The sequence below is a fragment of the Rhinatrema bivittatum genome, unplaced genomic scaffold (genome assembly GCF_901001135.1).
Source record: "Rhinatrema bivittatum unplaced genomic scaffold, aRhiBiv1.1, whole genome shotgun sequence".
In the NCBI taxonomy this organism is placed as follows: Eukaryota; Metazoa; Chordata; class Amphibia; order Gymnophiona; family Rhinatrematidae; genus Rhinatrema; species Rhinatrema bivittatum.
Genome location: NW_021821089.1, coordinates 29,623 through 101,711, shown reverse-complemented (window position 1 = coordinate 101,711; position 72,089 = coordinate 29,623). Strand labels below are relative to the sequence as shown.

Genomic DNA, 72,089 nt, shown 5'->3' with positions numbered 1-72,089 from the left:
ACCATTTGTAATTGTGGTTTCTACCAACTGTGTATACCGCTCATCATCTCCACTTCCCATTGGATGTAGCAAAGCTAACATTACAGTATACATACCCCTGCTCTGACATCAGCCTGCCAGTATTCTCTGCAAAAGCCAACTGTGGACAAAGTAACAAAACTTGATTATTAACAGACAACCACTCAGCTAACAGGAAACCACTGAGCCCAGATAAGGAGTGTAATAACACCAGTCTAGGGACTAGACTGACACTTAACAGTAACTCCTGGAACACACAGCCATGCAGGAGGACAACAGCACAACCATCCGGCAGCAAAGGGCAAGAAGGTGGATCCACCTATCTTCATTAAAGAAAAGGAAAGTAATTTCTCCTCTCTTACCATTCAGATAGGTGGATCTACACCAGTGGCATGTACCAAAGCTACTCCTGAACAGGGTGGGAGGATGCCAGAGGTCCAAGCAATACTGCAAGTGCGAAAGCTGCATCCTCCCGGGCCTGTACATCCAGGCGGTAATGCCTGGAAAAAAGTATGTAAGGAGGACCATGTTGCAGCTTGGCAAATCTCGACGGGAGACATCAATCTAATCTCTGCCCATAACATTGCCTGAGCCCTAGTGGAATAAGCCCTAACCTGACTAGGCAACAGCTGCTCAGCATCCACATAAGCAGCCGTGATTACCTCCCTAATCCAGTGGGCTATTGTAGCCTGCGACGCCAGTTCACCCTGTTTACTCCCACACCATGGAGTATAAATAGGATTATAGACAGTGCTGGGGAGGAGCCGGCTGTCATGGTACATGTGGGCACCAACAACTTAGGAAAACGTGGGAGAGAGGTTCTGTAAGCCAAATTTAGGATTTTAGGAAGGAAGCTGAAATCCAGAACCTCCAGGGTAGCATTCTCTGAAATGCTTCCTGTTCCACATGCAGGTCCCCAGAGGCAGGCAGATCTCCAGAGTTTCAATGCGTGGATGAGACGATGGTGCAGGGAATAGGGATTCAGTTTTGTAAGGAACTGGGGAAACTTTTGGGGAAGGGGGGAGACTTTTCTGAAAGGATGGGCTCCACCTTAACCAGAGTGGAACCAAGCTGCTGGCACTAACTTTCAAAAAGAAGATAGAGCAGCTTTTAAACTAGAACAAGGGGGAAAGCCGACAGTCACTCAAGCAATGCATGGTTCGGAGAAATGTATCCTTGAAGGATACTAATGAAACAGGAGAGTTAGGGCATCCCAACAGAGAGGTTCCAATAAAAGCAAACGGAGTCCATGTGCCTATATGTAAAATACCACCAAAGCTAATGATTTCTGAATTATCCCAAACAACTGAAAAGCAGGTTGTTAAAACAAACAAAAACCACACTTTGAAATGTCTGTATGCCAATGCCAGAAGTCTAAGAAGTAAGATGGGAGATTAGAGTGTATAGGAGCAAATGATGAGATTGACATAATTGGCATCACACAGACTTGGTGGAAGGAGAATAACCAATGGGACATGCTATATCAGGGTACAAATTATATTGCAATGATAGGGAGGATCAATTTGGTGGGGGTGTGGCACTTTATGTCCGGGAGGGTATAGAGTCCAACAGGATAAAGATTATACAAGAGACTAAATGCTCAGTAGAATCTATATGGGTAGAAATCCCATGTGTGTTGGATAAGAGTATAGTGATAGGAGTATACTACCGTCCACCTGGACAAAATAGACAGATGATGAAATGCTAAGAGAAATCAGGGAAGCTAACTAATTTGGCAGTGCAATAATGGGAGATTTCAATTACCCCAATATCAAATGGGTAAATGTAACATCAGGAGTTCTGAAGGAACTAAAAAATGAAATTTCAGACCTATTAGTAAAAATTTGTAACTTATCATTAAAATCATCCATTGTACCTGAAGACTGGAGGATAGCAAATGTAACCCCAATATTTAAAAAGGGCTCGGGGGGCGATCCGGGAAACTACAGACCGGTTAGCCTGACTTCAGTGCCAGGAAAAATAGTGGAAAGTGTTCTAAACATCAAAATCACAGAACATATAGAAAGACATGGTTTAATGGAACAAAGTCAGCATGGCTTTACCCAGGGCAAGTCTTGCCTCACAAATCTGCTTCACTTTTTTGAAGGAGTTAATAAACATGTGGATAAAGGTGAACCGGTAGATATAGTATACTTGGATTTTCAGAAGCGTTTGACAAAGTTCCTCATGAGAGGCTTCTAGGAAAAGTAAAAAGTCATGGGATAGGTGGCGATGTCCTTTCGTGGATTGCAAACTGGCTAAAAGACAGGAAACAGAGAGTAGGATTAAATGGGCAATTTTCTCAGTGGAAGGGAGTGGACAGTGGAGTGCCTCAGGGATCTGTATTGGGACCCTTACTGTTCAATATATTTATAAATGATCTGGAAAGAAATACGACGAGTGAGATAATCAAATTTGCAGATGACACAAAATTGTTCAGAGTAGTTAAATCACAAGCAGATTGTGATAAATTGCAGGAAGACCTTGTGAGACTGGAAAATTGGGCATCCAAATGGCAGATGAAATTTAATGTGGATAAGTGCAAGGTGATGCATATAGGGAAAAATAACCCATGCTATAATTACACGATGTTGGGTTCCATATTAGGTGCTACAACCCAAGAAAGAGATCTAGGTGTCATAGTGGATAACACATTGAAATCGTCGGTTTCAGTGTGCTGCGGCAGTCAAAAAAGCAAACAGAATGTTGGGAATTATTAGAAAAGGAATGATGAATAAAACGGAAAATGTCATAATGCCTCTGTATCGCTCCATGGTGAGACCGCACCTTGAATACTGTGTACAATTCTGGTCACCGCATCTCAAAAAAAGATATAATTGCGATGGAGAAGGTACAGAGAAGGGCTACCAAAATGATAAGGGGAATGGAACAACTCCCCTATGAGGAAAGACTAAAGAGGTTAGGACTTTTCAGCTTGGAGAAGAGACGACTGAGGGGGGGATATGATAGAGGTGTTTAAAATCATGAGAGGTCTAGAACGGGTAGATGTGAATCGGTTATTTACTCTTTCGGATAGTAGAAAGACTAGGGGACACTCCATGAAGTTAGCATGGGGCACATTTAAAACTAATCGGAGAAAGTTCTTTTTTACTCAACGCACAATTAAACTCTGGAATTTGTTGCCAGAGAATGTGGTTCGTGCAGTTAGTATAGCTGTGTTTAAAAAAGGATTGGATAAGTTCTTGGAGGAGAAGTCCATTACCTGCTATTAAGTTCACTTAGAGAATAGCCACTGCCATTAGCAATGGTTACATGGAATAGACTTAGTTTTTGGGTACTTGCCAGGTTCTTATGGCCTGGATTGGCCACTGTTGGAAACAGGATGCTGGGCTTGATGGACCCTTGGTCTGACCCAGTATGGCATTTTCTTATGTTCTTATGTTCTTAGGACTTGCTAGAGACAAAGTTCCTGGATGTAATAAATGACTGATTCATGGAGCAATTGGTTCAGGAACCAACAAGAGAGGGAGCTATTTTAGATTTAATTCTTAGTGGAACGCAGGATTTGGTGAGAGAGGTAATGGTGGTGGGGCCTTTTGGCAACAGTGATCATAACATGATCAAATTGAAACTAATAACTGGAAGGGGGACAATAAGTAAATCTGCAGCTCTAACACTAAACTTTCAAAAGGGAAACTTTGATAAAATGAGGAAAATAGAAAAAAACTGAAAGGTGCAGCTGCATAGGTTAAAAGTGTTCAACAGACATGGACATTGTTTAAAAATACAATCCAGGACTGTATTTTTAAACAATGTCCATATGGATTCCACACATTAAGAAAGGTGGAAGGAAGGCAAAACAATTAACGTCTTGGTTAAAAGGTGAGGTGAAAGAGGCTATTTTAGCCAAAAAAAATCCTTCAAAAATTGGAAGAAGGATCCATCTGAAGAAAATAGGATAAACATAAGCATTGTCAAGTTAAGTGTAAAACATTGTTATGACAGGCAAAGAGAATTTGAAATGACGCTAGCCATAGAGGCAAAAACTCATAATAAAAACTTTTTAAAATATATCCGAAGCAAGAAACCTGTGAGGGAGTCGGTTGGACCATTAGATGACAGAGGAGTTAAAGGGAAGTTAAGGCCATTGCAGAAAGACTAAATTAATTCTTTGCTTCCATGTTTACTAATGAGGACGTTAGGGAGATACCAGTTCCGGAGATGGTTTTCAGGGGTCATGAGTCAGACGAACTGAACGAAATCACTGTGAACCTGGAAGATGTAGTAGGCCACATTGACAAACTAAAGAGTAGCAAATCACCTGGACTGGATGGTATGCATCCTAGGGTACTGAAGGAAATAAAAAATGAAATTTCTGATCTATTAGTTAAAATTTGTAACCTATCATTAAAATTATCCATTGTACCTGAAGACTGGAGGGTGGCCAATGTAACCCCAATATTTAAAAAAGGCTCCAAGGGCGATCCGGGTAACCATAGACCAGTGAGCATGACTTCAGTGCCAAGAAAAATAGTGGAAACTATTCTCAAGATCAAAATCGTAGAGCATATAGAAAGACATGGTTTAATGGAACACAGTCAACATGGATTTACCCAAGGGAAATCTTGCCTAACAAATCTGCTTCATTTTTTTGAAGGGGTTAATAAACATGTGGATAAAGGTGAACAGTAGATGTAGTGTATTTGGATTTTCAGAAGGCGTTGGACAAAGTCCCTCATGAAAGGCTTCTAAGAAAACTAAAAAGTCATGGGATAGGAGGCGATGTCCTTTCGTGGATTACAAACTGGTTAAAAGACAGGAAACAGAGTAGGTTTAAATGGTCAATTTTCTCAGTGGAAAAGGGTAAACAGTGGATTGCCTCAGGGATCTGTACTTGGACTGTTGCTTTTCTATATATATATCTATAAGATCTGGAAAGGAATAAGACGAGTGAGGTTATCAAATTTGCGGATGATACAAAATTATTCAGAGTAGTTAAATCACAAGCGGATTGAGATACATTACAGGAGGACCTTGCAAGTCTGGAAGATTGGGCATCCAAATGGAAGATGAAATTTAAATGTGGACAAGTGCAAGGTGTTGCATATATGGAAAAATAACCCTTGCTGTAGTTACACGATGTTAGGATCCATATTAAGAGCTACCACCCAGGAAAAAGATCTAGGCATCATAGTGGATAATACTTTAATCGTCGGCTCAGTGTGCTGCAGCAGTCAAAAAAGCAAACAGAATGTTAGGAATTATTAGGAAGGGAATGGGTAATAAAACGGAAAATGTCATAATGCCTCTATAATTGCTCGATGGTGAGACTGCACCTTGACTTGTGTGTACAATTCTGGTCACCGCATCTCAAAAAAAGATATAGTTGCGATGGAGAAGGTACAGAGAAGGGCAACCAAAATGATAAAGGGGATGGAACAGCTCCCGTATGAGGAAAGGCTGAAGAGGTTAGGGCTGTTCAGCTTGGAGAAGAGACAGCTGAGGGGGTCTTTAAGATCATGAGAGGTCTTGAACGAGTAGATGTGAATCGGTTATTTACACTTTCGAATAATAGAAGGACTAGGGGGCATTCCATGAAGTTAGCAAGTAGCACATTTAAGACTAATCAGAGAAAGCAAATGTTGCTTACCTGTAACAGGTGTTCTCACAGGACAGCAGGATGTTGGTCCTCACATATGGGTGACATCACAGGATGGAGCCCAATCACGGAAAACTTCTGTCAAAGTTTCCAGAACTTTGACTGGCCCTACTGGGCATGCCCAGCATGGCACTAACCCTGCAGCCAGCAGGGGTCCCCCTTCAATCTTATTTGAAAGCTATAGGCAGTGCCGAAAAATAAAACAACAAAACATTACGAACCCAACACCGCGGGCGGGTTTCGTGAGGACTAACATCCTGCTGTCCTGTGAGAACACCTGTTACAGGTAAGCAACATTTGCTTTCTCACAGGACAAGCAGGATGGTAGTCCTCACATATGGGTGAGTACCGAGCTGAGGATGTCGAACATGCACCAAATGTACCCAAAGGCGTGCAACAGGCACAACAACTGGGGTGGAATTTGGTAGAGGGCATCCTGAACCCCACCGGGCAGGCGGAAGGGTTCAGGATGCCAGGTTACGAAGGACAGACTGGCCGAAGATGGACTCTTGTCTTCCGGCTTTGTCCAAGCAATAGTAAGCTGCAAACGTACGGAGAGAACTCCAGGTGGCAGCCCTGCAAATGTCAGGAAGCGGCACCGATCGTAGGTGTGCTACTGAAGTCGCCATGGCCCTCACAGAGTGTGCTTTAACACGGTCCTGAAATGGAATGCCCGCTTGCTGATAGCAAAAGGATATGCAGTCCTCTAACCAGGAGGAGAGAGTCTGCTTACCCATAAGCTGCCCTAATTTGTTAGGATGGAAAGAGACGAACAATTGAGTGCTTTTCCTGTGAGCAGCTGTACGGTCTAGGTAGAACGCTAGAGCCCGTTTGCAGTCAAGGTTATGCAGAGCCTGTTCTCCTGGATTGGAATGGGGCCTGGGAAAAAAGGGTAGGTAGTATGATGGATTGATTGAGGTGAAAATCAGAGACTCCCTTAGGTAAAAATTTAGGGTGAGTGCGGAGTACCGCCCGGTCCTGCAGATGTTTAATGTAAGGCGGATAAGTAACTAGGGCCTGTAATTCACTAACTCTGCGAGCTGAAGTGATTGCCAAAAGGAAAATCACTTTCCATGTGAGATATTGAAGGTCACAGGGTTGAAGAAGCTCAAATGGTGGTTTCATGAGCCGACCCAAAACTAGGTTAAGGTCCCAAGAAGGGGCCGGAGGATGCAGTAGAGGCCTGAGGTGAAGCAAGCCTTTTAGAAAACGTGTTACAAGGGGTTGTACTGAGATAGGAACATCCCCGATACCTTTATGGAAGGCGGCTACCGCACTGACCTGCATCCTAATGGAAGAAGTTTTTAGACCTGACTCTGATAAATGACAGAGGTAGTCCAAAAACTTCGTGATTGGACAGGTAAAGGGGTCAAGGGACTGAGAAGAGCACCATGACGTGAACCTGAGCCATCAGCGACCCGGGGTCCATCGGTGGAAAAGCGGCAATGAGCGCGTCCATCCTGGAGAGCAGCGGTGCCAACGCTGCCGGAATCGGGGCGGAGGACGGTTCCGCAATTGGTACCGGGGTCTGTGCCGGAGGAACCTGGAGTCGTTGCATTGCCTTGTCGTTGGCCTCCTGAACCATCCAGTCCAGTTCTTCTCGGAAACCTGGAGCAAGCAGCCCTGGCTCCGGAACAGAAGAAGGAGGCAGAGGCATAGCCGGAGGGACCACCATTAAAGGCGGAGTCGCGGCGCCCGATCCCCTGTCGGGTGAGGGTTGTTTCGGTGACCCGGTCGCCGAAAAGGTCGGTGCCTTTTCTGTACGGGTTTTCTTTAATGACGGCTCGGACGATGGCAAGGTCAATGATTTCGCTCCCTCGATGATCTGAGACTTACGGTGTCGATGGCGATGTTTGTCTCTACGATCCCCTCGGTCCTGAGGGGGAGTAGAGGGTGTCGAAGGCTGAGATGTCGTCGATGCCGAACGGTCACCGGCCATTGGTCGTTGCTGGCGCAAAGTTGACTGTGCCGGTTCTGACAATGTCGATGCAATGGATGGAGTCGGGGTTTGAGCATGGAAGAGAAGTTCCATCTTCTCCATTCTGGCCTTGCGACCTTTTGGTGTCATAAGGGCACATTTGGTGCAGGTCAAGACATCGTGCTCGCGTCCTAGACACATAACACAGACTTTATTGGGGTCTGTGATGGACATGGTGCGATTACAGTCCGGGCACTGACGGAACCCTGACGCCATGGCCATGGAAAAAATCGAGCCGCGGTATGGTCGACGGCCAGAAGGCCGTGAGGGCCAAACTCGAAGGTAATCAATGGAAAACAGGTAAAAAACTTATCGGAGTACCGCGGACAGAAAAAAGTTAAAGGAGGTCCCCCTGTGGGGCAAAAACGTTTAGTAATTCCGTGAGGAAAATTCCTGTCAGGAATCTTTGCACAGCTCCTTTACCGCGAGGCTACTGCTGCGCGGAAAAAAGCCTGAAGAGGGACCCCTGCTGGCTGCAGGGTTAGTGCGATGCTGGACATGCCCAGTAGGGACCAGTCAAAGTTCCTGAAACTCTGACAGACGTTTTCCGTGATTGGGCTCCATCCTGTGATGTCACCCATATGTGAGGACTACCATCCTGCTTGTCCTGTGAGAAAATTCTTTTTCACTCAACGCACAATTAAGTTCTGGAATTTGTTGCCAGAGGATGTGGTTAGTGCAGTTAATGTAGCTGGGTTCAAAAAAGATTTGGTTAAGTTCTTGGAGGAGAAGTCCATTAACTGCTATTAATCAAGTTTACTTAGGGAATAGCCACTGCTATAAATTGCATCAGTAGTATGGGATCTTCTTAGTGGTTGGGTAATTGACAGGTTCTTGTGGCCTGGTTTGGCCTCTGTTCGAAACAGGATGCTGGGCTTGATGGTCCCTTGGTCTGACCCAGCATGGCAATTTCTTATGTTCTTATAAACAGCCGGTCCATCTTCCTGAGAGGTTCAGAAACCTCTAAATACTTCATGATAATCCTCTTGACATCCAAGGACCGTAACAGGCGAAAGTCATCCACATCTCTCTCTTTGTCCAGAGTCAGCAGGGAAATTGATTGATTCAAGTGAAAATCCGAAACCACCTTTGGCAAAAAGGACAGGACAGTAGCAACTGTATCGCCTCCAGAGTCACTCACAGAAACTGTTCCCGGCAAGACAAGGCCTGCAGTTCAGAGATTCTTCGCGCAGAACAAATTGCCACAAGAAACACCATTTTCAAAAGGCAAGCAACCTCAAGGAAAGGGTTTGCAGCGGTCGAAAGGTGGGACCCACCAGAAAACCCAAAACCAGATTAAAACTCCACAAGGACACCAGCAACCGCAGGGGAGGACAAAGATGCTTCACCCCTTTTAAGAAATGAGCCACATCTGGATGAGCCGACAAGGGTCCACCATTCACTTGACCTCAGAAACAGGCAAAAGCCACCATCTGTACCTTCAATGAATTAAGGGCCAACCCTTTACTCAATTCATCCTGCAAAAATTCCAAAATGAGTGGGATCTTAACCAAACAAAGATGACCTCCTCAATCCTCATACCAATCCTCGAACACTCGTCAAACCGCTCATGGACTAAGGAAGAGGAAAACTTTCTCACTCTATGCAAGGTGGCAATCACCTCAGTGGAATATCCAACGCTTCAACAACCGAGCCCTCTCAAGGACCATACTGTAAGACAAAATTGAGACAGATCTTTGTAAGAACAGACCCCTGCCGTAACAGATCCCTGTGAACCGCTAATTGGATAGCAGAGTCCATCAGGAGCCTTTGCAAATCTGTAAACCACAGCCTCCTGGGCCAATCTGGTGCTGCCAGAAGCATCATTCCCCATGTGACTCTCGATCCTCTGAATCATATCGCCCAACATGGGCCACGGGAGAAAGATATACAGCAGCTTGCTCTCTGGCCACTCCTGCATGAGGGCATCAATGCCCAAGGACCTTTGATCTCTCCTGCGACTGAAGAAGCAAGGAACCTTCACATTGTGAGATGTCACCAGCAGGTCTAGAAACAGAAGGCCCCAACAGTCCACTATGAGCTGGAACGCCCATTTGACAATTCCCATTCTCCTGGGTCCAGACTCTGTCTGCTGAGAAATTCGGCTCTTATATTATCTTTACTTTAAATGTGGGAGGCTGATATCTCCTGAAGATGCACTTCCGCCCATTCCATGAGTTGGGCTGTTTCCTGCAACACTTCCTGGTGATTGACGTAAGCCACTGTCATCGCATTGACTGACATTATCCAGGCCGCTCAACCCTGTAATCAGTCAATGAATCATAAGCATTCCAACTGAATGGCCCAGGCTTCCAGCCAATTGATGCTCCAGAGAGACTCTTCAGTAGTCCAGCGCCCTTGCGAGGTCAACTACTGACAGTGAGCATCCCAACCCTGGAGGCTCGCATCATTCGTGAGTAATAGCCAATTTGATGATTGTGGGGAAACCCCTTTCCTTAGATGGTCTGCTTGCAATCACCACTGCAGTTGTATGCTGATCTCCACCGATAGGTGAAGCTGTATCGAATAGTCTTGAGATTGTGGACTCCAACAAGCCAGCAGTGTGCTGAAGAGGGCCCCAAGGAACCACCTCTAGGGTGGCCGCCATTAACCCGAGCACCTGCAAATAAGACCACATTGACAGGTGTATTGTTTCTGTCAATAGTTGCACCTGCGCCATCAGCTTCTGAATGCGGCCCACTGGCAGAACACTCTGCCTTGCTTCGTGTTGAACCGAACACTGAGATACTCCAGTGACTGGGATGGCCATAGATTGCTCTTGGCCAAGTTCACCACCCAACCTAGTTCCTATAGCAAGGAGATCACCTTGTGTGAGACTCTTGGCCCGAATCAGCCAATCATCTAAGCATGGGTGAACCAGAATGTCATCCTCTCTCAACGCTGCTGCAACCATCACCACAACCTTGGAAAAGGTTCTGGGTGTGGTGGCCAACCCAAAAGGCAGCGCTCACAACTGTCTCCCCAAAACAGCGAAGTGCAGAAAACACTGATGCTCCAGACGGATGGGAATATGAAAATATGCCTCTTACAAATCCAAAGATGTCAGAAACTCCCGACAGTACTGCCATTATCCTCGAGAGTAAGGTTTCCAATCAAAAATGAGTCACCCGTAAATGACGATTGGCTCTCTTGAAATCTAGGATGGGGCGAAAGGAGCTCTCCTTCTTGGGCACAATGAAATAAATGGAATATCGGCCCATACTTTCTTGTGACATGGCCACTGGAACTACAGCCCACAGGCTGAGAAGCCTTGACAACATACATTCCATTGCTTGTCTCTTCTGCGGAGAGTTGCAAGGAGACACCATGAAAACGTCCTGAGGGACACTGAGAAACTCCAGAGCATAGCCATCTCTTATCACCTCCAGAACCCACTGATCTGGCGTGACCTCGACCCACCTTAGATAAAAAAAAAGCTACAGGTGACTCCCTATCTCCTGTTCCTGGAGATGGGTCGACACACCTTCATTGAGAGGACTGAGAGACACTACCACCCAAGCCTGCGCCCCTTTCTGAGCTGCCTGGGACAAAAGATCTAAGACCTACCCAAAGGCAGAGTCCTCTGAGAAGGCGCTCCTCTATAGAGTCGAAAGCATCTGAAATCCCTAGAATGACCTCTCATGCCAAACAAGCATGATGTCTGCTTCTTATCCTCTGCTAACCAAGGAACCTGGGATTCACTCCACTTATTGGCCATTTTTCTCCAGCTCACTCCCAAACAAGAGTGATCTTTTAAAGGGTAATTCCATAAGATTAGGCTTCAAAATCGTATCGACTAATTAATTCCTGACCCATAGCTTATGCCTGGCCACTATTACCAAAGCCACCCCTCTGGCTTAAATGTGGACCAGATTGCAGTCTGCATCTGCCCAAAAGGCAGCTGCCAGTTCCATACCAGATTCATTGATTTCCTGAGAGAGAAGTAAACAAGAGCAAGCCACCAGAGAGCAACAAGAAGCTATCTGCAAATTCATTGCCATCACTTCAAAGGCCTGCTTTAGGATGGCCTCACTTCTTTTATCATGTGCATCCTTCAATGCCACTCTCCCTTCTATGGGGATAGTCATCCACTTAGTGATGGCACACACAAGCATATCCACTTTTTGAAAGTGCAATTGCTCTCTCGCAGCTACAGCCCTTCCAAGACTCATCCCCTTTTAAAATTAGCTTCCGGGGCGCCCCATTAAGATCAATCAATTCTTGAATAGCCTCCATAATAGGGAAGAAACATGAGGCTTTATGCAAAGAAATTAAAATGGGAACTTTCTTTGGCTCAGACAAGGAATCAGGCCCCGGTACCCCCAGCATTTTCAATATCTAGGAAATCAGAGCTGGTAACATCTCTATGAAGAAAACGCAATATAGTTCTATACAGCTTGAGCCCTGGAGGAATTTACCCATCCTCCAGGAAGTAAAGATTGGCTTCATCATCCATGCCATCCAGGGCCCTATCTACAGTACCTGGTATTCCCAGGCGATGTCCCATTCAAGTACTAACCAGGCCCAACCCTGCTTAGCTTCGAAGATTAGATGAGACTGAGAAATGACTGCAACCCTTGAAATAAATTGCACCCAAGAAAAAGCAGAGGGGTCCATGCCAAAATCAGGGGGTGTCAGTCCAGCACCTACTGAACTACCTTCCCCTGCTGACGAACCAGTTAGGGGATCCCCAAATTCAGGTAAAACCTCTAGCAGCTCTTTTTACATTCCCACATCATGCTGGGTAGGGCAGAGCTTAGCAAAATCAAAGAGAGACAATTTTCCCTGAGCTTCCAAACACTGCTGACAAGTTAGAGAGGTTCACCAGACTGAGATGCCCGAATATGGCAAGCAGCATAAACGGGAAGGTGCGTAGGCTTCTTTGCTATCAGCGCCACAGAGTTGTCAGTATGCTTCTCAGGCTTCTGAGAACGATGCGCCCAGCTGTGCTCACAATAGGCGCTTGAAAAACAAATAAGCATTCAAAAATTAGGCGCCTAATACACTATTCAGGTAGATGCACAACCTGAGTGCCCACCCGCATGCTCACCGTCCATATGCAACTTAAGTGCCCAGCTAGGCGCCCCATGCGCCCAACTGAGCACTCGGGTAGGCACACAACTAGATGCATAGCCGGGTGTGTAAGCGCAAACTGACATACCTGAAGAGGGCAGCCTTCTGCTCAGAGAAAAAGTGCATGATGCCACCGCGGCCTACCATGCAGTGAACAATCCAAGCCTGAGAGCGAGGCCTAGCCCAGAAGGCTGCTCGAGTCTCCAAGCTCCCTCAGAGGTGGGAATGGACATCAGATCGGCATGCCAAACACAGAGACCAGAGGGGAGAGGAATCCCTATAATAAACTCCCCTTACCTCTTTTTTTTTGTTTTTAAATTACTCTTTACCTTAGCTCAGCCCGTCCAGGCCAAATACAGAGTCGGTCTCCAACTGCAAGGGGAGATGCATAACCATCACTGCCATGCTCTACTTCCTGCACCTGCTTGCTTTTCAACTGTTTTTTATTTTACAGCTAAGTCCACACAGGCAGAAACCAGATACTGGACCAAGGAACTCATCTAAGGGAGGGATCCGAAGATATCACCTCAGGAAACTCGACTGAGGGAGGGTCCATAAGGCATCACCACAGGAGAGTGGGGCAATAAACCTCTTTTCTCCTACTACAAAAATATTTTTAATGCAATCCCCAGTAGGGAGATGCACGTCCACCCTCTATTGGAGATGGAGAATACTGGGGGGCTGATGTCAGTGCAGGGATATATATACTGTGACATCAGCTTTGCTCCGTCTCCATCTGCTGGTAGAGGTGCATAACCCACTGCTGTGGATCCACCGATCTAAATGCTAAGAAAGCACTAATTAAAAGAATTGAGATAAACTTGACAGGGACGGAGTCCCAGGGGCATCCCCACAAAGGGGATTTGTAACTTGGAAGGGGTCGAAAGACATATTCCTCTTCTGAGGAAGGAAAAGACTCCGACACTAAGGGGAGCAGACACCGGGAGAGTAGAGTTCAACCAGGAACACAGTCCTAGGTCAGTCCTATAGCTACGGCACACAATCTGTTGTGCTCACCATGAGGGAAACACACAAACACCCATACAGTAGAGGGCAACTAGAGAATAAAGCCCTCCACTGTAAAAGTATGCTGACTAGTGCTCATACAGTGGTATCCCATCCTATGGATGGTAGTACACCTATGAGCCCGCTCACCGTGTTTGTGGGTAGAATCCCACGGCACAGCAAGGACCAAGCACCATTTCCTAGAATCGGTGGCTGTAAGCTACCAAAATAACAAATCACAGTGTGTGATGATGCCTTCCTTGCCAGTGCTCCTCAGTGCTTTGTGGTGCAGAACTAACAAGGAGGCTGAGAACCTGATGCGATGATGGCAGAACCCTAACATGGTTGAGATCTGCACAGACAGGGAGAATGCTGCCTACCATCGCCTGAGGGCTTGACGTAGATGCCTTGCCTTATCCATTCGTAAAGGCTGCACTCCACTGTCATAGTAACTTCCAGTGGAGTGCATAGGATCAGTGTGACGACGGCGACCCCAATATCACTGGGGCTCTGAATATGGCATGGTGACGGGTGGACACTGCCCTTGAAACTGCATCGGGAATGGCTCTCACCGGTTTCCATCATGGAACGACAGCAGTGAAGTCCATGGCAACCGACAATGCCCACGGTTCTCTGCGGTCTTGTCCTGTGGCATGTGACCGCATCCACTGATGCCTAAAGTGGTGACTGCACCCATAGTGCTTTTGCGCTCACTAACGATAGATCACGTCAAGGGTACCAAGCGACGCTGCACCCAGGGCTTCGATGGCGCTTGACAGAATCTTGCTCAGTTAGATAGCATATAGCGCCATCCCCGGTGCCACAGGCACCCATCTACCTCAACAACCCGGCAGCACTAATAGACACTCTGATGCCCGAAGGCATCAATGGACCGGCGGTACCAAGGATGCCAGGGGCACCTGCAGGCAGAGGCTCCTCAGCCCCGAAACACCCCCATTGATGCAGAGGAACCAATGACTGCCAGCAACGACTGTTGCCCTCGGCTCACCTATCCATCCGAAGTAATCAATGCTACAAGCTCAATGGTGTCCCTCAATAGCGGCTGTGGCTGACTATAGCCTCGCTAGCGATCATTAACATAGATGTTGCACGAATCCAGGCGAGGCCTCTGATGCCCCCCAAACCCAGTGGCTCAGGGTCCCCAAGTTAATCAGCATCCATGGTGCCTGATAGCTGTAGGCCAATGATGGGATGGCACAATGCCCTTTAGTGCCCATCAGGACACCCACCAAGGAGCCTCGAGGACACCAGACCACTGTGCCTGGATGCCTCAGCATACCAAGGTGCCTTGAGTAAATGGCGGTCCCCAGCGCTCGATCCGTTCAAGGCCAAAATCCCTGTCGCTCGAGGACTTCAGTGACTCTCAAGGGCTCTAATAAACCCCAGCGGTCGATAGCCTTGGGGACAACCAGGGCACTCAATGGCGATCCCAGTGCTTAGTTTGTTGTGCTCGACATTGTCAAGAGTGGTAACGAAAGGCATCGGTGGCCAACATGCCTGATGACTTCCATGGCGGTTCCGCACCTTGATGACATCGAGATCGTCAATTGTATTGTCGCAGCTCTGCACCAAGATGACATCAAGGCCATGCACCATGATTACCCCAAGGGCTGCCGCAGCATCGAGGCCTCGTGCCTTGATGGCATCAAGGGCTGCCACAGCATTGAGACCTCGTACCTCGACAGCATTGAGGATGGCCACTCACGCACCTTGATGGGATCAAGGGCATCGATGGCACAGAGAGTATAGACATCGAGGGTAGCTCCAATGGCATCAATTTGGATCATGGCGCTTGATGGCAGACCTGGTCCCCAACACTACTGGTCGATGCCACTACTACGCCACATTGAAGCCCAAGGTGCTCAATGACGCCAGTGTATCACTTTCAATGCTGATACTTCACTTTCAAAGCATATCCAGCATAGCTCTCTGCTTCAACAGCGGGGGAGCAAGACTGATACTTCACTTACAATACATATCCAGCATGGCTCTCTGCTTCAACGGCAGGGGGGGGTATGAAGAAAGGTGGATCTATATTCAGGCAACAATCAACAAGGACTGAATTACATAGTCTGGATAAACAGATAAGCATAGGTATAGCTTGCTTATTGCAGTGGTTAATACCCCTAACTAATTAAGCTATTTCACTTAGATGCAGTTCCAACACTGTTCTCTACATTAATGGTGGGGGTGGAAGGGAAATAAAATAAAAAAGGTTACTAAGAGCCAAGAGAAACATAAGTATGTGAGAGAAAAAAAAAAGTGCGAAAGCTTGCAGGGCAGACTGGATGGGCCGTTTGGTCTTCTTCTGCCGTCATTTCTATGTATCAAGACTCCACATTCACAGATGCCTACAGCACAGAAGGCCCTTACAGCATCGAGGGCAGTCATGCATACCAATGGCATCGAGGGCATCCCGGCACCTCAATGGTGTCAAGGGTGACCATGGCGCTCAATGGCAGTCCTGGTCTCTGACGGGCTCCTAACATCGATGCGTCAGATCAATGGTGCACTGGTCACAGATGTGCATGGGCAACCATTACTGAGAATGGCACAAAAGGTGCACCAGCAAGCTGCTTGCCCAGGATCCTGCTCACCCTCTCTCACAAGAAGACTGCATTGCCATCACCGGCAAGCAGGAGGGGAGGCTACATCATCCAGGGCTCCTGCCCATGGGGACTAGTTTATTTGAAGGTGAGGATGAGCTCCCTCCCTCTACAGGAAGTGTGGTCCTCAATCTCTGCACTGTCTGAAACTCCATTGATGGCTCAGGGCCCCCAAGTTCATCAGCATCCATGTTGCCTGATAGCCGTAGGCCAATGATGGGCTGGCACAATGCCCCTCAGTGCCCCATCAGGACACTGCCAAGGAGCCTCGAGGACACCAGACCACTGTACCTGGATGCCTTGGCGTACCGGGGTGCCTTGAGTAAATGGCGACCCCCAGCGCTTGATCCGTTCATCAAGGCCAAAATCCCTGTCGCTCGAGGACTTCAGTGGCTCTCAAGGGCTCTAATAAGCCCCGGCGGTCGATGGCCTTGGGGACGACCAGGGCACTCAGTGGCAATCCCAGTGCTTCGCTTGTGGTGCTCGACATTGTCGAGAGCGGCAATGAAAGGCATCGGTGGCCAACACACCTGATGACTTCCATGGCGGCCCTGCACCTTGATGACATTGAGATCGTCAATTGTATTGTCACAGCTCTGCACCAAGATGACATCAAGGCCACGCATCACGGGTAGAACTCAGGCGAGTCTCCAAGCTCAGCTACACAGATCACAGACAGACTGCATTTAGTCAGTCTTGCCAGCACCAGACAAAGGTACAAAAACATTCAGAGCAAGGAGAGGACACAGATACTAAACTGCAGGTGCAGTATTTATTTAATAAGGGATAGCAACAGACTTTGCCAGACTGCACAGTGGCTAAAAAAAAAATCACTTTCAAAAACTGAGACGACAACAAAGCTGAATACTGTGAGATACACGGCTCCGTGGGAAAAAAAAAAAAAAAAAAAAAAGACTGAGGTACTCTGCCTAGAGGGCAGGGTGAAGACTACAGTTGCACATGCTCAGTAGGGCATGTTTGAAAGTTCTAGATTCTTTGAGATCAAAGTTCCATGCCAGGCTCCCATGTCACCCATGTGTGAGGACTACCATCCTGCTTGTCCTCGGAAAGAACAGCTCTACCCCTCCCAGGCCATGAGCAGGGGAGAGGAGTGAGCCTGGAACAGATATAGGAGAGCAAAGAAGAGTCACTCTGCTCCCTAATCCAGCCCCCAACCTGTCATTCACGAATAGATTTGGGGGTGGGGGAAGGGAAGGGCAGAGGACAGACACCACAACAGAGAAAAGCTACCATTCTCCCTACTCAGGCCCTCACTACCCCTGCAAAAAGATAGCCAAGTGCAGGGGTTCACCGGACACTGGTAGCCAGTCAGAATTTTAGGCTATTTACAATGAATATGTAAGAGAGATTTGCATGCACCTTTATTGTATACAAATTTACCTCATGCATATTCATTGTGGATATTCTGAGAACATGACTGGCTAGATGTGGCCCAAGGAATGGGTTGAGAACCACTGCCATAGTTAAAGGGAATTGGAGCAGAGAGCAGGGGGCTTTCTGCTGTTCTATGTCAGCTCCAGGCCATCCGAGGAGTTACTTATAATAATAAAAAAGGGGAGGGGAGGACTGGAGCAGTAGTGAGGATGGGGGTGAATGCTGGAGGGGCATGAGGAAGGCATGGATAGCTAGTGGCATGAAACGAGGCAAACACTGAGGAGGAAGTTGAATGCTGGGGGGAGAGATTATAACTAAAGCTTTATTGAATTTAGCAAAGGAGAAAAAGAACATTGATTCGAGTACCCCACCTCCTCCTCACCTGTTAAATTTATCTCTCTCAGGGCAATTAGATTTAAAGTTTCCAGGTACATCTATCTAGCATGGGGGTAGACAACTCTGGTCTTCAAGTGCTTCAAGCTAGCTGGGTTTGCAGAATATCCACAATGAAAATGGATGAGACACAGTGCATGCACATACATTTCATAAATATTCAGTGTGGAGATCTTGAAAATGCAACCAGCTTGCAGCACTCAAGGACCAGAGTTGCCTAACTTTGAACTAGCCCAACATATTGTCTGCTACAGTGTCAAGTAGCAGATGCGTTTCTCATATGAAAAGGAAATGGACAAAAAGTACAAAACATTGCAACATAAATCAGGATATTGGATCCATGACGCTACTCCTCCTCACCAGGGACCCAAGCACATCTGAATTCCATCAGTATCAGAAGTACAACTGCTTGACCTGCACAGCCAAGACTCAAAGCATGTTATGAATGTGAAGTTTAATTTCAATGGAGAATACACCTGCAACATCAAAGTAAGGCTAGAAAAATGTTAAACAGAAACATGATGGGAAAACTTTTACATATCCTTCAGTCACTTACCAAGTTAAACTCCCTCGGTGTTAACTTACATTATGACCCAACGTCGGGAGAAATTCAAACAGCAGCCCACATCCCAAAAGGAATGATCCACCAGCACTCTCCTAAGGCAATGGCTCATGGTTTGGCACTTTCTAATGCATACAAAGAGCTCTAGAGGCCAGGAGGGATGTACATCTCCTGGTAAAAGGAAAGAGAGATGGTGTGTCTTTTGCTCCCTCTGCTAGAGATAACATGCCAGTTAATTCTGAGTGGAATTCTCTCAAAAATCATTCCTAAGCCCCAGTTTCTAAACTATGCACAAATTCTCCTCTTTCCCACCTCAGGCATATATGTACGCTTCCTTCCTTACAGGGGACCTTGCAAGGTCGCCCTCACAAATTCCAGACATTGCCTCCACCAGCTGTTTCCGTCAATGAATTCTCAAGCCACAAGGCCACTGTTTCTTACAGCTTCATTTCTGATATGTAAATTTCACTTCTACATAATTGTAAAACAAGTACTATAAAGATGTTTGTTTCCAAGAATTATACCGCCAATGGGAAGGAATCAAAACACACGGTCAAACTCTGACTGATTGGTTGCTGCTGGGTTCCTGTTCTGATTGGTTGGTTGCTGTGGCATGTGTCCACCTCTCCTCCTGGGTGGAGCCAGATACTCAAACATGGACTGGTTGTGAGTGGAGAGCATGTTCTTCAAATCTGAAGGCATTGGGTCAGTCCAAAAAAAATCGTGATTGAGTGCATCATCACTGTCTGTGCGCTGCACTGGGTCCAGCACAAGAAGTTTGTCTATGAGGTCCAGAGCATAAGGATCTTTGACATATGCCTTCAACCGGTCTTTCACCTTCCGCTTCTGTCCTTTTGGCAGCTCCAACTTTTGATACAGTTCATATTTGTCCACACTTGGCCAGACCTACAATTGAAAGAAAACAAAAGAATAGGAACCATCAAAGGAAAGACCACCTCAGCAATACAAAACATCTCATCTTGGCTGGGATAAGTTTGCTGATGTGTATAAGTATAGGAGAAGGATCCATCTTGAGTTCTAGTGACTTCAGAAACCTGAGACCAAAGCTTTAGAGGCCCCAGATTACACAGGGACTCATACATTTTCATGCTGATACTAGTGGCAAATTTACAGGTTCCCTGTACATACCCGAATCAGTCCAGACACCTGGATTTTGCCTCCCCTCCAGCAGATGGAGACAGAGAAGTTTTTTCAAAACAACCCTGCCATATATACCAAGGTGCCACCCACAGTCCCTCAGTCTTACTCTGTCTCCAGCAGATGGCGGAGGTGCAAAACCCAGAGTCTCTTCTGATTCCCTGATTGATTGCTGCAAGTTGTTAGAGCAGGAGTGTAGTCAGAGTTTAGATTTACAATTAGGGAGCTGTATCTTTAAGTTTAAAAAAAAAAAAAAGGTTCAAAACAAAGTAAATCCCGTTGCCGTGAGCGGTTCTGTGAGCCTCCCAGGGGGTTGCTAAGTCCTGAGGGGACCATCCCCCCCGGTTGAGGCCGCTAAGGGTCGAGGACCCTGCCCTTGAGTTTCAGCAGCATCGGGGTGATACCGGGGAGCCCGGCTCACTCACCCCCACAGGAGCAGGACCCGTTTCTCCAGAACCTGAGACAGCGAACGGCAAGTTTGCAGTTCTTTAAAAAAAAAAAAAAAAGTGTTTTGTTTTGGGTTTTTTTTTAATCTTGTGCGTGCCGGCTCTCCAAGACTTTAGCTAGGTTTACGGGGGCAGGGGGCTGCACAGCTGACTTTTTATTTTTTTCTTTTTCTTTTGCTGTTTTCAGTGGTTTCTAGGCGGGCCTGTGATGCCTTGGGACTCCTCATGCTGCGCTCGCGGCTTTCGCGGGAAGGCCTCTGCTTGGAGTGTGTGCAGGGGGGCAAGGGACCGTCCGTTTCACTTTGGGGGGGGGGCGCAGTCGGGCTCTACGTTCAGCGGTGTGTGCAGGGACAAGTGTTATGTTGTCAGTGGACCCATTCCCGCTGAGCGCGGGAACGGAAGCCATCTTGGGCACCTTTTGGGCGGCCACACGGGCAGCGATGGGGGAAAGGATTTTACCCCCTCGCTCTCTCTGCAACAAATTCCTGCCGGGGGGGGGCGCGGCATTCCTACAGGAGCAGCCTCTCCTATACACGAGGCTAGCCCTGAGAGGGCTATTGACTCCTCGTCAGAATCATCTTTCTCCTCTGAATTTGTATTGCTTATGCACAAGGCTTTTAAAGCAAAAAAGGTAGGGAGAAAGCAGGCAGCTGAGAAGCCTTTGCTGCAGACGCATGCCTGGAAGCGGAAGAGGGACAGGTCCATGGGGGGGATCTGACCCGCTTAAGGGTAAGAGATCCTTAAGGTCCGTACTGGTGGACACAGATACAGACTCTACGTCTCAGGACGAGCAAGATCTGCAGGTTAAGCCCCCGGGGGGGGGGGGGGGGGGGGGGCGGGCTGACGGAGACGCAGATCCACAGCAAGATTCAAGTAGAGGCTTTCAGGCGATGGAAGGTGACAATCCAAAGGTGGTTCGTCTATTTAAGAAGGAGGAGCTGTCTCCACTTATTCCGGCCATCCTGCAGGAGCCAGGATTAGTGACTCCGGCGGTGGAGTCCCAGCTGGGAGTTATGGATCCTGTCTTGCTGGGCCTCAGGGGTCCTACGGTTTCCTTCCCTTTCCATTTCTCGGCGACTGATCTCCTATTCAGGGAATGGGACACCCGGGATTTGGGGCTGAAGGTAAGTAAAGCGGTGGACAAGCTATATCCTCTTCTGGAGGACGCATTGGAGCTGCTACGAGTCCCTAAGGTGGATGCAGCGGTGTCGACTGTTACGAAGAAGTCCACTATCCCAGTTACGGGGACGACGGCCCTCAAGGACTTGCAGGACAGAAAGTTGGATCTACAGCTCAAGAAGGTGTTTGAGGTGCCAGCGCTGGGTGTCCGTGCAGCAATGTGCAATAATTTTGCGCTGCGTGCGGGTCTTCGCTAGGCCCAGCAACTCCAAGCCAATGCTGACCTCTCTGAGGGGGAGGCTATCCAGACGAACCGGCTGAAGGCGGTCATCACCTACAGTGCAGATGCTCTCTACGACCTGCTGCGCACATCAGCCAGATCCATGGTTTCCACACGCAGGTTCCTCTGGCTCCGGAATTGGGCTGCAGATGTTTCGTCCAAGGCCCACCTCGGTTCGCTTCCTTTTAAAGGAAAGTTGTTGTTTGGCAAGGAATTGGAGAACATGATCCAATCTCTGGAGGAGAACAAGGTTCATAAGCTACCAGAGGACAGACCCAGAGCGAGAGGGTCCTTCATGGCTCGATCTTGGTTCAGGGGTAGTCAGACCATGACTGGCGTGGTCAGCTGGGTCGTCTTTTCACCCGGGGGCTAGTAGGCAACAGTCCTGGGCTCAGCCCTTTCGGGGCAGAAGATTTGGCAAGCCCGGTAACCCCCAGGCAGCAGCGGGGGCTAAGGCCTCGCAATGAGATACGGCCGGTCCATTCCTCGGTGCCAGTCATGGGAGCCAAGCTATCGCTCTTCCTAGAGGAATGGACCAAGTTGACGTAGGACCAGTGGGTCCTCATCGTGATAAGTCAAGGTTACACTTTAAATTTCTTTCGGCGCCCTCGTGGCAAGTTCCTGATATCTCCATGCGCATTCCGAGAAAAGCGAGTGGCTGTAAAAGACACGCCTCAGCGCCTACTGGACTTGGGGGCTATAACACTGGTGCCACTCACAGAACATCGGAAAGGCCGCTATTCCATTTACTTTGTGGTCCCAAAGAAAGATGGCACTTTCTGTCTGATCTTAGACCTAAAAAGAGTCAACAGATGCCTTCAGATACCACGCTTTCGAACGAAAACGCTTCGGTCAGCAATCGCTTCGGTATGGCAAGGAGAGTTTCTGGCTTTTCTGGATCTCACGGAAGCATATCTACACATAGGCATCAGGTCAGCCCACCAGAAGTTCCTCAGGTTCTGCATTCTGGGAAAGCACTATCAGTTCAGGGCTCTGCCTTTCAGGCTCGCCACTCTTCCTCGAACGTTCACCAAGGTGATGGTGGTGGTGGCAGCGCAACTTCGGAGGGAAGGCTTGCTAGTGCATCCCTACTTGGATGATTGGCTAATTCGGGCAAAGTCCGAGGCTTTGTGTCAGGAGGCTGTACGACGGGTGCTACAGCTCTTGCGGTTGCTCGGCTGGGTGGTCAACCTTGCCAAGAGTCGGCTGACTCCTTCGCAATCTTTGGAGTTCCTGGGAGCCCTGTTCGATATGCAGCAGGGGAGAGTGTTCCTCACAACCGATCGCATAGTCAAGCTGCAGGGACAGTTGAGGGATCTATTATCCATGCTATTGCCCAGGGTGAAGGATTACTTGAAGGTTTAGGATCCATGATGTCCACCCTGGAGTTGGTACTCTAGGCCTTTGCCTATATGCGTCCCTTACAATCAGCATTGCTGTCCCGCTGGAATCCTGTTTCGGAATAGTTTTACCTACCACTCCCTCTTACGGACTCCGCGAGAGTCAGTCTTGGCTGGTGGCTCGTTTCGGCACATCTGGAGTGCGGCTTTCCCCTGGTGATACCCGAATAGACAATTGTCACCACAGATGCCAGTCTCTCCAGCTGGGGAGCGGTTTGTGTGGAAAAGTCGGTGCAGGGTTAGTGGTCCAGGGAGGAAGCTCAGTGGTCGATCAACCGATTGGAGACCAGGGCCGTAGCACTAGCCTTACAAGTCTTCCTCCCACTCCTTCAGGGGAAATCGGTACGAGTCTTGTCTGACAATGCAACCAAGGTAGCCTATATCAATTGCCAAGGGAGAACCAAGAGTCGTCCGGTGGCACAGCAGTTGATGCACTGGGCAGAACAGCACCTGGTAAGCATCGTGGCATCTCACATTGCCGGCAACGACAATGTGCAGGCAGATTTCCTCAGTTGTTACCATCTCGATCCCGGGGAATGGGAACTGTCCGAGGGGGCATTTCAACACATCAGTGACAAGTGGGGCACGCCGTGTATGGATCTGATGGCCACCTTCAAAAATGCCAAGGCCCCGCGCTTCTACAGTCGTCGCAGCGAGCCAGGCGCAGAGGGCATGGATGTCCTGGTCCTGCCCCACAAACATATTGCTGTATGTATTCCCTCCCTGGCCTCTGATAGGCAAGGTGCTTCGTCGTATAGAGCTCCATCTGGCAGAGGTAATCCTCGGGGCTCCGGAGTGGCTGAGACATCTCTGGTTTGCGGATCTGCTCAACCTCACCGCCACGGAGCCTCTACGATTTCGGGAGTCCACGGTGTTACAGTTTTGGCTGCAGTGCAACCGCCTCACCACCAGGGGTCCCTCTAGTGCTGGCTTTCCTGACAGGCCCAGTCCATCTCCTCTGTCCACTCTATGCTCTGGGTGTGCCCTTATAACCCTGCCTGACAGTTGCCTCGGTGCTTCGGCATCGAGCTCACCTGGGCTCCCTGCTCTAGCCTTGCGCGGCCTTCGGGCCTTTCCTTGCCCTGCGCGGCCTTCGGGCCTTTCCTTGCCTTGCCCTGTGCGGCCTTCGGGCCTTCTCACCTGCCTTGCCCCGCTTACGGTGTGTGGCCTACGGGCCTTCTGTGTGTGTGTGGCCTACGGGCCTTCTGACCTGCCTTGCTCTGCTTACGGTGTGTGGCCTACGGGCCTTCTGTGTGTGTGTGGCCTACGGGCCTTCTGACCTGCCTTGCCCCGCTTACGGTGTGTGGCCTACGGGCCTTCTGTGTATGTGTGGCCTACGGGCCTTCTGACCTGCCTTGCTCTGCTTACGGTGTGTGGCCTACGGGCCTTCTGTGTGTGTGTGGCCTACGGGCCTTCTGTGTGTGTGTGTGGCCTACGGGCCTTCTGACCTGCCTTGCCCCGCTTACGGTGTGTGGCCTACGGGCCCTCTGTATGTGTGTGGCCTACGGGCCTTCTGACCTGCCTTGTTCTGCTTACTGTGCCCTGACCCAGCCTGAACCTAGACACCGCTATCTGCCACCTGCCCTGACCCAGCCTGGACCTAGACACTGCTATCTGCCGCCTGCCCTGACCCAGCCTGAACCTAGACACTGCTATCTGCCGCCTGCCCTGACCCAGCCTGGACCCAGACACTGCTATCTGCCGCCTGCCCTGACCCAGCCTGGACCCAGACCCTGTACTAGCCATTCTAGTCTCTCTCAACCTGGAGCCACCCTTCAGGGTGGTGTTCACGACTCCTGACCGGGGCCCAGTCGTAACACACGGCTCTTCTTCATCAAGGCCCCATTTGTTTAGAAGAGGCGGATCGCTTCTGTCTAGAAGCATGGGTTTTGAGAGGCATCGCTTAAAGGAAAAAGTTATTCGGATGCGGTGGTGACCACGTTGTTGCAGTTGCGCAAACCGTCCACTTCCCTGGCTTATGTCAGAGTCTGGAAAGTCTTTGAGGTCTGGTGTAGGGATCACGAAGTAAGTCCCACGTGAGCGTCAGTATCAGACATTTTAGGTTTTTTGCAGGCAGAGCTTTCTAAGGGTCTTTTTTGTAGTTCTCTCTGGGTACAGGTGGCGGCGCTCGGTTGCCTTAGAGGTAAGATCCAGGGAATAGCGTTGGCGTTACATCCAGATGTGGCTCGCTTCCTTCGAGGAGCAAAGCACTTATGGCCTCCGCTTCGTCACCCGTGTCCTTTCTGGAACCTCAATTTGGTCCTCAAGTCGTTGTATGATTAGCCTTTTGAGCCTATAAAGCGGGTGAAGTTGAAGGATCTCACGCCGAAGGTGGTATTTTCGGTGGCTATTACTTCGGCCCATCGGGTGTCTGAGTTGCAGGCGGTGTCGTGCAGGGAACCATCCTTACGGATTTCTGATTCGGGGTTATCGTTACGGATGGTTCCCTCCTTTCTCATGAAAGTGGTGTCGTCGTTTCACTTGAATCAGTCAATTGAGCTACCCTTGTTCTCAGATGTAGGCCATGCGGATCCGGTCGCAAAAGATTTAAAGAAACTGGATGTCTACAGGGCTCTGCTACGATATCTAGAACTTACGAATTCTTTTCGGGTCTCGGACCACTTTTTGTGTTGTGGACCGGTCCAAAAAGGGGTAGTATGGCCTCAAAAACTACGATCACTCAGTGTTTGAAGGAAGCTTTAGGTTCCACGTATTTTCTACATGGTAAGGTGGATCCGGTGGGACTGCGTGCACATTCTTCTCTGTCACAAGCCTCTTCCTGGGCGGAATGTCATCAAGTCTCGCCCCAGGAAATCTGTAGGGCGGTTACTTGAAAATCTTTGCACACTTTTGCAAGGCATTACAGGCTCATTGTTCGGGCGTCAGATTCGGGGGGGGGATTCGGTGAAGGAGTGCTCCGAGCGGGCCTCTCCGGTTCCCACCCTAGGTAAGTTAGCTCTGGTACATCCCAGGTGTCTAGACTGATCCGGGTACGTACAGGGAAAGAAAAATTAGTGCTTACCTGATAATTTTCGTTCCTGTAGTATCACGGATCAGTCCAGAGCCCCGCCTGCGACTGTGTACACAAAGTAACGGAGAGTCCACTCGTGCGTTATGGTCTGGATACTAGTACTGCATTATCTATCTTGTTTTCTCTTGGTTCAGCGAGTTCCGTTCCCTGTTGGGGGTTTGTCTGAGCCTTATTATAGCTGTGAGAATAGTTAGTCATATAGTTTGGTTTTGTTCCATGTTGCTTGGACATTACGTAAGACTGAGGGACTGTGGGTGGCACCTTGGTATATATGGCAGGATTGTTTTGAAAAACCTCTGTCTCCATCTGCTGGAGGGGAGGCAAAACCCAGGTGTCTGGACTGATCCGTGGTACTACAGGAACGAAAATTATCAGGTAAGCACTAATATTCCTTTTTCTACTATTCTGCACTGTAACAGATGTCTGATAAATAAGGACCTGCAAAGGCCTAACACAATATTTTAACTTTTTTTTTCATCACTGGCTTCCCATTTTCCCCACAGAACCACTGGAAGGCACAGGACATTGGGATCTTGAAGAAGTGGGAGTCGGGTCACAGACTTGTCAAGAACAAGATGCCAGAGATCTTTACATTAAGTGAACCCATAATATCACCAGCAAGGTAAAGGAAAAAAAACCTTTAAACTGTGGAAACAAATGCTGGAAATGCCAATCACTGTTCCATATTTCAAACCTACCTCAGGCGTGATTGAGCCACATAGCTGGCTGATGAGAGTTAGCTGGTGTTGCTCTGTGTTCCCCTGCATGATAGGGCTTCGAGTCCACATCTCTGCCATAATACAGCCAGCACCCCACAGATCAATGGGGGGTCCATAGTCACGCTCCCCTAGAAAAGGAACCAATCTATTTAATCCCCACACCTCAGAACAGTGGAAGTTGAGCCAGCAGATGTAAAAAGGACACGTGAGGAGCAGGCTGACCAAAAAAACAAAACCCATCACTAAAAACACAGTCTTACACCTACCAAGTAGCAGCTCAGGAGGGCGATACCACAGTGTCACCACTCGATTGGTGTAGCGGTTTGGCTGACTGTTCTTAGCAAGGCTGAAAGCTCGAGCCAAGCCAAAATCAGCTAACTTGAGGACGCCATCTCGTGTGATGAGTACGTTGGCTGCCTTCATGTCTCGATGTAAGATCTATTCACAGGGAGACAAGAAAGAAAGAACATGTTAATCTTAAAGAGGGACAGAAGGAGCTGGAGGGGACACAGCAGGACCCCATGTGAGGAGGAAGCAACAAAGATAGCAAGGGTGTACATAGCTACCTTATTCCTGTGGATATAGTACAACCCATTCAGCAGCATCTGCATCACCTTCTTGATCTCAGAGAGCGTAAACTTGACGTGAGCATTGCTGAGCAGGCCGGCCAGGTCATGTTCACAGAAGTCAAACACCAGGTAAATGCTTCCCTTGTAGCGGTTATACTGTGTGGCTGTGCAAGAAGTGAAGAACAGAATGAGATCGGACCTCATCGCTTATTCAATATCCCTCATCACATTGTTCTGAAGGGGACCCAGGATGTACACAATATTCTGGAAATCTATCCATTACTATGGACTTTACCTTGTTTGTCTGGACACTGTATTAGGGCACTTCCCATTACCCCATACCCATAATTGTGTTGTATTTGAAAATAGCATAAAAGGTGTGGTTTTGCAGAAAAATCTATTTTTTTTTTTAAAGAAAAAACTAAGCTTAAACATAAACCTCCCCAAAACACATTTGGCAAATGTTACAGAAGCTTCTGGTCTGGGACAATAAGCATGGGGCTGAGGGATTCCCTTCACACACTCCCAGGAAGAACAGGAGTTAGCATGGATCAAGAGATACCCACCCCAGGACCCAAGAAGAAAGACGTTGTTGCAAGTATGGCAATCCTCTTCCTGGGCTACAGGAGGACAGGCAGTGAGAACTAGGTCAATAATCCCCTCCCAGAGCAGAAGGAGAGAGGCAGCAGGTCCAGGATAGGGGATCCCATCCATGAGCCCAGAGAGGACAGCATTAGTATGTGGCCAGGAATTCCCTCCCTGGGCCTAAGTGCAAAACAAGCATGAAAAGCCAAGGGTCACTTCTCGGGTCACAGGAGAAAAATTGAGTGATGGGCCGGGTATCTCTTCCTAAAGAGATGCAATTTTTGGGCACTTGCCATTGCCCTAGAGGCAAGTCAGCTATAGTTTCAGTAAAAATGGTGTTTAGTCATGATCGTTTCACAAGTACTCTTTCTATCTAGCTTGTATTAGGTAGCTTGTATTTAGGTGCTGTAGATATTTACGTCTCTCCACAGGGCTTACAATCTTAGGGAGTCAATACCATGAGGGCTTCCAAAGCTGTATTGTGTACTGCAGCTTTGGAAATCATGTGGTATTTCCCCTGGCGGTAAAATTCTGTAGGATAATATATAGTAGGCAGATGGAAAAAAAAAATGCTGCACAATGGCAGCCCCTTCACCCATGACCACCATCTTCTTAAAGGGCAAACAAGGCCCAAAAGACACCCCCCTCATCCAACATGTAAAATCATGCTGGGAGTCTTGGGCAACCCCCACCCACCTCTAGAGACTGCTATGAAGTGACAAATAAAATCCCCAAACATTTAATCTCACACAGTAATCGCCCATCTCCCCAGCAGTAGCATCCATTCCCCCCACCCCACCTCACCCCACCGTAACCTACCTATGCTCTATGGCCTTAGTAGATGACCAGGTATGCCTGGGAGGGGGTCCCAGGCATACCTGGTCATCTACTGAGGCCATAGAGCACTCCCTAGGCTTCGGGTCCAATGCTTGCTCTCCTGTATCACCTTGGCCAGTGCCATTTTGAAGAGATTAAAGCACCAAACCTGGAACCTAGGGGCACTTAGTGATCCCACTAGACCAACAGGTATGCCTGAGTGGAGGGCGGGGTGCCCTTTGAAACTGGGAGGGAGGGGGACTGCCACACAAGATTAAAATGGCTTTTTTTTTGGTCATTTCATGGACGCTTCTAGAGGCAATGGGGGGAGTGGTTGTTGCACAAGACCCCAGGAGGTATGAGAGTGGGTGGGAGGTCTTTCAGGCTATGATGGTTCTTTATGAATTAGTTCAGGCGCATTAATGTCCCGATGCTCCTGGGGACAGTTAGTTATCACTCCTGAGTTGTAGTTAACTTTCTGGAAAACAACAGGGCTTGCAATTTTTTTTTGAGGCAAGCCGTGTTATTTAATACATAACTTTATGCTAATAAATGAGCTGCTTTTCATGCATTTGCAATGCTTAGATATGCAAAGCAGCTCATTACCATATCTGCTATTTTGGGTTCAATAATGCACAGTGTTTAAAATACCATGCATTGCCGCGTTAGACGTTTATCCACATTAAAACACTAACAAGTAATAAGTGCATAATATTGGCTTTGTAAATAGACCTCTAAGTTTGCACTTGAGGTTATGGAGGGTGAAGGGACTTACCCAAGGTCACAAGAAGCAGCAGCAAGATTTGAACCTTGGCTACCCTAGTTCACAGCCTGCTGTTCTAACCACTAGGCTACTCCTTCACTCAAGACATCAAGCTTGTGAACACAGGGGAGTGGGGTCATGAGAGTTGTCCAGTAAATGACAATCATGATCCAGAAAATAATAAGCATATCCTCAGAGTGCTGAATCTCATTGGCTTTGTCTTGCATGCCACCACTGTTTTTCTGGGCTTTTTTTTTTTTTTTTTTTGAGGATTTGGAATGTATTTCCTCCTGCTTGGATAAAGCCACAGCAGGCTCTTCTCTTCTGGATGAGAGAATCTCAGCATCATTTTCATCAATCAATGTTTGCAGGTGGCAGTTTTGAAGGTCTGCCAGAGATCCTCAATATCTTCATATGTAGGCAAGGCAATGATATTATGAAGATGCTGTTATAGATATGTGCAGATCTTCAGGTATTAAAAGGACAATGTTAAATAATCCTTCACATTGCTTTTGGATGCTTTGAGTTCTGGAGCCAAGAAATGTTAACGGGCCAGTGCAAGGGTATTAGGCACCCAAGGAGAATATTCTGCCTTGCGCCTGCCCCCCTGGCCCAAACACACAAGTAAAAATTATGCATTTACAATAATAGATTTTACAAGAAAAAGGACATTCAAAGTATAGTTTTCTGAGATAAAGTGGAAAGTAATTATATTGACGTCTATTTTGTACTATTTCCACTACCTCGTCAGTATTTTTTGCCTTTTTATTGTGTGATATAAAAGTATCACTTACAGCAGTGCATGTAAATATAATATACATATTGTATGTCAACCAGAAAACCCCCCTAAAAGGCAAACCAGACACTTAGAACCCATATGGTACTGGGTCTCTTGTAATGCGTGTTGGGTGTAGGCTTAGTACTCAAAGCCAAGAATTACAATATAGTAAACCTCCCATACCAAAACAGTACTAAGTACCAGCAATCAAACAGTTACAAGCCTACCCATGAAAAGGCAACGCTGTAAATATTACAGCAGGCCCTAAAACACCAACACACCTCCCTATTAGGAAAACAGAACAAGCCAGGCTGCTATAGATCCCTACACAGAAACTACACACCAACAGAATACTTCAAATTTGATCACACATGCAGAACACAGACAAAACCTCAAACACAGAATAAAGAGACTATAAAGTAAAAATGTGCAGACAAAAACTGACTGGAAACCATGACACTAGATTCTGGATGCAGTGTTACAATGAGAAAACAGAAACACTGCTATTCTTTATAAATATCAAACAATAAAATGAATATAAAACATCAATAGTAAAACCATACTAGTAAAAGGAATATTTCAAAATAGCAGGCAAACAGTGACATCCATTAATTAAAAACTTATAAAATAAAATGTTCCAACTCCAAAACAAAACTGAAAAACAGCGCACACATCAAATATTAACACCCAATGATTAAAACTAACAAGAATATAAAATGAACCACTCACCATACTGGGAACCTTTGATTTCCAGATACCCTGAGACTGTCGTGGATTAGCTGATGGGGTGGGAAGCAGGGGTTGTTGCACACAAACCTTTTCCTTTCTCTCTTATATACAGTCACATAATTACCGTATTTTTTGCTCCATAAGATGCACTTTTTTGTCTGTACATCTTATGGAGCAAATATTAAAAAAAAACAAAACAAAAAAAAAAAACAACTACCTACAACCCCCCTCCCTCCTGACCCCCCCCCAAGACTTGCCAAAAGTCCCTGGTGGTCCAGCGGGGGTCCTGGGAGCGATCTCCCCCTCTCGGGCATTCGGCTGCCAGTAATCAAAATGTCGACGGCCGTCCATTGCTCCTAACATGCGACAGGAGCCGACCAATGGCACCGGTAGCCCCTGTCACATAGTAAGGGCAAAGGGCCACCGGCACCATTTTGACTACTGGCAGCCGAATGCCCGAGAGGGGGAGATTGCTCCCAGGACCCCCGCTGGACCACCAGGGACTTTTGGCAAGTCTTGGGGGGGTCAGAAGGGTGAGGGGTTGTAGTTAATTAAATTTGAAGGGTTGGGATGGGGTGGGTTTTTTTTCACAAAATAGCATGATAAAAAGTTTTCCGATCCGGGGAGTGGACCAAAATGGCCCTCCCCAGACCCGAAAACGAACGGGGACAAAAAACAATTGTATGCATACCCATCGCTCCATAAGACGCACAGACGCCCGGAAACGGAACCGGTTTAGCCCACCATTTTTTCCCCCCCCTCTGAACCCTAGATGCGTCTTATGGAGCAAAAAATACGGTATACACATTCATTTTCTTTCACACAAAACACAGAGGTTCTCCCACACATGCACACTCATACATATGCTCTCGCTCGTTCACACCCTCTCTCCCTCACATACACATGACCTCATTCACTCTCACACACACACATGGATTCCTTGTCTCATTCACACATTCACCCTCACACAGGCTCCTTCCCTTTCTCTCATACACACACAGCCTCACGCAAGCTCTCTCACTCACATTCCCTCATACACCTCCTGTCACACAGGCTCCCTTCTCTCTCTGGCACCCACACACACACACACACACCCTTACATAAGTTCCCTTTCTCACAAGCACATGCACTCATTTCCTCACACGGGCTCCTATCACACTCACACACACACACACTTTCCAATCTTTCTGGCTCATAGGTTCTCTTGGTCTCTCCTTTTTCCTTTTGCAGGCATATGGGCTGTGCCCCAGCTCTCCCCGGCCTCTCACTTCTGTCTTTGGCCATTCCCAGGCTCCTCTCTCTCCTGCTGTGGACAGAATTGGCTCCACTTGTGGCCCTGCTGACACAAATCTTCAACTATGAGCACGATGGGCTCCACTTGTGGACCCACACGGCTGCTCTTTGTCACCCCCTAGGCAACCACCTAGTTCACCTAGTGGATGTGCCAGCTCAGTGTCTAAAGATGGATCTGACGAGGCAATGATCTGTCCAACGGTTGTTGGACAGAACATTGCCTTGTCAAGGAGGTGCTAATGCTTAGCATAAGGGTATCTCCAACTAGTCTTATACTTGTCGCTCTGTCTGTAGGACAGGTATTTTTTCCTAACCAGACTTACACACTTGACTTAGGTGGACAGCACTCAATATCTGTGTGCACCAGCTAAAGTTTAACTGGGGTGGGACCCTGAGAGTCCCGCTCGAATAACTCTGCTCCCGAAGGACTGTGCAGACGGACCACGGACATCCAGACGATAATGCCTGGAAATCGTATGCCACGATTTCCAAGTGGCCGCCCTGCATATCTCCTGACAAGAGACCAATTGATTTTCTGCCCACGAAGTCGCTTGAGAACGCAATGAATGAGCCTTAAGGCCATCCGGAACCGGTTTACTGCAACCAATACACGTGGACGCAATAGCGCCCTTCAACCAGCGTGCGATTGTAGCCTTGGACGCTTGAAGTCCCTTCTTGGGATCACTCCATAAAACAAAGAGATGATCCGACCTTCTAAAGTCGTTGGTAACCTCTAAATAGCGCAAAAGAACCCGACGGATGTCCAAACATCTCAAGTCTTTACCTTGAGAAGACTGCAGCTCCTCTTCCGAAAAAGAAGGCAACTCTACCGTCTGGTTGACATGAAACGCAGAAACCACCTTAGGCAAGAAGGAAGGTACGGTCCGTAAGGAGACTCCTGACGCTGAAATACGCAAAAACGGTTCTCTGCAAGAAAGGGCCTGTAGCTCCGAGACCCGACGGGCCGAGGAGATGGCCACTAGAAAAACCGTCTTAAGAGTCAGATCCTTTAACGAAGCCTTCTTAATAGGCTCAAAAGGTGCCGTGCACAGGCCACGGAGTACCAAGTTCAAGTTCCAGGAGGGACATGGAACCCGCACCGGAGGTCGTAAATTCCGAACACCTCGCAAAAACCGAGCAACATCAGGGTGACTTGCAAGAGAAGCCCAGCGCCGCTACCTGAACTCAAAGCGAATTATACGCCAGCCCCTTCTTAAGACCATCTTGCAGGAAGGAAAGGATGTGACCCACGGACGAACGTCTGGGCGAGATACTGCAGCGCACCAGTCATGGAAGATCTTCCAAACTCTAGCATAAGTAAGCGTAGTGGAAGACCTGCGCACCCGAAGAAGAGTTGAAACAACAGCGTCCGAATAATCTCTCTTTCTCAACTGCTTCCGCTCATAAGCCAGGCCGCCAGACAAAAGTGATCTGCCAGATCGAAAAACACCGGGCCCTGACGGAGAAGATTGGGAAGATGACCCAGACGCAAAGGACCGTCGACTGCAAGATTGACGAGATCCGCAAACCACAGGCGACGCGGCCATTCCGGAGCCACAAGAATGACCATACCGTGATGAGCCTCTATGCGCCGTAACACTTTTCCCACAAGGGGCCACGGAGGAAACACGTAAAGAAGGAGGCGACGGGGCCACGGGAGCACCAACGCATTCACACCTTCCGACCCGTGTTCCCGTCTTCGGCTGAAGAAACGGGCCGCTTTCGCATTTAGCCGAGTCGCCATCAGATCCAAGTGTGGAGTCCCCCAACGCTGGGTGATGAGATGCATCGCCTCGGCCGACAGCTCCCATTCTCCTGGATCTAGATGCTGCCAACTGAGGTAATCTGCCTGCACGTTGTCCACGCTGGCTATGTGGGTGGCCGCAATGTGCGACAAATGTCTTTCCACCCAGCTCATCAACAATGCCGCCTCTGTCGCCACCGCCCGACTTTTCGTGCTGCCCTGCCGATTTATGTACGCCACTGCTGTCGCATTGTCCGACAGAATCCTGACCGCTCGGCCACGCACGATGGGTAGGAGGAGACGCAAGGCCAGATGTACCGCTCTGGTCTCCAAGCGGTTGATGGACCCAAGTGGACTGGAGTGCTGACCAGGTGCCCTGGACTGCTCGGGACTGGCAGACCGCTCCCCAGCTGGAGAGGCTGGCATCCGTTGTCACCACTATCCAAGACGGAGGCTCCAGATCCACTCCCTGCAGGAGATGACCTGGAGTTAGCCACCAGGAGAGACTGGAGCGTGCCGGCTCCATCAAGGGCAGTTCCAGGCCATAATCCTCGGACCTGGGATCCCAACAAGAAAGAAGCGCTTTTTGTAACGGCCGCATATGCGCAAAAGCCCACGGCACCATATGACCAATGACCTGTAAATAATCCCAAGCCGTAGGAGTGGGGAGGTCCATCAGGCGCCGCACCTGTGCCATGAGATTGAGCATGCGCTGATGTGGGAGAAAGACCTTGCCCTCCAGGGTATTGAACCGAGCGCCCAAAAATTCCAACTGTTGGGTCGGCTCGAGCCGGCTCTTCGAAGTTGACTACCCAACCCAGCGACTGGAGCTGACGCACCACCAAGGAAACTGCCCGTTTGCAGGACGCTTGCGACTTCGCCCGGATGAGCCAATCGTCGAGATAGGGATGTACAAGAACTCCTTGATGCCGGAGGGAAGCCGCAACCACTACGAGAACCTTGGTGAAGACTCGCGGAGCGGTCGCCAACCCGAAAGGAAGGGCACAAAATTGGTAATGATACCCCAACACCATGAACCGCAGGTATTTTTGATGACGCTCTCGTATACCGATGTGAAGATACGCCTCGGTCAGGTCCAAAGAAGCCAAATACTCTCCCTTGTGGACGGCCGCAATAACAGACTGTAGCGTCTCCATCCGAAAACGAGGCACGCGTAACGCTTTGTTCACGCCTTTTAGATCCAAGATCGGTCTGAAGGTGCCCTCCTTCTTGGGAACCAGGAAGTATATGGAATACAGACCCGTCCTGATCTCGTCCGGTGGGACCGTGACCACCGCTCCCATAGCCTGCAAGTGGTTGACGGCTTGAGCTATCGCCAGCTGTTTTTCCGGAGGACTGCACAGCGATATCATAAAAAGGTCCCGGAGGGAACGTGCAAAATCCAACTCGTAACAGTGTCAAACCACGTCGAGCACCCATTGATCCGAAGTTATCTTGACCCACTCCTCCCAGAATCGGGACAGCCGACCTCCGATAAAAGGAACAGAGGAGTGGGCCTGAGCGCCTTGATTGAGCGGGCTTTCCAGTAGCGAAACCTTGCGAGGCTCCTCCCCGCGGAGGCCGCCTGCCACGAAAGGAAGAAGACCAGGACTGGAACCTTATGGCCTGCTGCTTCTGGGGAAAGGAACCACCTCTTCCCGTACGGAAACGCCGTTGACCCCGGAAATGAGCCCTGGCATTCCTAAAGGGCCGAGACTGACGGGGCTTATCCTCAGGCAATTAGTACACTTTGCTGTCTCTCAGGTTCTTAATGAGCTGATCCAATTCCTCGCCAAATAGCAACTTACCCTTAAAGGGGAAGGAACCTAATCTGGCCTTGGAGGTGGCGTCTGCCGAAGATCGCGGCATCGCGGCAGAAAAGGAGCTGTAAGAGAAAAAGCGCGCCAAAGAGAAGGTAAGGAAAAGCCTCACCAGCAAATCGGGCCGGGTGATTCAGCCACCCCCTCCGGAGTCCGTAGAGGCTCTGGCAGGCCGGGGCTGACAGAACAAGAGCTCACTGCCTTTCCCCAACAGGCCTTAAGTGGCTCCAGAGCAAGAACTTTTATATTATTATTATTTTTTTTTTTTTTTAAACCCCCTTCAGGGCTAAAGCCCTGGACAATGGGGGGAGGGTGACCGGCCCACCGGTAAACTCTCCCCCAGCCTCAGGGACACGCTATTCCGGGGAACTTAAGAGGACAGTGCCCTCTGTGCCTGCCTCGCTGTAAGCTCCTGCGCTGTGCAACAAATAGTCTGAGAGAAAAAAAAAAGACAGACAGAAGACAGAATCACCACAACAAGAGAAGGGAAGAGACTAATTGTTCCTGTCCCCAAATTATTATTATTATTATTCCCAGTACAGACCCACTGACCAGGCCAGGACCGCAGGTTATGCCTCTCAATCTGTTGGAGTCAGAGAATATACTGAGGGATCGCAGGTGGCACACCGGTATATCTAGGGGGTGCTTTCAGTTTTCTCTCTGACTCCATCTGCTGGAGGGGAGGCATAACCCAACTGTCTGGACTGATCCTGGTACGTACAGGGAATGGGATCAGTGTTACACTTAGGACCTCGATGGTCCATGGAGACCGTGGGACACTTGCCTGGTTCGTCCACCCATTGGAAAGCTAACACCCATGGACATACACGAGACCTGCTGTCAGGAAGGGTGATCCTTTCTCCACCCGATGTGCTCCTGCTAGCATCCAACATTGGGGAGATTGAAGGGCACATCAACATGCCTGAACCTACTGATCCAGAAGCACGGCATAGGGGGGTCTTCCAGTAAGTACCCTGCCTGGAAGGACAGCTATGGTAATTGCGCCAAGCATGCAAGGTGGAGTGAAGAACACAGATCGAACCTTCTCTGCTACCCAGGAAGCGTGTAGAAGTTTTTCTCCCCCATGCCGAGCAAGAACGGCAACGGCATCGGACAGGGCACATCAGTGCCATCGCAGCCTATCATCTCCTCAGGATGACTCCCTGGTGTCATACCTAGCATTGAATTACAGATTACAGAAAGATCCTCCGGCTATGCTGGCAGTCAAGGAAAAGTGGTCCCGTGAAACTCTAGCCTGAGCCTGACTCAACCCAGGTTTCTGCTATATGCATTGTTGGACAGCTATCACCAGGGACATCGTGCTGGGGAGAAGTCTGCTTGGGTCGTCCCTAGTTCAGGAAAGACAGTACGTGAACGACGGGCACTTATCCGATGCTTCATCATACCTCAAATGTCGCTGCGACAGGGCAGTGCTATGAATGAGTCCTCACCCTTCCTGGGGTTATCTCGGCTCTCATCTTACTCAAGTGATAACGGGGCCAACCATCTCCCAGAGCTGCTTAAGACAGTCGCAGAATGCGACTTCACACGTTGAATCCAAAATCTGCCCAACCTACTGTGACCACTGCATACGCTCGAAGTCTAGCATTCCAAATTGGGGCATCCTTCAAGATGAAGTGCACAGGCTCCAGGTCCTAGTGCATCCTGTCTTGCTCCAGCAAACAAAGCATACTGATGCTGAGCAGAGGCCACCAAGACAGAGCAATTGCGGCATCCTTCGTACTACGAGGGATGCGCTCATCATGGACATTCGCAAGCCGCTGTGCGACCGTTGTTGCATGCCTTACACATTACGCTGCTGCTGCTGGTCAGCAGGTGGCCGCAGAGGGTAGAGAAGATCGACCCATCTTCTGTCAAGAACAAGTGAGAGATTGTCTGCGACCACGGGTCAGGTTGATCGCGTCATTGGAAACTGGAAGAGGTGGTACACTGCCCCCAGGGGGCACAGACACTCCAATCTTCCAGCTTGGGACTCCCCAAAGTCATGGCTAATTCAGCCTGCTTATTTGCAGAAAAGAGCAAGTTTGCTTACCACAAACAGTGTATTCGGTGGATAGCAGGATGAAATAACCATGTAATTCCCGCAGCATCCTCGGACAGTCTCCTATCGGACTCCGTCCAGAGCTTGGAAAACAGATTGAGGCAGGATGGGAGTCACATGGAAGATACTCCCACGCGGGCACATAGAGCGCAACTCTATGTGCTTTGAGAGAGCTCCGCCACTTGGAGGACGTTCCCAAAGTCATGGCTAATTCATCCTGCTATCCACAGAAAATACCGTTTACGGTAAGCAAACTTGCTCTTATGTACACTGGATCAGGCTCCAGCTTCCTTCTCTGTCTGACAACGAAAAGACAACCGTGAAAACTGATGACAACTATAAGGCAACAGAATATATCTTTTCTTAACATTAGTAAATATCTCTTAGAAATATATAGGTATAAATTAAAAAGTGCTGATTTAGTGATCTTCAAGGAAACGATTTTTAGGAATTTCAATGCCTTAGGTTGTTCATGGGTAAAGGGAACACAATTGCTTGGTATAGGAAAGGTTCCATAAAAGACTCATTGGTAAATATGATGGCCCAGGGTACACTCTGTTATTCTGCAAAGAAATCTCACATGCACAGTATCCCTGGTTGCAGGAGAGGATCTATGGTGTTTGCAGGGAAGAAGAGGGAATCTACATACCTTTTGTCCGGCAAATCTCGATGAGGTTCACGACATTTTCATGCTTCAAGAGCTGCAAGATTTTAATTTCCCTAAGAGCTGTAATGGGGAACTGGGCCAAGAGGGGAAAAAAGAAAAAAAAACAGTGAGAATATCACAGAAAATACTTTATCTACAGAGAGCATGCTGGTAGGGAAGCACCCAAAGATCAAAGGAGAAGGGCTTAGAAGCAACAAACAGAAAAATAAGGGCAAGGTATTGGAATAGCAATGCAATGATAATATTTAAGTCATACTGTAATTTTACTTTTAGATTTTGTAAAATTTAAATTCTGTTTTTGAGCAATATCCAATAAAGCAAGTTTGCTTATTGTAAACAATGTTCTCAGTAGACAGTAGCATGAATTAGCCATGACACATGGGTGATGTTATCAGACACCGCCAAACACACCCTCCTCTTTTAGCTCAGAGAGCCTTTGCTGTAATGAGCATGTGCTAGAGTTCCCACATGGGCACTGCCTCATGAAACCCTTGGTCAATCACAGCAGCCAGGTAGTCGACTCTCCAGGAAGGTAGACCGGTATTAATCATGGCTAATTCATCCTGCTGCCTATGAAGAACACCATTTATAATAAGAAAACTTGCTGCCTCCATTGAGCAGGACTGAATTAGCCAAGACATGTGGGAAGTCCAAAGCTGAGGGTTGCAACAGAGCACTTATTGAATAAAGCAACAGTCCCCCTCTCATGCATTCATTGGACTGGAATAGACTGGAGAAATTACTTACCTGATAATTTTGTTTTCCTTAGGGTAGACAGAAGGACTCAGGACCAATGGGTTATATGCTCCCCTGCTAGCAGATGGAGACGTAGTCAGGTTTCAAAGCTGACGTCACCCTAGATACACCGCTGCAATGACCTCAGCCCTCCAGTATTCTCTTCAAAAGCCATTTTGGGCATACTATTGAAAAACTTGATTAAAACCAACTTGACTAAAAAACGGATAACCGTAACTGTATTCAACCTAACACTGAATCCCAGCAAGATTATAAATGCCCTGATCTAGGGATTAGGAGACGGCTTACCCGTAATTCTTTGGAATCAATATTAATTTCACAGGCGAATCCTTGGTACCGTTCTTGGGCAGCCATGGGCGGGATGCTGAGTCCATCTGTCTACACTAAAGAAAACAAAATTATCAGGTAAGTAATTTCTCCATTGCCTAGCGTGTAGCCAGATGGACTCAGGACCAGTGGGATGTACAAAAGCTACTCCCGATCGGGGCGAGAGGCTGCCCACGGTCCGGTTAACACCGTCCTTGCAAAGGATGAGTCTTCTCGGGCCTGAACATCCAGGCGTCTGGAGGTGGTGTGTAAAGAGGACCATGTCACCGCTCAGCAGATGTTGACAGGAGACAACAGACTAGCTTACGCCAAGGAGACTGCCTGAGCCCTAGTGGAATGAGCTTTAACCTGAAAGGGTAATGGCTTTCCTGCCTCCACATAGGCTCCTGTGACCACCTCCTTGATCCAGCGAGCTATGGTAGCCCACGAAGCTGGCTCGCCCTGCCTCCTTCCACCATGTAGAACAAACAAGCGGTTCGTCTTACTGCCTGGTTCTGAAACTTCCAGATACCACACCAAAAACCTACTAACATTTAAATGGCGGAGGAGGGGATATTCTTCCACGTCCTTGTGCCTATCTAGGGATGGCAACAAAATGGACTGATTCAAATGAAACTCAGACTATCTTGGGCAAGAAGGATGGAATAGTACAAACTTGTAACGCTCCTGGAGTCATTCAGAGGAACGATTCCAGACATGACAATGCCTGTAGGTCAGAGATACGACGAGCCGAGCACATAGCCACCAGGAACACAGTTTTCAGGGTTAACAAGCGCAAGGAAAGACTGTGCAGAGGCCAAAAGGAGGGCCCTGCCAAAAACTCCACGCTTCATCAGGTGAGCCCTCTCAAGGGCTAAACTGTAAGACAGAATCGAGACAGGTCCTCGTGAAGGACTGGTCCCTGTTGAAGCAGGTCTTTGTGCAGAGGGAAGCACAGGAGAGTCTCCACCATGAGGTCTCCGCATGTCTGCATACCACGGACACTTAGGCCAATCTGGGGCTACTAGTAGAACTAATCCCCTGTGGCGCTAGATTCTGTAAAGGCACCTGCCCAGCAGGGGCCACAGAGGGAAGGCATATAGCAAGTCCTCTTCCAGGCAGGTCTGAACGAGAGCGTCGATCCCCAGGGACCACTGATCTCTTCCGAGACTGAAGAATTGGGGAACCTTCGCATTGTGAGATGCAGCCAGCAGGCTGGACACCCGGAGACTCTCTTCCATGAACTTTGTCTGGATTAACCAGTCGTCCAAGTACAGGTGCACCAGGATTCCCTCTTTTTTCAGTGCAGCTGCTATGACCACCGTAATCTTGGAAAATGTTCTGCAGGCGGTGAGGATAGCGCCCGGAACTGATATTGGCAGCCCAGCACCACAAACAATAGGAAACTTTGATATTCTTGCCAGATTGGAACGTGAAGGTAGGCCTCAGAAAGGTCCAGGGAGGTCAAGAACTCTCCCGATTGTACGGCCATTATCACGGAGCGCAGGGTTTCCATGCAGAAATGAATTACTTGTAGATGGTTGGCACTCTTGAGGTCCAGAATGGGATGAAAGAAACCCTCCTTCTTGGGTACGATGAAATAGATAGAATAATGCCCCATATTTTCCTGGTGCGCAGGTACTGGAATTATAACCCTCCACATGATGAGCCTTATCAAGGTGGATTCCACAGCCTGCTTCTTTTGCTGGGAGTGGCAAGAAGACATCATGAACAAGTGCTGAGAAATTCCAGTGCATATCCTTCTCATATGACATCCAATACCCATTTGTCCGAAATGATCTTGACTCACCGCTGGTAGTAGAGGGACAGTCAACCTCCTATCTCCTCGTCCCAAGGGTGGTCGGCAAAACTTCACTGGAGGGTTCAGGACGAACCTGAGCCTCTCTTGAACTGTCGACTCTGAAAGGACTGAGACCTCCCAAAGGACTGAGACCTCTGAAATGTTGGAGTTTCTGTAGAGTCAAAAGCTTTGGAAGCCCCTGGATTGACCCCTCATGGGCGAGGGGTACTGTAACTGCTTTCTCTCATCTTCTGGTAGCTGGGGCACTGAAGATTCACCCCAATTGCTCGCCAGTTTTTCCAATTCACTTCCTAAGAGGAGTAATCCCTTAAAGGGCATCTTCGCGAGGTTTGCCTTAGAGGTTGCGTCTGCTGACCAATTTCACAGCCATGGTGCTTTCTGGCCGCTACCAGTGAGGCCACTTCTCTGGCCAAGGTACGGACTAGGTCAGAGCCCGTGTCAGCTAAAAAGGTGGCGGTGGGTTCCATAACCTCTCTGGAATTCACCCGAGTCATCCACCTCCTGAGAGAGGAGCAGGCACGAACGAACTACCAGTGCACAACAAGAAGCAATCTGTAAGGACCTTGCTATTGCATCAAAGGCTTGTTTAAAGATGGACTCTATCCGCCTATCATGCTCATCCTTCAAGGCCACTCCTCCCTCCACTGGGATAGTTGTTCACTTCAAAACTGCAGAGACCAGCACATCCGGTTTAGGGAAACAGACGTTCTCTTGCCACCGGATCCAGTGGGTATAGAGCTTCTAATGTTCGTCCATCTTTGGTTCAATCATAGAGTCCACCCCCAGAAACTCCCAGCATCTTCAGGATCTGGATGACCAGGGCCAGCAATTAATCTCTAAGGAAAAAATGAAACATGGTTCGATATGGTTCTAAACCCGGTGGGATTTCCCCATTTTCCAAGGGATCTGGATCCCCTTCTTTGCCCATGCTGTCTGGGTCCCTGCCAGGGATACCCTTGGTGAGACGAAGCATGTCTCGAGGCCTGCCGATAGAGCTGGGAGAGGGAGGCCTTACAGCTGGGGTTCCATCCAGACAAGGGCAAGTGAAGCAGACTGCGCCTGTACAAAGTCCTGAAGGCCTTGAAAAAATTCCACCCAAGAGAAGGCAGCTGGGTCCATGCCTAGCCCAGGAAATACTGGGATAGGTGCCGCTAGATTTCCCTCTCCCATGAAAGACCCAGCCCCGGGATTACTCAGATACGGGGGTACTTCCGGTTTAAAGTTGTGGCCAACCCATCCTCTGATTGGGAGAAGCCGGGGTTAGCAAAGGCTGGGGAGGCCAACTCTCCCTGGGCCTCCTCACAGTGCTGTCATAAGTAAGAATCCAGGTCAGACTGTGTAGCCCTATTATGACAAGCAGCACAGAGAGAATGGCACTAATGTTTCTTTGCTGCCGGAGCTATTAGGGACGGTAGCTGCGTGTTCAGCCGGTTTGTGCTTAAAAAAATTTGTGCACACAGATTTTGGGTGCCTATTCGGGCCACGGCAAGGCACACGCACAGCCCTTGCGTCCACCTTTATCTAAACTCTGCCCTTAGAAAGTTGTGCATATACGTATGCAAGTGACGTTGTGCGCGGTGTTATGTGCACAGCACGTGCGTAGAGCCAGCACGCACCATGCGTACCGCTCTATAGTGGGTAATGGAAGATGCACAAAAGTGCACAATTCTATTTCACATTTAGTTTCAATGAAACTGTAATTCCACTTTAATCATTACATTAATTTTGCTGCATGCCAGATTTTATATTTTTCCAGCTTGACAACATAAAGCCTTCTCTGCCACATGGGATATAATGCTTGAAGATGAAATTTTTTCCCAGTTTGATTTCTTTTCATTTTTAAACAGATCTATTTTAATTTTGACTTTACCGAGCCTAAAACGAGGCCTAGCCCACCGGGGGCCGTTCAACCCGCTCAGAAGCCCTCTTCCCTTTACCCCAATGGAATCAGGAACGTCGGTACGGCACACCGAGCAGGGGAACCGAAGAAAGTCCTATCGAAACCCCTCCAACGTCTCTGAATCGGGAGAACCCTCTTCTCTTTATTTTATTTTTTAACTTACCTGGGCTCAGCGCTTACCGGCTCAGAGACTGTTTTCTGTTGCAGGAGCAGAGGGCTTTGGCCTTCACCGCCACACTCGGCTTCCTGCACCTGCTGCTTTTAGCAACAGACTATCGAACCAAGGAACACCTCTGAGGGATCTCAGAAATCACCTCAGGAATTCCCAACGGGGGGAGGGACCTTTAGGACCTTTAGGAGAGCACGGCTCAATCTTTCTCCAATTTAAAAGTAGAATTTCTTCTTCTATAGGGAAAAGCATGTTCACATCTGCTAGGAGACAGAGATACTGAAGGGCTGAAGTCACTGCAGGGTTGTATCTAAGGTGACATCAGCTTTGAAACCTGACTCCGTCTCCATCTGCTAGCAGGGGAGCATATAATCCATTGGTCCTGAGTCCAACTGGCTACACGCTAGGAAATTTGGCTTATTACTGAAAGAGAACTCTGCCACATTATCAGGACTTACAACTACTCATCTCTTATGATCCTAAGCACCTGGACATAGCAGTTGCCAAATGAACATTGTCCAATTGGCTAGCATATTGTATCGTGCATTGTTACGCACTCGCTGATCTCTAGATTACGGATTCTGGACTTTATACTTCAGGTCTAATTTTCTCACTATTGGAGCACAGGAAATTGGATTCTCCCACATTCTTGTCTGCAATTCTTGCAAGATTCAATTAATTGGAATGGCTGCCAACTCTGCTGGGGTGTCTAGGATCTGGAGAAGGCTGATTACATCTGTGCAAGAGTCTTTGTGCTTACAAGCATTTACTCCCAATGCGTTACCCAACTTATCTATGGAATAGAAGAGGTCCTTGGTTGGTGACAAATGTTCCGGAGACTAAGATAAGGAATTGGAAGGAATTCCCGTCAAACCATCCTCAGACCAAAGAAGGGACAGTGACTCAGGACCCATATGATATAGATGACTGAGGTGGGGTCCTCAGTAACTTTGAAAGGGAGAATTCCAGGGGGAACATCCTCTGACTGGCTGGACTTCACTGTGGAAGAGTAACAATGACTCAAATCATCTCACAAGGGTTCTGATGAAGTACCCATAGGACTGGGAATAAAAGGGACTCCCTTTTGAGGGAGCAAATCAGACACCCTGGAAAGGAGAGGCTGTCCTTGTCCTTAGCCATTAGGAGGCAAAGGACGTCTTCACCAACTCTGCCACTTGGTCTTCGGGTTGTCGTGTCCTCTGACCAAGCACTGGAGGTGGAACATCCTCTTCTGAAACCAGAATGGGTTCTTCTAGAAGGTCCTCTGGACTTTGTAATATCTGTCTAGGGGAATGTGAAGAAATCAAGGCCATCGCCGAGTAGATGGGATCTTGTCTCTCTAGACAAAGGACTTGTTCCAGAAGCCTCGATCTAGGAGGTGGTAAATTAAGTATGTCTCTGTCTGCACCTCTAATCCTCCCTAAATGCATCAAAGAGTCTGGCGATTTAAGAAACAGTTGTGTCAGTAGCACCAAGGTCCACTGCATTAACGACACTGATCTGCACTCTGAGACTTGAGATTCGATAATGGTGTCGAATGAGGGAGCATCATCTGTGTCGAGGTTCAATGCACAAAAGAGAATGGAGCTCAATGGATCGGCAAATTGTGTGGTGTTGCTGTTTCATTGGTGCCGATGGCACTGTTGGCTCTGAGGAGTGATGCTGCTTCTTCATAGGCTACCCCGAGCCCCACAAAGAATGTGAGGGGTTTGTGGACACTTGAGAATGGCTTTTTTGCATCTTGCTCGAGCCCAACGAGGTGGAGGGGCCCATGGCCTGCTCCAGAAGCTCCTGCTTAACTCGATAACCAGGGAGCCAGAAGAGGCTTCACTCCAGGAGGAATGGATGAGGCTCTTTTAAAGGCTTACGCAGCTCCTCCATCTTCTAGACTCCAAATCTCTGAGTCCATGATGACATTCAGCTGTAGTGGTAGTAATTAGGTAAGTCACGATTAGGCCCGAGACATCAGTAACAAATGTCATGGCCATCAGCAACAGACATCTTCTTACCATACACGCAGTCCAGCCTTTTTGGAGACAGGCTTTTTTTTGGGGGGGGGGGGGGGGTAGCACTTAAAAATGCTATTTGGCAGTTGCTGAGGCAACACAGTTCTTAAGAAAAAAAAAATTCAAGAAATAATAAAAATATCATTCAAAGAAAAACAGGAATAGGTACACATCCACGCTGTACCTCAGATGAAAAAAAGACTGAGAGCTCACAAAACAGCACTCGTGTGGGAATTCCCGCTCATACTCAGTAGAGCAAAATCTCTATGAGCTAAGAGAAAAGGATCCACTCAGCGCAATCGGATGATGTCACCCATGTGTCATGGATAATTCAGCCCTGTTTGTCAACAGAGAATCTACATTTGAAAATATCTGCACCACCTATTCACAAGTACAGAGAGAAACAGAAGAAAAGAAACCAAGAATGAACTAAGCAGTGCTGCCTGCACCCAACTGCATGGTAGACCCATTTGTTGGGCTAATGGGATTCATTTGTGATTAGCTTTAAGAAATTTGCTCTTTTCATCAGGACAGTGTCTTAATGATCCTGAAACAGTCTCAGCTCAGGAGATGTTAAGTGATCAGAAACACACAGCAGAGCACTGTTGCTGTCTGAGTCTGAAAAAGGAGCAGCTGCATTGTTTCCTCTATCTCAGAAGCAAGTCAGGACTCACTTACCCCCTCCTTTTCATTTTCCATCAACACCTTTTTCAAAGCCACCTTTTTGCCAGTATGGCGATGTTTTGCTTTGAACACTTCCCTGTGAAAAGGACATACAAAACCATTTTAAAAAGACGAATCAAGTAATGAGCAAGCTTAGAGTCATTTTAGGGTCCTTCTGAAGATCAAAATTAGTAATTTCTTTAATCAACCCCAATATATTATCCCAAAACTTCAAAAATTATGGGACGCTCCCACCAAATGTGAAAAAAGTTCCCACCCTGCCACAGTTACACCAGCAATTATCCTGCACAGTAGGGTTTAATTTATGTAGACAAAATGAGCATGGATTTACCCAAGGGAAGTCTTGCCTCACAAATCTGCTACTTTTTTTGAAGGGGTGAATAAACATGTGGACAAAGGTGAACCAGTAGATGTGGTGTATTTGGATTTTCAGAAGGCGTCTGACAAAGTCCCTCATGAGAGGTTGCTAAGAAAACTAAAAAGTCATGGGATAGGAGGCAATGTCCTTTCGTGGATTGCAAACTGGCTAAAAGACAGGAAACAGAAAGTAGGATTAAATGGTCAATTTTCTCAGTGGAAAAAGGTAAACAGTGGAGTCCCTCAGAGATCTATACTTGGACTGATGCTTTTTAATATATTTACAAATGATCTGGAAAGAGGTACGACGACTGAGGTGATCAAATTTGCAGATGATGTCAAATTATTCAGAGTAGTTAAATCACAAGCAGATTGTGATAAATTGCAGGAGGACCTTGCAAGACTGGAAGATTGAGCGTCCATATGGCAGATGAAATGTAATGTGGACAAGTGCAAGATGATGCATACAGGGAAGAATAACCCTTGCTGTAATTACACAATGTTAGGTTCCATATTAGGAACTACCACGCAGGAAACAGACCTAGGCATCATAGTGGATAATACATTTAAATTGTCAGCTCAGTGTACTATGGCAGCAAAAAAGCAAACAGAATGTTAAGAATTATTAGGAAGTGAATGGCGAATAAAATGTTGGATGATACAATGCCTCTGTATCGCTCCATCGTGAGACCACACCTTGAATACTGTGTGCAATTCTGTTTGCTGCATCACATAAATATAGTTGCACTGGAGAACGTACAGAGAAGGGCGACCAAAATGATAAAAGGCATGGAATGGCTCCTCTATGAGGAAGGGCTAAAGAGGTTAGGGCTATTGAGCTTGGAGAAGAGACAGCTGAGGGGGAATATGACAGAGGTCTACAAAATCATGAAAGGATATGAATGGGTAAATGTGAAACGTTTATTTACTCTTTTGGATAATACAAGGACTAGGGGGGAGGGGGTACTCCATGAAGTTAGCAAGTAGCACATTTAAAACAAATCGGAGAAAATTCTCTCTCACTCAATGCACAATTAAGCTCTAGAATTCGTTGCCAGAGAATGTGGTTAAGGCAGCTAGTGTAGCTGGGTTTAAAAAAACATTTGGATACGTTCCTGGAGGAGACGTCCAAAAACTACTATTAATCAACAGGGAATAGCCACTGCTTGTTGCCAGCATTTTTAGCATGGGATCTATTTAATATTTCAGTACTTTCCAGGTACTTGTGACTTGGACTGGCCACTAATGGAGACAGGATACTGGGCTTGATGGACCCTTGGTCTGACCCAGTATGGCATATCTTATGTTATGTTCTTATGACGCTCAGAAGTAAGATACCATTGTAATAATATTTTATACTCATTTTCTACTAGCAGTCATGATACAAACCTCCTGCCAAATCAACAAGAAAAAATAATCCCAGGTAGTCTCAAAGTGTATCACCCAAATCTCTCTCCCAAGTTCTAATGTAGCTTGGTTGAGTGGCTTACTCCCTATTCAGCATGAAATCATCCCAGTATACTATCAGCTTTATCATAAATCCCTTCAATGTTTTCCCCTTATATAAATCCAATGATAGTCCCAAGGTTACTATAAAATGCTTCAATTAGATATAAGGAAATAGGAAAATTGGTCCTTACCTGCTCTAAAAGTGATTGAGATGTACCCAGGACTAAACAGCTTGTTAAATCAATTTGAGGAAAAATAAATGTAATTTCTATCAGCTACAAGACAAGATTTCTAGGATAGCCATAACCTCAAAGTCAATTGTGTATAGTGAGATGGAGATTCTATAGGTAGCTCAAATCTCTTAGGAAGCCAAGTATAGCTACCTCAGAGGACAGTTCAGCCAATAAATGCTTACTCAATCCAAACCCATTGTTTGGACTTTCTCACTCGAATAATTGCCCTCAGCTGAGAGTCCAGATAATACTTTTTAATGTCAGGGACCTCCCCAAGTTCCCCCCTTGAATTGGTCACCCTTGGGGGCCTACATCTCCAGATGAAGGTAAAAATCCTTTTTTGACATTTCTTCAAAACAGAGTTCAGTAATATTATTGGTAGGGTTTGAAAGAGATAACAAAAGCAAGGCAGAATATTCATCTTTACTGTCATGATTCTTCCTAACCAGGAAAGATCGTACTTTTCCCAACTATCTGAATCATTGTAAACAGAAGAACACTGCAGTATAACTAAGCCTCAACAATTTATCCATATCTGCCCTAATATGTACTCTTAGGTACATTACACTATCCTTAGCCCATTTAAAAGGGAATTGAGCTTTTAGCTGTGCAATTGTATTCATTGGGAGAGTGATATTTAAAATTTCAGATTTGCCCATGTTTATTTCAAGATAAATTTTAAAAAAGCCATCAGTGAAATGCTCAACCGCACTGGTAATTACTCACAAAGGAGGAAAAAACTTCAGATGCCTGATCTCAGCAATTAATTGCTTGTGATTAGGTGACTAAGGTACGTACCCATCATTAGTTAAAAAAACTTCAAATGATTTTTTTTAATATTATTTTCCAATGATTTTAAACACAATAACTTTTTATGAAAACTGTGTTCATATATCCTTCTTAAATAATTGCGTGTGTTTTCTTTTTTGAAATCTTAAATTCAAAATTTTACAGTTTTATTTATTTAAAAAATGATGCAATCTTGCTTGAAGAATCAAAATTTGAAAATGTAACTAAGGGGGTCATTCTCTAACGCTATCGCACGCGAAAAGTCCCTTTTCGAGTGCGATAACTAGCTCGGGGCGGAGTCGGCCCCGGAAGAGGAGGAGTCGGACCAGGGGCAGACACATCGCTGGTGGCGAAAGGTAAGATTCCTTATCGCTGCCAGTTTCGCGCCGAATAACTACACCTTTTATGGTGTAGTTATTCGGCGCAGAGGTGCGATCGCTGCCCGCTATCTCAGGCCCGCCCCCCGCTTCGCCCCCCGTTACCGCTGGATTCTCTAAGGTTAAATCCTTGATAGTTGAAATTCACAGTGACACACTGCAAACTACAAATTAATACGAACTTCCATGCAACATTTGCCACCAACCATTTCCACTGCCAAACTCAAATATTGCAATCTTATTGAATTCAAAAAGATACTTGAAAAATCAAAGTTAGAAAACTTAACTTGGACTCCTTGATTGTTGAAATTCTGACACGGACAGCGTTTTGTCTGCCTAGACAGCATGATTTTATGCATAGTGTATCATCAGGTGGTTTCCCTGACACAGCCCTAGGTGTCACAGAGGGCTTTTTTCTATTTATCTTTTCAATAGTCACTCAATTTTATCTCTTTTCATTTCAAATTAATTCATGTTTATCTCAAAACACGAGACCCTCTCAAAATTTTCCAACTCAGCAACTAAAGGTAGAGATGATACTGGGTCAGAGTAAACATGAGATCATCTGCAAAGAGAGACATTTTATAATCATTTCCACCCATCCTAATACCTGTAACCCCACAGAATTTCTAATCTTTTCTGCGAATAGCTCTACTGCCAAAGCCAAAAGAAGGGCAATAAAGGACATCCCTACCTCACACAAGATTTTATAGACCTCTATTATATTTCCTCTCAGCTGTCTCTTCTCCAGGCTGACGAGCCCTAATTTGTTTAGCCTTCCAGCACCTTTATCATTTTAGTCATCCTTCTCTGTACCTTTTTCAGCACCGCTATATCTTCTTTCAGATGAGGCAACATGGATCAATACAGAGGACTTATGATATCCTGTTTTATTTTCCATGCTTTCCTAATACCACCTAACATTCTATTTGCTTTTTTGACACCACTGCCGCACATCAGGGATTTAAAAATATGGAATCCAGCATCATGCGCCTATAGTTTTGATTATTCATCCTAATGTACTGTACACTTATAAAAATTAAATTTCATCAGCCATTTAGACACTCAAGATACCCAAGATTCCAACTCAGTTCACTCCAGCACCCACTTTTCCCATGCCTATCAACAAAGCTCCACAATAATCTAAACAGCCAACAATACTAGAATGGCTGACAATGTGGGCACCTATGTCTCCACTAGAACTTCTATTTATTACAAAACTTGCAATCTGCCAGAGAGACCTAGCTGCTAGTCAATTCTACCATTACAGGTGATAGACATATGCAGCCACATGGTTGCCTGTGTTTCCACTAAGACTTTTATCATTTCGTATTAAACACTTTCATTTTATTCTCAGTCATAGTATAGTCCTGGGGGAATTCTGCACTACTGCGGAGCTCCCACTTGCGGCGAAGATGGAAGGCCCCCGTGTGCTGCGAACAGGAGTGTGCTCCGCTCACACCAAAGATAAAGGCCCCCGTTGAAAGAGAATGTGAATGTGTGTGTGTGAGGAGAGGGAGAGGGGGTGAGAGAGGGGAGAGGGGAGGGGGTGAGAGCAGGGAGAGGGGTGTAGGGGAGGGTGAGAGAGAGCATGGGAGGTAAGAGAGCAGGGGGGATTGCTTGTGTGTGGGTTTCAGAGAGAGGGAGCCTATATGAGGAGATTGTGAAGGAGTGTATATGTGTGGGAGAGATTGGGAGTTTGTGTGTATGTGAGGGTGCTGGCCTGTGTGAAGGAATTGTGTATGTGAGAGACAGTGAGAGAGAGACATAGGTAGCCTGTGTGAGGATGTATGTGAGAGAGAGAAAGGGAGCTTGTGTGGGTGTGTATGCAAGAGGGCCCTGTATAAGGGGATGTGTGTGTATGTGTGCGAGAGAGTGAGGGAGCCTGTATGAGGGTGTGTGTATATGTACTAGAGAGAGGGAACATGTGAGAGAGGGAGGGAGGGACAGAGGGAGCCTGTGTGAGGGGCAGTACTGAGAACAGGGTCAAACTCTGGGACTGGCAATACAGTGGAAGGGGTTGAGCCTAGAGGCAGAGGGGAGAGATACTGGCAGGGGGGAGGAGTTGGGGCCTGAGAGGGCAAAGTGGCCAGAGGAGTAGGGAGAACGAGTGGAAAGGACACTCTTACAGTGAATTTCTAGGGAAATTCTGCTCAAAATATTTAAAATTCTGCATCGTTAAGTAATAACCTTTTTCTGTATTAGTCTTTAAATAATTACATTTTAAATTGTCATGTAAATTGTGTTATTTTGACCAATATAAAGTTTGTAGAATTTTAAGTTTTTGTGCGCAGAAATCCCCCAGGAGTAATAGTAACATAGTAAATAATGGCAGATAAAGACCCAAATGGTCCATCCGATCTTCCCAGCAAAATGTTTAGGGTTGTAACTACTGCTCCGTACAGGTTATCCCCATGTGGAAATGTTACAGCTAAAATTAACACAGGTTACCTCATTTTTTCTTTTCCATCTTCTAGCTACTATGGATCCTCTGTGTTTTTCCCATGCCTTTTTTAATTCCCTTTCCTGTCTTTACCACCTCTCCCAGGAAGACATTTGTATCCACAACCCTTTCTGTGTACAAGCACTTTTCTGATGATGCTCCTGAATCTACTCCCTTGGGGTTTCATATCATGACACCTAGTTCTAGTTTCTTTTCCATTGGAAAAGGTTTGATTATTGTGCATTATTAATACCTTTCAAGTATTTAAGTCTGTATCATATCTCCCCTGTCTCTCCTCTCTAGCATATACATATTTAGGTCCTTCAGTCTCATCTCATAAGCCTTTCTCTAGACCACTTCCATCCTGTCTGCACTTTCTCTTGTGATTACAAGCAGGATGGACAAGTTGGGCTATCTCTTGTGAATAAAGGTGCTATATGAACCAGACTGTCTCTTGGGATTAGGTGGGGATTAGCATAAACAGTCTGAGTTTCTTTATAAGAATGGGAGGTGGGATGAGACCATAAACAATCCAAGCTGCACCTTGGAATTAAGGGGGGGGGGGGGAGAGAGATGAGAAATACATATAGTTTAGGCTATGATCAAGAAAGAAAGCAGATTATGCAGAGCCAGTATATAGAACCCTAGATGTGATCAGAGAGAGGGTGATGGGTTGCTTGGGCAGTGTATACAGCTGAGTTTGTGACTGAAGAAAGGATGCAGGGGCAGTATATATCATCCTAGTTGTGGTGGGGCTGTAAAATCTGTTCCCCTGCTCCAATTCGGTACTCCCCAATTGCAGCCCTGGCTGTAGATACCAAACCCTGGCACAGCTTAGGTTGTGTAAAGTGCCCCTGCATCCTGTAACCCCATTATCCCTGCTATGTTTGAATACACTGCTTCTGCACTCCCCACCACCACTGATCATAGCATGAACCACATTTATAGTCCTGTACCCCTTTTTATAGTCCTGTACCCCTTTCTTCCTGCTCCCTTGATTGCAGCCCAGGCATACATACTGCCCAGGCTGGTGATCATGGCGGGGGGGGGGGGGGGGCAGTATGTACTGCCCAGACTGTGATCAGAGTTGAGGCACCGGGCAGTATGATCAGAGTGGAAGTGGGGAACAGACGAAAATATGTACTGCCCGGTCTGTTATCGGGGTGGGGAGAAGGCAGGAAACATCAGTATGTACTGCCTGGTGTATGATCGTGAGCAGGGTTGGCGGGGGGCCGCGGGGGGGACAATAGTATATATTTCCCTGTCTTCTATCAGGGATGACTATTGGGGACGGGTAACAGGAATATGTACCGCCTGGGCTGTGAGCCTAGTGGGGGCGAAGAACGTCAGTATGTACTACCCGATCTATAATCGTGGTTTTGGAGGGGAAGGTACAGGAAACGACAGTACTGCCTGGTCTGTGACCATATTTGGCAGGGGAGGGGGTGCAGGTACGACAGTTTTGTCCGGTCTGTGATCGGGATTGGGGACGGGGAACGATAGTACTTACTGCCCGGCCTATGATCGAGGGTGGGGCCGGGAAGCTGAGGAGAAATCGGAGACCCGACCTTTGCTGCTCACCCGAACGTGCCCTGCCCGATCTTCGCCAGCCTCTCGTACTTGGATACCTCATCGCAAAAAGGAAACTCCACTGCATCATAGTGTTTGGCCATGGCGGAGATGAACAGGGGCAAGGGCCTTACTTCTAACTTGTTCTTCCGCCCCTCCGACACTTCCTTCCGGTGAGGGATCTGTATTCTGGGAGTTGTAGTTCACGGCAGATAGTGACGACACCGTAGTTAGCTTTGCAGTTCTACCTGCGTATGTTCAGTCCTGGTCTGCATTCTGGTCACTAGAATAAAAGTCAACCACAAAATTATAGAGTTGTTGATATTTATTTTTTAATGTATTCATTTTTTAATTCCAGAAATAACATTTTCGACTCTGTCTTTTTATTAGATTTTGTAAGGGTTTTTATAATATAATAAAAACAGAGAACAAAGTAAAGGGAAAACGATTATACATCTATTTGAAATAAATCGACAATCACATGCCGTAGGTAAAAGACTATATATAATTAACCCCATTCTCACCCAGCTTCTTTCCCTCCAATCTCCTTTGATATTTAATTTATAATAAACTAGTTCAGATCCCCTTATATAGTGGTTGGTAAATTATATTTTAATTGAATATTTACTAGCGATTACTCTTGTTAGTCTGAATCACATAAATAACTCCATCTTTCAACTGCAATTTATAGTGAAAAATACATTTATCCAGAGACAGCCAAAGTTTTTAACAGAGATAGGGAAATGTTGGAGCAAGAATATTTCACCATCATCCCCCCAGTACCCTCAGCCCTCAACCTTGGAATCATCTCTGACTCATCTCTCTCCTCTACACATATCCAAAACACTGCTAAAATATGTTGTTTCTTCCTCTGTATCATCATCAAAATTTGACCATTCCTTTCTGAACACATTCATTCTCTGCTTAGACTACAGCAACCTGCTCCTCACAAGTCTCCCAGTGAATCATCTCTCTTCTCTACAATCCATTCATAATTCAGCTGAACAACTTATTTTTCACCAAAGTCACTACACCCATATAACTCCTCTTCTCAAGTCACTGCATTGGCTCCTTATCTGTTTTTGCACACAGTTCGAGCACATCTTACCTACAAAAGTCTTCACTCTACAGCTCATCTCTTCCTACATCCCTCCTTGTGATCTCTGTTCATCAGGCAAGTCATTCCTGTCTATGCCATTCTCCTCTACCTCCAACTCCTGAAAGACTCTGCCTTTCCACTTGACTGCACCCTATGCTTGAAACACATTTCCTGAGTTGGTACGTCATGCTCCATCTCTTGTCTTATTCAAATCCAGTCTGAAAACCACCTTTTTGAGGTTGCTTTTAACTCTTAACCCCTGATTATCCCACTTCACAGGGCTGGTATAAAGAGTATTTGGCGCCTTAAGCTAAGCAAACCTTCAGTTATATACCCCCTCCAGTACTGCACACCCTCCTACCAATGGCAGCGGCTCCAACACAGTGTGCCCTTATTTGACAGTATTAGCTCTGACACAGCACCCTTCTGGGCCTCATGATGACAGGATTTTGCTGCCCTCCCCTCCCCCCCAAAAAAATGTTGGTGTTCTAGTCAATGACCTGGTTTTCCTAATGGAAGCACCAGCCCTGCGCTTACAGCCTTATTGATTTTAACCATTTTCTTAATAAATTAAATTCCCAGAGTCTCATTTGCTCTTTATGTTTCTCTTGATTAGATTGTAAGCTCTACTGAGCAGGGATTGATTCTTATATGTTTTTGTACAGTGCTGTGTATGCCAAGTAACCCTATAGAAGTGATAACTAGTAGTAATAGTCGTAGTACTGAATCTGTTTACTTATCCCTTTACATGTCTTATGCTCTATGGAGGTAATTTTTCAAAAGGATTTATGTGTGTAAATGGGCTTTTGAAAATTGCTACGATATATTCTACTTTTACACGTGTAAATCCTTTTGAAAATTACCTTCTTAGTAAGCAATAATCAAACAGCCTGCATTTCAGCAAACCCTGCAGTAGTTTTTACTTGTGGGGTTTACCAAAGTAAAGCCAAACTACATGACTAGTTTTGCTTTGATTATTGCCCCGTGAAAAGTACCCGCACAAATTTGCATCTGCTTTTTGCATGGGTAGTGACCAAACTCCATGCAGGGAATGTCTCAAAAAAGACATGGGTAAAAGTACCCACACTGCTGAAATACTAAGGTACTTTTAACCACATAGAAGATGGGCAATAATCTAAATGCCACAGAAATGGCTTTGATGCCTGCCTGTTGTATGAAACAATAACACATCTTTAAAAAACAAAACTAAACAATAATTGTTATTATTCAGGAACACTTCCTTCCACAGCTGGACAAGGTTTTTTGGGCAAGACTTGCAAAGAAAACAACAAAGTTTGCAATTCAAAAACTTTCACATTTCTTCCACAACAATTTTCTTAAGTATGTAAGACTTGCCATACTGGGTCAAACTAAAGGTCCATCAAGCCTAATATCTTGTTTCCAACAGTGGCCAATCCAGGTCACAAGTATCTGGCAGGATCCCAAGGGGTAGATAGATTCCATGCTGCTTATCTCAGGGACAAGCAGTGGATTTCTGTAATTCCACCTTAATAATGGTTTATGGAATTTTCCTCCAGGAATTTGTCCAAACCTTTTTTAAAATGCAGCTTCATTAATGGCTTTCACCACATCCTCTGGTAAAGAATTCCAGAGCTTAATTATGCATTGAGTAAAAAAATATTTTCTCTTATTAGTTCTAAATGTATCACCTAGTAACTTCATTGTGTGTCCCCTAGTCTATACTCTTTGAAAGAATAAACATCCGATTTACATTTACTCATTCCATTCCCCTCAGCTTTCTCTTCTCCAGGCTAAAGGGTCCTAACCTCTTTAGCCTTTCCTCATAGGATAATTGTTCGATTCCCTTTATCATTTTGGTTGCCCTTCTTTGTACCTTTTCTAATTTTGCTATATCTTCTTTGAGATGTGGTGACCAGAACTGCAAACAAAACTCAAGATGAGGTTGCATCATGGAACGATACAGAGGCATTATGATATTCTCTGTTTTATTCTCCATTCTTTTCCTAATAATACCTAGCATTCTATTTGCTTTCTTGGCTGCTGCTGCACACTGAGAAGATTTCAATGCATTATCAACAATGATGCCTAGATCTTTTCCTAAATGGTGACTCCTAATTTGAACCTTGCATTGTGTATCTATAATTTGGGTTACATTTCCCTAAGTGCATCACTTTGCACTTGTCCACATTAAAATTCATTTGCCATTTGCATACTCAATTTCCCCGTTTTGCAAGATCCTCTTTCAATTTCTCATAATTCTCTTGTGATTTAACAACTTTAAATAATTTTGTGTCATTGGCAAATTTGATCATCTCACTCATTCCCATATCTAACTCAACAAATAGTATTTATTATGATATTATGTTACAGTATTTTTTATGGCACCTGTTTAAGAGTTAGAATTCTAGACACTTTATACAACATAGTTTTTGTGCCCTATTGTGAACCGTTGTGATGGCACCCGCTTAATGACGGTATAGAAAAGATTTTAAATAAATAAATAAATAAATAAAAATATATTAAAAAAGCAGTGATCCCAGACAGATTCTTGAGGCACTCCACTATTTACCTTTCTGCATTGTGAAAATTTACCATTTAGCCCTACTCTCTGTTTTTTATCTTTTAAACTGTTCACAGTCCCTATCCCATGACATTTTAATTTCCTAAGAAGTCTCTCATGAGGGACTTTGTCAAATGCTTTTCTGGAAATCCAAATACATGATGAGAACAAGTTCTTGAATGCCGGTATAAAAAAACCTTAAATAAATAAATAAATAAATAAATCAACTGGATCACCTTTATCCACATGTTTATTTACGCCTTCAAAAAAATGTAGCCTATTGGTGAGGCAAGACTTTCCTTAGTTACATCCATGTTGGCTTTGTTCCATTAAACTATGCCTATCTATATGTTCAGCAATTTTGTTCTTTATGATAGTTTCTACCATTTTGCCTGGCACAGATGTCATACTCATGAGTCTGTGGTTTCCTAGATCTGCCTTTGATCCCTTTTTAAAAATTGGCATTAAATTGACAACTCTCCAGTCTTCAGGTACCATAGATGATTTTAATGATAGTTTACAAATTACTAACAGCAGGTCTGCAATTTTATTTTTCAGTTCTTTCAGCACTCTAGGATGTATACCATCTGGTTCAGATGATTTGTTACTCTTTAGTTTGTCATTTGTCCTCTTTAATATATAGTGCCATTCCTCTACCAATTTGATCCATCCTATTATTTCAATATAATTTGTACCCTGATATCAGTGTCCTATTGGTTATCCTCCTCATTCTAGGACTCTGAGATGCCAATTATATCAATCTCTTCATCCAGTGCTACACACTTTAACTCTCCCATCTTATGTTTTCGATTTCTAGCATTTCAAAGTATGCCTTTTGTTTGTTTTAACAACCTGCTTATCATTTTTCAGGGGAAATTTGGAATATTTATGCTCTGCCTGCTCTTTTCTTAAAGGCACCTGGTTCACTTTAGCATTTATTGTAATCTGTCTACTGGGATGCCCTAATTTCCCTGTTCTCTTAGTATCCTTCAAAGATATATCATACTGAACCATGCACATTTGAGCGCCTGTCAGCTTTCCCCCATCATCTAGTTTAAAAGCTGCTCTATCTCCTTTTTATAGGTTAGTGCCAGCATCCTGGTTCCACTCTGGTTAAGTTGGAGCCCATCCTTTCAGAAAAGGCCTCCCCCTTTCCCCAAAATGATGCCCAGTTTCTAACAAACCAAAAACCCTCTTCCTTGCACCATCATCTCATCCATGCATTGAGGCTCTGGAGTTCTGCCTACCTCTGGGGTCCTGCATGTGGAATGAGGAGCATTTCTGCGAATGCTACCCTGGAGGTTCTGGATTTCAACTTTCTACCTAAAATCCTAAATTTGGCTTCCAGAACCTCTCTCCTGCAATTTCCTATGTCGTTGGTACCCACATGGTACCAAGACAGCCAGCTCCTCCCCAGCACTATGTAATGTGTGAGGTCCACCAGCTTCGCACCAGGCAGGCAAGTTACCAAACAATTCTCACATCCACCAGCCACCCAGCTATCAACCTAGACACACCAGAGCCTGGCAGAAAAGCACCAAAAATCTTTAGGTGCTGGCACAGGCTGAATCAGTCTGCATGGGTGGGAAGGAGAAAGCAAAGTCAGCATGGCCTGCATGGGCTGGAAGGAAGCAGTATATACAGCACTGGAATTCAAGAAAGCCTGGGGCAAGTGCTGTGTTCAGCAAGTTGTGAGGGCAAGGCAGGGATATCGTAGGCTCTACAGGACTGTGGTAGGTGAGACAGACAGGGGCAATTCTTCCAATCAGGACTTACATGGGTAAAATCAGGAGTTACACATGTAGATTGGCAGAAGGCACTTACAGGATTTTCAGATGCCTAAGACTACCTGAATGAGTTTATGAAGGCCATTAAACTGTCCACATAAAAAAATGAGAAATTCCAGGAATGTGTTCTGAATCTAAGCATGTAATTTCCAAACAAGTAAGCTTACGTGTGTACATTTAACCATATACCAACCTGATATTCAAACACAATTTCTACAGGTGCTCTCTTTGAAAGTCGCGCTGTTTTGTACGTGTGTAACTCTGTAGTTAGGCATCCTGCTGAAAATGCATCCAGGTATATCACAGGCAAGAATGAATTTCTATAGATGCTTTCAGGAAGCACCTTCTTCCCAAATCCCCTGCTGTCCTTTCTTGGAAGGACCTGCAAACGTGATCTACTCAGAACCTAGAGATGTGAATATGAAACTTTTCAGAGTTCAGCTGCATAGGAGAGAAATTCTGGCTGCAAAAACAGTAGCAGAAACCAGGTTGAAAGTGCTGCTAGATGAACTTTTGAATTTGCTAAATCTGCAGTAAATAATAAATTGTCCTAGGATAATTTGCTTTGCTAGATTCCTGCAATTTGTTCCTATATTTATTTAGATTTTTATATTCCACTTTTCAGCACTTCAAAATGTACATCAAAACAGATTACATTCAGGTACTATAAGCATTTCCCTATCCCCACAGGGCTTATAATCTAATTTTGTACCTGAGGCAATAGAAGGTAAAGTGACTTGCCCAAGGTCACAAGGAGCAATAGTGGGATATGAACCCTGGTTTTTCTAGGTTGTAATACACTGCTCTAACCATTAGGCTACTCCTCCAAATCTTCATGCTTGCTTCCAATTTTCAGGTTAAAAGGTTTCACATCTGTTGGTTGTCTCCATATTTTCAACAAAGAGGGAGTCGATTAACACAGTTGTTTTTTTTTCTATAATTATCTTTTTATTGACGTCCACACAACAAAGTTTATTCAGAATAAACCCCCTTGCTCTCAGTGTCAACAAATGGAGAAAACACCCCCACTGTTTTGAGCCTCCTTTGGGCAAATTACGGAAGATGTTTGGGTTTTCTTCAATAGTAATGGTCATAAAAGTGTCTATTATGGAAGTATTCAGAGCTAACCAAAAGCTATTCAGCAGGATTCATGACTCAAGATGGCTGACCAGTGAGAGGCAAGGATTTTTTAGCTCCACATTTCCTCATCTATTCTTCTCAAATGCCTCATACTAAGTGGAAGGTTAGGATCAGGGAGATGATCCCAGACACACCCAGGTCCAATTCCCTTCAACCGATGATTGAGGGGTTCTTTATCCCAGCACCTGAGCGTTTACTGGCAGCGTCCTTGGTGAGTCGAGCCATGAAGCAAGCGGCTTCCACACTGGACCTCAATGCCACTCTTAGCCCCAGTGCTCCGTTGACCCTGCCTCTCCCTCTCCAGAGGGCTATTCTGGGGTTCTCCTCACCGCCGCAAGGATTGCAAATTCCTAGATTGGCAGTTTCTGGGGAGAAGCCCTCAGACGAAGCTGCGGTTTGTTCCGGATGTTATGAGTGAGCGGTGTTTGGGTGGATCCTTGGGTACTGTGGCAGATGACCACACTCATGGGGAGAAGCCCTGTGAGGAGCCACAGTAATAGGCTAGACTCAGAACGCGCACAGTTAGTTCTTTATTAAACAGCTTTGATGAGTACCACCAGAGGTGGCAGTAGTGAGGCATTCTGGTAGTTGCAGTCTCAGGGACCTTGGCAGAGGGAGCCCTTCTCACCCCATTGGTAATGGGAAGTTCCAAAGCAGGTTTCCCAGTGAGGAAGTACTGTGGATGAGATAGACTGAGAGTTAGTGTACTCACTAGGTGTTTGCTGTAGATAGACGATTCCACCAGGCTGTAGAAGTAAGTGCAGGCACCGAGGCAGGGAGAGCAGGCCTTCGTGGAGCGAGTGCCTGTTCCCTGTAATGTTACAATTCCTCCTGTAGCTGTGCCACAGGAGGCATCTCACCTTTCTCTGGAGGTCGCTCCGAAGCCAGGGCCTTGCCTGAGCAATTGTCCGGATCCTGCTCCACGGCCTGGGAGGCCTTCAGTGTTGTTCGGGGCCTACTCGAGGCCTGCTCCACTGCAGCCTGGATACTCTGGTGTGGGCCATGCCCTTCTCCTAAGGGGCGGGCCCGCGGCTCCTCTCCACTCTTATAGAGCCAGTGAGGTATGGCCCATCTGGACTCCTCCCAGGGAGTTGCCTGCTCCTGGGGTATAAAAGCTTTGCTCCAGCACTCATGCTTGCCTTGCATTGGAGTTACACGATTCTGGATGTCTCCTCTTCCAGCGCTCCGTCAGGCCTTTGTTGTTTGTTTCAACTTGGTGTCCGGTGTCTTGCACGTCCTCATGTTTCCTGATGTTCCTTGATGTTTGTTCCTGATCCTGATGTTTTAATCTTGCTTCAGACTGCCGGTGTGCATTACCTTACCCTGGACTGCTTATGCAGCACTTTTCCTTTCCTGCGCTGGCCCAGCTCCTGCGGGTGTAGGACAGAGTGGTCCATGACCAGACCAGTGGTACTGGCTGTATAGGGCGCCCTGAGGGACCGTGCCAACATCTCAACCTCCCTTGCTTCAGAGTCTACGTCTACAAGCACCTTGTTTTAGAGTCTACGTCTACAGTCTACAGTTCCTGAGTCTTCGTCTATTGTCTTTGAACCTTCGTCTGCCCACGCCCTGAGTCCGGCCTGCTGCCTCTTGCCATCCCAGCAGCAGGTCCAAAAGGGCCAGGAACGGTCGGAGGACTGTTCATCACCAACACTCCACAGTTGGTTCCAGAGGCATGCAGGTCCGGCCGGGGGTCAGGCTGTCTCTCGCCACCCACGCTACACCTATCCTTGGTGCGGGAACGTGCCAGGGGCCCAAGGGCACACTCTCTCTATGGGGGACCGCTTTCCCAGCGCTCCCCCGTAACATGTAAAGCATCTGAAATAAAGCAGAGGGCCCCTGAGGAGTGGGTACCCAGGTTAGCAGTTACCCCGAAGGGCAGAGAGAGAGCTTCCAGCGGCAGCACGGAAGCGGCAGAGTAGCGTAGACAGGAACTGATTCGAGTCCTTGCTAACTCAACGAGCTAGCAAAATAGAAGATGTTATATACCCGGATGGCGTGTCGTCAGTATGGGGGAACGCCCCCGAGATTCGCGCCAAGGGTTGCATAAAGACGTGGGTGAGCATGGGAGGAGCATGGCGGGAGGCAGCACCACAGCTGTTCCGGGGACACCAGAGAGGTCGGCTTGTAGATGCGGCGGTAGCTATCTTTCTTAGGTAAGCCGGAGGAGCCGTGAATAAGGTGAGGCAAATGGGGCGAAGCCATCGAGCACCGACGGACGCAACAGTTCCCCCCTTCAAAGTGCATCCATGCTGTTTCCTACCAGGTCTAGGTTTTTGAGGATGCAATCTATGGAAGTCTTGTAGCATCTCTTTATCCAGTATGTTGCCAATGGAGTCCAAGAATTTTCTTCAGGTCCATAGCCTTTCCAAGATAGAAGATATTCCCATACTCTGCCTCTTTTTCTCACATCGAGAATAGAGTCTACTTTATATTCGATGTCTTCTTCTGCATCTATTGGTGTAGCTTCTGGTGTCTTGTTGGAGAACTCACTAAGGATAGTGAGACGTGGAATGCGTTGTTGATCTTCAATGTAGATGGTAGCTTCAGACTATAGGTGAGATTGCCTTGTCATCGGAGAATAGGAAATGGTCCAATGAAGCAAGGAGCAAAGTGAGCTGAAGGTAGTTTAAGTCTTAAGTGCTTAGTGGATAGCCAGACTTTATCACCAGGCTGAAACTCTGGAGCCTTGCGGTGGTGAGCATCGTATCCTTTCTTAGCTTGAAGTCCTGCTTTAAGAAGCATCTCTTTTGTCTGAGTCCATAGTTGTTGAATATCTTTGGCAGTAGATTGAGCTGCCAGGGATGACACTGATAATGGAAGTGGCAGTGGTGGTAATGGTAGTCGTCCATAAACCACTTCGAATGGTGTTGATCCAGTGGATGTTGCTGGATGAGAATTAATGGCAAATTCTGCCCAGGGCAACAGTTCACTCCAATCATTCTGGCGAGTGTTCATGTAGGCACGAATGAACTGCTTGAATGTCCTGTTCATTCTCTCTGTTTGCCCGTTGGATTGTGGATGGTATGCTGAGGTGAAGTCGAGAGAAATATCAAACTTCTTGCATAGTGCCTTCCAGAACTTTGCTGTGAATTGGGCTCCTCGATCGGACACTATGTGCTTAGGCATGCCGTGGAGGCAGAAGATATGTGTGGTGAAGAGCTTGGCGAGCTCCATGGAGGTGGGTAAGCCAGGGAGAGCCACAAAGTGAGCCATCTTTGAGAACCAGTCAACAATTACCCAAATCATGTTGTTTCCTCCAGAAAGTGGTAAGTCTACCACGAAATCTGTGGTGATGTGTGTCCACGGTTGATCTGGTACTGGCAAGGATTGGAGCAAACCCCAAGGACGACCAGGTGGCGTCTTTTGTCTGACACAATTTGCACAGGAAGCAACTTAGGCAAATGTGTCTTCCTTCATGGTGGGCCACCAATAAAAGTTTTGTAGCTTAGACAGAGTTCTGCGTTGGTCAGGGTGTCCTACCAGCTTAGAGTCATGACCCCATGCTAACAACTTCTTTCTGAGGTTCTTGGGTACGATAGTCTTCCTGCAGGTACTGAATGAGTAGTTGCCAAAATAACCTTTTCTGGGTCAATGATGTGTTGCAGTTCCTCTAGAATGTCCTCTGAGAGGAATGAGGAGACAAAGCATCTGCTCTGGTATTCTTATCTCCAGGGCGGTATTTTAGCACAAAGTTGAATATGTTAAAAAACAGAGACCATCTCGCTTGTCTATGATTCAGGCACTGTGCGTGGCGGAGGTACTTCAGATTCTTATGGTCTGTATAGACGGTGACTTGATGTTGCGCTCCTTCAAGCCAAGGGCGCCATTCTTCGAATACCATCTTTATAGCCAGGAGTTCTTTATCTCCTATTCCGTAATTTTTCTCTGCTGGAGAGAAGCGACAGGAGAAGAATGAGCATGGTTGTGGAACCTTTGAATCACCAGCCTGGCTTAGTACAGCCCCTACACCCACATCTGAGGCATCGACCTCCACGATGAAGGGCTTGGTGGGATCTGGATGTCGGAGACACGGCTTGCTCTAAAAGGCATCTTTTAATTTCTGGAATGCAGCTATTGCCTCCGGAGACCAATTTGTAATGTTGGCACCTTTCTTTGTCATAGCTGTAAGCAGAACTGTGAGTGAGGAGTAGTTCTTGATAAAAGTCCTGTAATAGTTGGTGAACCCTAAGAAACGTCTGAGAGCCTTCAGACCAGTGGGCTGTGCCCATTTCTTGATACTCTCCAGTTTCTGTGGATCCATTTAAAAGCCTTGATTGGAAAAGATGTAACCCAAGAAGGGCACTGATTCCTTGTGGAATTCACATTTGGATAGCTTGGCGTAGAGATGGTTCTCACGGAGTCTTTGCAGTACTCCTTTGACATCCTCTAGGTGGGTGGCCATGTCTTGAGAGAATATCAAGATGTCGTCCAGATATATAATGACACACTTATAGAGGAGATCACGGAAGATGTCGTTCATTAAATTTTGAAAGACAGCCAGGGCGTTGCACAGGCCAAAGGGCATCTGTTACGTGAGGGGTTTCGTGTGCCCTTAGGCCTCGGCCCGACCCCAGACGGATCCAGGACTGAACCGAGGGTTGGCGACGTGTCCCAGCATGGCAGAGACACGGTCTTACCCTCCGCCAGGCCTGCAAGCTCCCAGAGCCAACAAGATGATGTTGGAAGGTGAACAGTCCTCCGACCGTTCCAAGCCCTTTCAGACCTGCCGCTTAGGATCGGCATGGAGCAGCAGGCCAGCCTGAGGATGAGGGCAGATGAGGCCTTGACACGAAGACTTGAGATTATGACTGAGGCGAAGACATCACAGACGAAGGACTGATGCGACGGCATCACAAACGAGGAACTGATGCGAAGACATCACAGATGAGGAACTGATGTGACGGCATCACAGGCAAGACAAGAAGCTGGGAAGGTAGACAGTGGCACTGTCTCTCAGGGCGCCCTACTCAGCCCACCTTCACGGGCGGACCCAATGGGCTGGTCGCGGACCACCCTGTCCCACTAGGTGCCCTTCACAGCCCAAGGAGACTGGTCACGGACCACGAGGAGAGCGGGACGAGTGCAGGAAGGAATCCAGCTGAGGCAGAACTTCGATGACGAAGCCGGTGTCATCCGTAGCACCACAAAGGCTGGCAGGACAGGACAGCTCAGGAGCACAGGACACAAGTCCACTGCAGGCAACTCCAATGACGAAGACACATCACCCTGGAGAACCAAAGCGCCTGCAGAACAGAAGGCTCAAGAGCACAGGAGAAGGACACCAAGGAACCCGGAACATCAGGAAGCGGGACATCAGACGACGAGACATCAGGAGACCTGGACGAGGACCTCAGGCGACGAAGACATGGCACAAGAAGCAGATGACACTTGGAGCTCCAACGAGAAAACACAAAGGACCTGATGGAGAGCTGGAAGGCAGGAGCTTCCAGAGGCGAAGTAACTCTGATGCAAGGCGAAGACAAAATGCAGGAGCAGCCCTTTTATAGGGCTGGTACAGGAAACAGTCTGAAGGTGGGGCCCAGGGCATATCCGGCCGTGGGCCCTTTAAATCTTGAAGAGAGGCGTGGCCACTCGCCTAGGAGAGGAAACAGGAACTTGTCACGCTGAAGTCGGTGCAGGGCTGTGGACAGCGGCCCTGCACCGACATCAGCGTGACAAGGCAGGGCTGGGCCGAGGAGCAGGCCCTGACTTTGGCATCGTCTCCTGCCGCTGCAGGAGGCCCCGAGGGCGGCTCCAGCCGCCAGGTGAGACCAAGGACTGCAGCCTCCAGCCCCGGAGATAAGTGGGACAGCAGCAGCGGCTCCGTGCCGCGTAGAAGGCGGAGAAGTTCGCAGCTCCGGCTGCGGTGAAGAAGGCATGATGGGCGGCCTCTGGGCCGCGAGAGGAAACAAAGTCCGCGGCTCCGGCCACGGTGAAGGCCCGACTTCTCATGGGGGACCGCAGGCAGGATTCATAACAGCATCACTAAATATTCAAAGTGACCGTCCAGTGTTGAAGGCCGTTTTCCACTCATCACCAGCTCAAATGCGAAGTAAGTTGTAGGCTCCTTTCAGATCAAGCTTGGAGAAGATCTTGGCTCCCTGTAGTCTGTCGAAAAGCTCTGAAATCAGAGGCAGGGGGTAACGATCTTTCACTGTTAATTCGTTGAGACCCTTGTAATCGATACATGGGCGCAAGGTTCCGTCCTTCTTCCCCACAAAGAAGAAACTTGCGCCAGCAGGAGACTTGGAGGGTCTTATGAAGCCTTTTTGGAGATTTTCCTGAATATATTCTGACATGGCTTTATTCTCTGCCACGGAGAGGGGGTACACCCGTCCCTTGGGTGGTTCAGTGTTAGGCTTCAGATTAATAGCGCAGTCATAGGGTCTGTGAGGCAGTAGTACGTCCGCAGCCTCCTTTGAAAAGACATCTTGAAAAGATGCATACTGAGGTGGCAACCCAGCATTACTGTGGTGGTTGGCATGCAGGGTATAGGAGCGACCTCCTTCAGGCATTTACCATGGCAATCTGGACCCCAACGTGAAAGTTCTAATGTAGCCCAATTGAACTGAGGCATATGCTGCTGCAGCCATGGTAATCCCAGCACTATGGGGTACGTGGCCTTCTCTAACACAAAGAAGGAGATATCTTCAGAATGGAGAACACCGGTCTGTAGACATATTAGTTCGGTGAGTTGGGTTACTTCGCCCGGTAAGGGCTCTCCATGAATGGATGACAGAAGTGGAGACTTCATAGCGGTAGTGGGGATCCGTAGGTGCTCCACTAAACATTGTAGAATGAAATTTCCTCCTGCCCCTGAGTCCACCCAGGGCAAGAGTCTGGTACTCTAAAGGTCCGCAGATCAATGATACAGGGAGAGAGAGTGGAGGAGAAGGAGCAGTAAGACCTAAGAAGAGTACTCCCGCAGGACTTACGTCTGCCAGTTTCCCGGACATATAGAGCATGAGTGGATAGCATGGCCAGCTTGTCCACAGTACATGCACAGCCCCAATTTCTTCCGTGTTCTTCTCTCTTTGGACGTCAGATGGCTGCGGCCTAATTGCATAGGTTCTTCTTCGCCAGCAACTGGTACCGGAGGAACCGGCCTGGTTATGGACTTAACTCATGCTTCACCCTGGAAGGGTTTTCTGAGAGTCTTGGTCTCTTGAACCTTGTCACGAAGTTGGCAATCTATCCTGGTTGCCAACTTCACTAGTTCAGCCAAAGTCTCAGGCATCTCACGAGCAGCGAGCTCGTCCTTCAGATGAGAGTTCAGTCCTTCAAAGAAGTGGGTCCTCAGGCATTTCGGGTCCCAGGATAATTCTGACGCCAGTGTCTTGAATTCGATAGTGAAGTCAGCTAATGGTTTATTACCTTGCTTCAGGTGAACCAAAGAAGATCCTGCTGTGGTATACCAGGCAGGATCATCGAAAACTGATTTAAACAGTTCGAGGAATCCTTCAAGGTCATGAAGTTTTTGGATCCTCGTGCTCCCACAGCGAGGAGGCCCAAGACAATGCTCGTCCGTCTAGATACAACAGGATATAAGTAGTCTTGGCATAAGCTGTGGGAAAATGGCTGGGCTGCAGGGAAAAGTGCATGCAGCACTGGTTAAGGAAACCTCTGCATCTCCAAACCTCCCCCGAGAAGCGGGTAGGAGTAGATAGAGGTACAATAGTCTTGACCGTCACCTCAGACGGTATGGCTTCTTTACCTGTGGTGGTAGGTGAGTTCATCTGTGTGTGCAGTAGGTTGAATGCGGCGGTCTGGCCCTCCAGCACATTCTGCTGTTCAGAGATTCACTAGGCCAGGCCTGGAATGGCCTGCAATGCGGTGAGCTGAGCCAGATCCATGGAGTTAGCAATCTGTTAGGAGTGAGCGGTGTTTGGGTGGATCCTTGGGTACTGTGGCAGAAGACTACGCCCACGGGGAGGAGCCACAGTACTAGGCTAGACTAAGAACACACAAACACAGTTAGTTCTTTATTAAACAGCTTTGATGAGTACCACCAGAGGTGGCAGTAGTGATGCAGTCTGGTAGTTGCAGTCTCAGGGACCTCGGCAGAGGGAGCCGTTCTCACCCTGTTTGTAATGGGAGGTTCCGAAGCAGGTTTCCCAGCAAGGAAGTACTGTGGATGAGCTAGACTGAGAGTTAGTGTACTCATTAGGTGTTTGCTGTAGATAGACGATTCCACCAGGCTGTAGAAGTAAGTGCAGGCAACAAGGCAGGGAGAGCAGACCCTCGTGGAGCGAGTACATGTTCCCTGTAAGGCACCTGAAATAAAGCAGAGGGCCACCGAGAGCGGGTACCCAGGTTAGCAGTTACCCTGAAGGGCAGAGAGAGAGCTTCCAGCGGCAGAACGGAAGCGCACTGTTACCCCGCGTTTGGACACGCGTTTTCGATGCGCTAGCTCTACCCCTTATTCAGTAAGGGGTAATAGCTCGTCAAAAACACGCGTCCAACCCCCCCCGAAACTAATAGCGCCCGCAACATACAAATGCATGTTGATGGCCCCATTAGTTAGTCCCACGCGATTCAGTAAGTAAAATGTGCAGCCAAGCCGCATATTTTACTTTCAGAAATTAGCGCCTACCCAAAGGTAGGCGTTAATTTCTGCCAGCGCCGCGGAAGTGTACAGAAAAGCAGTAAAAACTGCTTTTCTGTACACCCTCCGACTTAATATCATGGCGATATTAAGTCGGAGGTCCTAAATGTTTAAAATAATTAAAATTAAAAAAAAAATTTTAAATCGGCCCGCAGCTCACGGATTGAAAACTGGATGCTCAATTTTGCCGGCGTCCGGTTTCCAAACCCATGACTGTCAGCGGGTTTGAGAACCAACGCCGGCAAAATTGAGCGTCGGCTGTCAAACTCGCTGACAGCCGCCGCTTCCATCAAAAAAGAGGCGCTAGGGACATGCTATTGTCCCTAGTGCCTTTTTTTACCGCGGGCCCTAATTTGCATGTTTGTCCCCCCTGAATCGCGCACATAGGAGAGCAGGCGCTTGCCCGCTCTCCCGCTACCTTTACTGTATTGGCCTGTCAACGAGCTAGTAAAATAGAAGATGTTATATACCTGGATGACGTGACGTCAGTATGGGGGAACGCCCCCGAAGTTCGCGCCAAGGGTTGCATAAAGACATGGGTGATGCGCGTGCGCGCACCCTAGTAAGTACCTGGGAGGAGCATAGCGGGAGGCAGCACCATAGCCGTTCCGGGGACGCCGGAGAGGTCGGCTTGTAGATGCGGTGGTAGCCATCTTTCCTAGGTAAGCGGGAGGAGCCGTGAATAAGGTGAGGCAAATGGGGCGAAGCCATCGAGAACCGACGAACGCAACACCGGAAGGGTGCCAGAGGTATCTCTGGCACCCTTGGAGCATTTTCAAGTAACCACAGGTGAAGAACAGCATGTAGTAGGGCCTTGGATCCTGACTTCTACACCGGAGATGAATGGGAAAATCTACGAGAGGCTCAAGTTAAGCAGACCGGTCAAGGTATGGACTACTTTTTACTTCGTCCCTCTCTGCCATGACCCTCTATGATTAACTTGGTCTCAGTTTGATCTGCATTAATGGTTCTTCAACATTCTATTTCTACGCTAGTTGATGTTACCTCTACTTTCTCCCTTCATATCCACGTTATTGAAACTGAGTTGGGCTCTCATACAAAAAAAATTGAAGATTTGGGGAAACAAGTGTCTTTTATTCAACAAGTTTAAGAGACTTTGATAAAGCAAATGTTGCTTACCTGTAACAGGTGTTCTCACAGGACAACAGGATGTTAGTCCTCACATATGGGTGACATCACAGGATGGAGTCCAATCACAGAACACTTTTGGCAAAGTTTCCAGAACTTTGACTGGCCCCTACTAGGCATGCTCAGCATGGCACTAACCCTGCAGCCAGCAGGGGTTCCCCTTCAGTCTTGTTAAAAAGCTACAGGTAGCGCCGAAAATAAAATAAGAAAACGTTACGAACCCAACACCGCGGGGCGGTGGGCGGGTTTCGTGAGGACTAACATCCTGCTGTCCTGTGAGAACACCTTTTACAGGTAAGCAACATTTGCTTTCTCACAGGACAAGCAGGATGATAGTCCTCACATATGGGTGAGAACTGAGCTGAGGATGTCCAAGCATGCACCAAATGTACTCAGGCATGCAAGGCACTAAGACTGGGATGAAATTTGGCCAAGGGCATCCTGAACCCCACCGGGCAGGCGGAAGGGTGTTGGTACGTAACGTTGTAAATAGGTTGCGCAAGACAGACTGGCCTAAGATGGAATCTTCTCTTCCGGCTTTGTCTTAGCAATAATGGGCTGTAAAAGTATGGAAAGAACTCCAGGTGGCAGCCCTGCAAATGTCAGGAAGCAGCACTGATTGTAGGTGTGCTACTGAGGTCGCCATGGCCCTCACAGAGTGTGCTTTAACACGGTCTTGAAGTGGAATGCCCGCTTGCTGATAGCAAAAGGATATGCAGTCCGCCAACCAGGAGGAGAGAGTCTGCTTACCCACAGGCTGCCCCAATTTGATGGAATGGAAAGAGACAAACAATTGAGTGCTTTTCCTGAGGGCAGCTGTACGGTCTAGGTAGAACGCTAGAGCCCGTTTGCAGTCAAGGATATGCACAGCCTGCTCTCCTGGATTGGAATGGGGCCTGGGAAAAAAGGTAGGTAGTATAATGGATTGATTGAGATGAAACTCCAAAACTACCTTAGGCAAGAATTTAGGGTGAGTGCAGAGTTCTGCCCGGTCCTGCAGACGTTTGGTGTAAGGCGGATAGGTAACTAGAGCTTGTAATTCACTAACTCTGCAATTGCCAAAAGGAAAATCACTTTCCATGTGAGATATCGAAGGTCACAGGATTGAAGAGGCTCAAATGGTGGTTTCATGAGCCTTCTTGGGACCTCAACCCAAAACTAGGTTGAGTTGCCAAGAAGGGGCCGGAGGACGCAAAGGAGGCTTGAGGTGAAGCAAGCCCTTCAAGAAGCGTGTTACAAGGGGTTGTACTGATATGGGAACATCCCCGATACCTTTATGGAAGACGGCTACCGCACTGACATGCATCCTGATGAAGGAAGTTTTTAGACCTGACTCTGAAAAGTGCCAGAGATAGTCTAGAAACTTTGGGGTAGATTTTCAGAGCCCTGCTCGCCTAAATCCGCCCAAAACCGGGCGGATTTAGGCGAGCAGGGCCCTGCGCGCCGGGAAGCCTATTTTACATAGGCCTCCCGGCGCGCGCAGAGCCCCGGGACTCGCGTAAGTCCCGGGGTTCTCGGAGGGGGGCGTGTCGGGGGCGTGTCGGGGGGCGGGCCCGGTCGTCGCGGCGTTCCGGGGGCGTGTCGGCAAGCGTTTTGGGGGCGGGTACGGGGCGTGGCTACGGCCCGGGGGCGTGGCCGCGCCCTCCGTACCCGCCCCCAGGTCGCGGCCCGGCGCGCAGCAGGCCCGCTGGCGCGCGGGGATTTACGTCTCCCTCCGGGAGGCGTAAATCCCCCGACAAAGGTAAGGGGGGGGGTGTAGACAGGGCCGGGCGGGTGGGTTAGGTAGGGGAAGGGAGGGGAAGGTGAGGGGAGGGCAAAGGAAAGTTCCCTCCAAGGCCGCTCCGATTTCGGAGCGGCCTTGGAGGGAACGGGGGGAGGTAGCGCGGCTCGGCGCGCGCAGGCTATACAAAATCGATAGCCTTGCGCGCGCCGATCCAGGATTTTAGTGGATACGCGCGGCTCCGCGCGTATCTACTAAAATCCAGCGTACTTTTGTTTGCGCCTGGAGCGCAAACAAAAGTAGGCTGTTCGCGCTCGTCTGAAAATCTACCCCTTTGTGATTGGACAAGTAAAGGGGTCAAGGGACTGAGAAGAGCACCATGACGAAAACCTGGTCCACTTGTAAGAATAAGATTTTCTCATGGAAGGCTTCCGTGAAGCAATCAGGACATGGGAAACTGGTTCAGAAAGGTTAAGTGGTTGAAGGATTAACCTTTCAACATCCATGCTGTCAGGGACAAGGCTTGAAGGTTGG

General features: G+C 47.4%; 1 protein-coding gene across 4 annotated transcripts; it reads right to left on the bottom strand.

The window, feature by feature from the left end:
* Positions 1-18,546: 18,546 nt before the first annotated feature.
* LOC115082448 (cyclin-dependent kinase 9) lies at positions 18,547-53,767 on the bottom strand. Of its 4 annotated transcripts, none has more exons than XM_029586676.1 (7): positions 53,523-53,767; positions 46,288-46,369; positions 38,633-38,723; positions 27,391-27,557; positions 27,091-27,262; positions 26,804-26,952; positions 18,547-19,577 (listed from the first exon to the last, which is right to left on the bottom strand). In XM_029586676.1, the coding sequence occupies exons 1-7, from the start codon at positions 53,612-53,614 to the stop codon at positions 19,212-19,214; spliced, it is 1,119 nt and encodes a 372-aa protein (XP_029442536.1). In that variant the 5' UTR covers positions 53,615-53,767; the 3' UTR covers positions 18,547-19,211. The 4 variants fall into 4 exon arrangements, with proteins under 4 accessions (XP_029442536.1, XP_029442537.1, XP_029442538.1 ...); XM_029586677.1 differs by having other exon boundaries at positions 53,510-53,766; XM_029586678.1 differs by having other exon boundaries at positions 53,452-53,761.
* Positions 53,768-72,089: the final 18,322 nt, after the last annotated feature.

What these genes read in the sequence shown, in the direction of transcription:
- LOC115082448 (XM_029586676.1), bottom strand. Translation starts at nt 53,614, where the DNA reads ATGGCCAAACACTATGATGCAGTGGAGTTTCCTTTTTGCGATGAGGTA. An exon ending in CCCTCCTGAGCTGCTACTTG is followed by an intron (nt 26,953 to 27,090) that starts GTAGGTGTAAGA and finishes TTCCTTTTCTAG; the next exon opens with GGGAGCGTGACTATGGACCC. An exon ending in GTGGCTCAATCACGCCTGAG is followed by an intron (nt 19,578 to 26,803) that starts GTAGGTTTGAAA and finishes TTTCAATTGTAG; the next exon opens with GTCTGGCCAAGTGTGGACAA.